Genomic DNA, 72,089 nt, shown 5'->3' on the forward strand with positions numbered 1-72,089 from the left:
GAAACCCCGTATTTACATATCTGCCACTGTGCAGGAGAATCCGTATAGGTGTTCGAGTGTTCGAACCGTAATGTGCAAGAAATGGTATGTAAATCCCGTATTTACATATCTGCCACTGTGCAGGAGAATCCGTACAGGTGTTCGAGTGTTCGAACCGTAATGCGCAAGAAATGGTATGGAAACCCCGTATTTACATATCTGCCACTGTGCAGGAGAATCCGTATAGGTGTTCGAGTGTTCGAACCGTAATACGCAAGAAATGGTATGGAAACCCCGTATTTACATATCTGCGACTGTGCAGGAGAATCCGTATAGGTGTTCGAGTGTTCGAACCGTAATGCGCAAGAAATGGTATGTAAACCCCGTATTTACATATCTGCGACTGTGCAGGAGAATCCGTATAGGTGTTCGAGTGTTCGAACCGTAATGCGCAAGAAATGGTATGGAAACCCCGTATTTACATATCTGCCACTGTGCAGGAAAATCCGTATAGGTGTTCGAGTGTTCGAACCGTAATGCGCAAGAATTGGTATGTAAACCCCGTATTTACATATCAGCCACTGTGCAGGAGAATCCGTATAGGTGTTCGAGTGTTCGAACCGTAATGCGCAAGAAATGGTATGGAAACCCCGTATTTACAAATCTGCCACTGTGCAGGAGAATCCGTATAGGTGTTCGAGTGTTCGAACCGTAATGCGCAAGAAATGGTATGGAAACCCCGTATTTACATATCTGCCACTGTGTAGGAGAATCCGTATAGGTGTTCGAGTGTTCGAACCGTAATGCGCAAGAAATGGTATGTAAACCCCGTATTTACGTATCTGCCACAGTGCAGGAGAATCCGTATAGGTGTTCGAGTGTTCGAACCGTAATGCGCAAGAATTGGTATGGAAATCCCGTATTTACATATCTGCCACTGTGCAGAAGAATCCGTATAGGTGTTCGAGTGTTCGAACCGTAATGCGCAAGAAATGGTATGGAAACCCCGTATTTACATATCTGCCACTGTGCAGGAGAATCCGTATAGGTGTTCGAGTGTTCGAACCGTAATGCGCAAGAAATGGTACGGAAACCCCGTATTTACATATCTGCCACTGTGCAGGAGAATCCGTATAGGTGTTCGAGTGTTCGAACCGTAATGTGCAAGAAATGGTATGTAAATCCCGTATTTACATATCTGCCACTGTGCAGGAGAATCCGTACAGGTGTTCGAGTGTTCGAACCGTAATGCGCAAGAAATGGTATGGAAACCCCGTATTTACATATCTGCCACTGTGCATGAGAATCCGTATATGTGTTCGAGTGTTCGAACCGTAATACGCAAGAAATGCTATGTAAACCCCGTATTTACATATCAGCGACTGTACAGGAGAATCCGTATAGGTGTTCGAGTGTTCGAACCGTAATGCGCAAGAATTGGTATGTAAACCCCGTATTTACATATCTGCGACTGTGCAGGAGAATCCGTATAGGTGTTCGAGTGTTCGAACCGTAATGCGCAAGAAATGGTATGGAAACCCCGTATTTACATATCTGCCACTGTGCAGGAAAATCCGTATAGGTGTTCGATTGTTCGAACTGTAATGCGCAAGAAATGGTATGTAAACCCCGTATTTACATATCTGCCACTGTTCAAGAGAATCCGTATAGGTGTTCGAGTGTTCGAAACGTAATGCGCAAGAAATGGTATGGAAACCCCGTATTTAGAAATCTGCCACTGTGCAGGAGAATCCGTATAGGTGCTCGAGTGTTCGAACCGTAATGCGCAAGAAATGGTTTGTAAACCCCGTATTTGCATATCTGCCACTGTGCAGGAGAATCCGTATAGGTGTTCGAGTGTTCGAACCGTAATGCGCAAGAATTGGTATGGAAACCCCGTATTTACATATCTGCCACTGTGCAGGAGAATCCGTATAGGTGTTCGAGTGTTCGAACCGTAATGCGCAAGAAATGGTATGTAAACCCCGTATTTACATATCTGCCACTGTGCAGGAGAATCCGTATAGGTGTTTGAGTGTTCGAACCGTAATGCGCAAGAATTGGTATGGAAACCCCGTATTTACATATCTGCCACTGTGCAGGAGAATCCGTATAGGTGTTCGAGTGTTCGAACCGTAATGCGCAAGAATTGATATGGAAACCCCGTATTTACATATCTGCCACTACGCAGGAGAATCCGTATAGGTGTTCGAGTGTTCGAACCGTAATGCGCAAGAAATGGTATGGAAACCCCGTATTTACATATCTGCCACTTTGCAGGAGAATCCGTATAGGTGTTCGAGTGTTCGAACCGTAATGCGCAAGAAATGGTATGTAAACCCGTATTTACAAATCTGCCACTGTGCAGGAAAATCCTTATAGGTGTTCGAGTGTTCGAACCGTAATCCGCAAGAATTGGTATGGAAACCCCGTATTTACATATCTGCCACTGTGCAGGAGAATCCGTATAGGTGTTCGAGTGTTCGAACCGTAATGCGCAAGAAATGGTATGGAAACCCCGTATTTACATATCTGCCACTGTGCAGGAGAATCCGTATCGGTGTTCGAGTGTTCGAACCGTAATGTGCAAGAAATGGTATGTAAACCCCGTATTTACATATCTGCCACTGTGCAGGAGAATCCGTACAGGTGTTCGAGTGTTCGAACCGTAATGCGCAAGAAATGGTATGTAAACCCCGTATTTACATATCTGCGACTGTGCAGGAGAATCCGTATAGGTGTTCGAGTGTTCGAACCGTAATGCGCAAGAAATGGTATGGAAACCCCGTATTTACATATCTGCCACTGTGCAGGAGAATCCGTATAGGTGTTCGAGTGTTCGAACCGTAATGTGCAAGAAATGGTATGTAAATCCCGTATTTACATATCTGCCACTGTGCAGGAGAATCCGTATAGGTGTTCGAGTGTTCGAACCGTAATGCGCAAGAAATGGTATGGAAACCCCGTATTTACATATCTGCCACTGTGTAGGAGAATCCGTATAGGTGTTCGAGTGTTCGAACCGTAATGCGCAAGAAATGGTATGTAAACCCCGTATTTACGTATCTGCCACAGTGCATTAGAATCCGTATAGGTGTTCGAGTGTTCGAACCGTAATGCGCAAGAATTGGTATGGAAATCCCGTATTTACATATCTGCCACTGTGCAGGAGAATCCGTATAGGTGTTCGAGTGTTCGAACCGTAATGCGCAAGAAATGGTATGGAAACCCCGTATTTACATATCTGCCACTGTGCAGGAAAATCCGTATAGGTGTTCGAGTGTTCGAACCGTAATGCGCAAGAAATGGTATGGAAACCCCGTATTTACATATCTGCCACTGTGCAGGAGAATCCGTATAGGTGTTCGAGTGTTCGAACCGTAATGTGCAAGAAATGGTATGTAAATCCCGTATTTACATATCTGCCACTGTGCAGGAGAATCCGTACAGGTGTTCGAGTGTTCGAACCGTAATGCGCAAGAAATGGTATGGAAACCCCGTATTTACATATCTGCCACTGTGCAGGAGAATCCGTATAGGTGTTCGAGTGTTCGAACCGTAATACGCAAGAAATGGTATGGAAACCCCGTATTTACATATCTGCGACTGTGCAGGAGAATCCGTATAGGTGTTCGAGTGTTCGAACCGTAATGCGCAAGAAATGGTATGTAAACCCCGTATTTACATATCTGCGACTGTGCAGGAGAATCCGTATAGGTGTTCGAGTGTTCGAACCGTAATGCGCAAGAAATGGTATGTAAACCCCGTATTTACATATCTGCGACTGTGCAGGAGAATCCGTATAGGTGTTCGAGTGTTCGAACCGTAATGCGCAAGAAATGGTATGGAAACCCCGTATTTACATATCTGCCACTGTGCAGGAAAATCCGTATAGGTGTTCGATTGTTCGAACCGTAATGCGCAAGAAATGGTATGGAAACCCCGTATTTACATATCTGCCACTGTTCAAGAAAATCCGTATAGATGTTCGAGTGTTCGAACCGTAATGCGCAAGAATTGGTATGTAAACCCCGTATTTACATATCAGCCACTGTGCAGGAGAATCCGTATAGGTGTTCGAGTGTTCGAACCGTAATGCGCAAGAAATGGTATGGAAACCCCGTATTTACAAATCTGCCACTGTGCAGGAGAATCCGTATAGGTGTTCGAGTGTTCGAACCGTAATGCGCAAGAAATGGTATGGAAACCCCGTATTTACATATCTGCCACTGTGTAGGAGAATCCGTATAGGTGTTCGAGTGTTCGAACCGTAATGCGCAAGAAATGGTATGTAAACCCCGTATTTACGTATCTGCCACAGTGCAGGAGAATCCGTATAGGTGTTCGAGTGTTCGAACCGTAATGCGCAAGAATTGGTATGGAAATCCCGTATTTACATATCTGCCACTGTGCAGAAGAATCCGTATAGGTGTTCGAGTGTTCGAACCGTAATGCGCAAGAAATGGTATGGAAACCCCGTATTTACATATCTGCCACTGTGCAGGAGAATCCGTATAGGTGTTCGAGTGTTCGAACCGTAATGCGCAAGAAATGGTATGGAAACCCCGTATTTACATATCTGCCACTGTGCAGGAGAATCCGTATAGGTGTTCGAGTGTTCGAACCGTAATGTGCAAGAAATGGTATGTAAATCCCGTATTTACATATCTGCCACTGTGCAGGAGAATCCGTACAGGTGTTCGAGTGTTCGAACCGTAATGCGCAAGAAATGGTATGGAAACCCCGTATTTACATATCTGCCACTGTGCATGAGAATCCGTATATGTGTTCGAGTGTTCGAACCGTAATACGCAAGAAATGGTATGTAAACCCCGTATTTACATATCAGCGACTGTGCAGGAGAATCCGTATAGGTGTTCGAGTGTTCGAACCGTAATGCGCAAGAATTGGTATGTAAACCCCGTATTTACATATCTGCGACTGTGCAGGAGAATCCGTATAGGTGTTCGAGTGTTCGAACCGTAATGCGCAAGAAATGGTATGGAAACCCCGTATTTACATATCTGCCACTGTGCAGGAAAATCCGTATAGGTGTTCGATTGTTCGAACTGTAATGCGCAAGAAATGGTATGTAAACCCCGTATTTACATATCTGCCACTGTTCTAGAGAATCCGTATAGGTGTTCGAGTGTTCGAAACGTAATGCGCAAGAAATGGTATGGAAACCCCGTATTTAGAAATCTGCCACTGTGCAGGAGAATCCGTATAGGTGCTCGAGTGTTCGAACCGTAATGCGCAAGAAATGGTTTGTAAACCCCGTATTTGCATATCTGCCACTGTGCAGGAGAATCCGTATAGGTGTTCGAGTGTTCGAACCGTAATGCGCAAGAATTGGTATGGAAACCCCGTATTTACATATCTGCCACTGTGCAGAAGAATCCGTATAGGTGTTCGAGTGTTCGAACCGTAATGCGCAAGAAATGGTATGGAAACCCCGTATTTACATATCTGCCACTGTGCAGGAGAATCCGTATAGGTGTTCGAGTGTTCGAACCGTAATGTGCAAGAAATGGTATGTAAATCCCGTATTTACATATCTGCCACTGTGCAGGAGAATCCGTACAGGTGTTCGAGTGTTCGAACCGTAATGCGCAAGAAATGGTATGGAAACCCCGTATTTACATATCTGCCACTGTGCAGGAGAATCCGTATAGGTGTTCGAGTGTTCGAACCGTAATACGCAAGAAATGGTATGGAAACCCCGTATTTACATATCTGCGACTGTGCAGGAGAATCCGTATAGGTGTTCGAGTGTTCGAACCGTAATGCGCAAGAAATGGTATGTAAACCCCGTATTTACATATCTGCGACTGTGCAGGAGAATCCGTATAGGTGTTCGAGTGTTCGAACCGTAATGCGCAAGAAATGGTATGGAAACCCCGTATTTACATATCTGCCACTGTGCAGGAAAATCCGTATAGGTGTTCGATTGTTCGAACCGTAATGCGCAAGAAATGGTAGGTAAACCCCGTATTTACATATCTGCCACTGTTCAAGAGAATCCGTATAGGTGTTCGAGTGTTCGAACCGTAATGCGCAAGAATTGGTATGTAAACCCCGTATTTACATATCAGCCACTGTGCAGGAGAATCCGTATAGGTGTTCGAGTGTTCGAACCGTAATGCGCAAGAAATGGTATGGAAACCCCGTATTTACAAATCTGCCACTGTGCAGGAGAATCCGTATAGGTGTTCGAGTGTTCGAACCGTAATGCGCAAGAAATGGTATGGAAACCCCGTATTTACATATCTGCCACTGTGTAGGAGAATCCGTATAGGTGTTCGAGTGTTCGAACCGTAATGCGCAAGAAATGGTATGTAAACCCCGTATTTACGTATCTGCCACAGTGCAGGAGAATCCGTATAGGTGTTCGAGTGTTCGAACCGTAATGCGCAAGAATTGGTATGGAAATCCCGTATTTACATATCTGCCACTGTGCAGAAGAATCCGTATAGGTGTTCGAGTGTTCGAACCGTAATGCGCAAGAAATGGTATGGAAACCCCGTATTTACATATCTGCCACTGTGCAGGAGAATCCGTATAGGTGTTCGAGTGTTCGAACCGTAATGCGCAAGAAATGGTATGGAAACCCCGTATTTACATATCTGCCACTGTGCAGGAGAATCCGTATAGGTGTTCGAGTGTTCGAACCGTAATGTGCAAGAAATGGTATGTAAATCCCGTATTTACATATCTGCCACTGTGCAGGAGAATCCGTACAGGTGTTCGAGTGTTCGAACCGTAATGCGCAAGAAATGGTATGGAAACCCCGTATTTACATATCTGCCACTGTGCATGAGAATCCGTATATGTGTTCGAGTGTTCGAACCGTAATACGCAAGAAATGGTATGTAAACCCCGTATTTACATATCAGCGACTGTGCAGGAGAATCCGTATAGGTGTTCGAGTGTTCGAACCGTAATGCGCAAGAATTGGTATGTAAACCCCGTATTTACATATCTGCGACTGTGCAGGAGAATCCGTATAGGTGTTCGAGTGTTCGAACCGTAATGCGCAAGAAATGGTATGGAAACCCCGTATTTACATATCTGCCACTGTGCAGGAAAATCCGTATAGGTGTTCGATTGTTCGAACTGTAATGCGCAAGAAATGGTATGTAAACCCCGTATTTACATATCTGCCACTGTTCAAGAGAATCCGTATAGGTGTTCGAGTGTTCGAAACGTAATGCGCAAGAAATGGTATGGAAACCCCGTATTTAGAAATCTGCCACTGTGCAGGAGAATCCGTATAGGTGCTCGAGTGTTCGAACCGTAATGCGCAAGAAATGGTTTGTAAACCCCGTATTTGCATATCTGCCACTGTGCAGGAGAATCCGTATAGGTGTTCGAGTGTTCGAACCGTAATGCGCAAGAATTGGTATGGAAACCCCGTATTTACATATCTGCCACTGTGCAGAAGAATCCGTATAGGTGTTCGAGTGTTCGAACCGTAATGCGCAAGAAATGGTATGGAAACCCCGTATTTACATATCTGCCACTGTGCAGGAGAATCCGTATAGGTGTTCGAGTGTTCGAACCGTAATGCGCAAGAAATGGTACGGAAACCCCGTATTTACATATCTGCCACTGTGCAGGAGAATCCGTATAGGTGTTCGAGTGTTCGAACCGTAATGTGCAAGAAATGGTATGTAAATCCCGTATTTACATATCTGCCACTGTGCAGGAGAATCCGTACAGGTGTTCGTGTGTTCGAACCGTAATGCGCAAGAAATGGTATGGAAACCCCGTATTTACATATCTGCCACTGTGCATGAGAATCCGTATATGTGTTCGAGTGTTCGAACCGTAATACGCAAGAAATGGTATGTAAACCCCGTATTTACATATCAGCGACTGTACAGGAGAATCCGTATAGGTGTTCGAGTGTTCGAACCGTAATGCGCAAGAATTGGTATGTAAACCCCGTATTTACATATCTGCGACTGTGCAGGAGAATCCGTATAGGTGTTCGAGTGTTCGAACCGTAATGCGCAAGAAATGGTATGGAAACCCCGTATTTACATATCTGCCACTGTGCAGGAAAATCCGTATAGGTGTTCGATTGTTCGAACTGTAATGCGCAAGAAATGGTATGTAAACCCCGTATTTACATATCTGCCACTGTTCAAGAGAATCCGTATAGGTGTTCGAGTGTTCGAAACGTAATGCGCAAGAAATGGTATGGAAACCCCGTATTTAGAAATCTGCCACTGTGCAGGAGAATCCGTATAGGTGCTCGAGTGTTCGAACCGTAATGCGCAAGAAATGGTTTGTAAACCCCGTATTTGCATATCTGCCACTGTGCAGGAGAATCCGTATAGGTGTTCGAGTGTTCGAACCGTAATGCGCAAGAATTGGTATGGAAACCCCGTATTTACATATCTGCCACTGTGCAGGAGAATCCGTATAGGTGTTCGAGTGTTCGAACCGTAATGCGCAAGAAATGGTATGTAAACCCCGTATTTACATATCTGCCACTGTGCAGGAGAATCCGTATAGGTGTTTGAGTGTTCGAACCGTAATGCGCAAGAATTGGTATGGAAACCCCGTATTTACATATCTGCCACTGTGCAGGAGAATCCGTATAGGTGTTCGAGTGTTCGAACCGTAATGCGCAAGAATTGATATGGAAACCCCGTATTTACATATCTGCCACTACGCAGGAGAATCCGTATAGGTGTTCGAGTGTTCGAACCGTAATGCGCAAGAAATGGTATGGAAACCCCGTATTTACATATCTGCCACTTTGCAGGAGAATCCGTATAGGTGTTCGAGTGTTCGAACCGTAATGCGCAAGAAATGGTATGTAAACCCGTATTTACAAATCTGCCACTGTGCAGGAAAATCCTTATAGGTGTTCGAGTGTTCGAACCGTAATCCGCAAGAATTGGTATGGAAACCCCGTATTTACATATCTGCCACTGTGCAGGAGAATCCGTATAGGTGTTCGAGTGTTCGAACCGTAATGCGCAAGAAATGGTATGGAAACCCCGTATTTACATATCTGCCACTGTGCAGGAGAATCCGTATCGGTGTTCGAGTGTTCGAACCGTAATGTGAAAGAAATGGTATGTAAACCCCGTATTTACATATCTGCCACTGTGCAGGAGAATCCGTACAGGTGTTCGAGTGTTCGAACCGTAATGCGCAAGAAATGGTATGTAAACCCCGTATTTACATATCTGCGACTGTGCAGGAGAATCCGTATAGGTGTTCGAGTGTTCGAACCGTAATGCGCAAGAAATGGTATGGAAACCCCGTATTTACATATCTGCCACTGTGCAGGAGAATCCGTATAGGTGTTCGAGTGTTCGAACCGTAATGTGCAAGAAATGGTATGTAAATCCCGTATTTACATATCTGCCACTGTGCAGGAGAATCCGTATAGGTGTTCGAGTGTTCGAACCGTAATGCGCAAGAAATGGTATGGAAACCCCGTATTTACATATCTGCCACTGTGTAGGAGAATCCGTATAGGTGTTCGAGTGTTCGAACCGTAATGCGCAAGAAATGGTATGTAAACCCCGTATTTACGTATCTGCCACAGTGCATTAGAATCCGTATAGGTGTTCGAGTGTTCGAACCGTAATGCGCAAGAATTGGTATGGAAATCCCGTATTTACATATCTGCCACTGTGCAGGAGAATCCGTATAGGTGTTCGAGTGTTCGAACCGTAATGCGCAAGAAATGGTATGGAAACCCCGTATTTACATATCTGCCACTGTGCAGGAAAATCCGTATAGGTGTTCGAGTGTTCGAACCGTAATGCGCAAGAAATGGTATGGAAACCCCGTATTTACATATCTGCCACTGTGCAGGAGAATCCGTATAGGTGTTCGAGTGTTCGAACCGTAATGTGCAAGAAATGGTATGTAAATCCCGTATTTACATATCTGCCACTGTGCAGGAGAATCCGTACAGGTGTTCGAGTGTTCGAACCGTAATGCGCAAGAAATGGTATGGAAACCCCGTATTTACATATCTGCCACTGTGCAGGAGAATCCGTATAGGTGTTCGAGTGTTCGAACCGTAATACGCAAGAAATGGTATGGAAACCCCGTATTTACATATCTGCGACTGTGCAGGAGAATCCGTATAGGTGTTCGAGTGTTCGAACCGTAATGCGCAAGAAATGGTATGTAAACCCCGTATTTACATATCTGCGACTGTGCAGGAGAATCCGTATAGGTGTTCGAGTGTTCGAACCGTAATGCGCAAGAAATGGTATGGAAACCCCGTATTTACATATCTGCCACTGTGCAGGAAAATCCGTATAGGTGTTCGATTGTTCGAACCGTAATGCGCAAGAAATGGTAGGTAAACCCCGTATTTACATATCTGCCACTGTTCAAGAGAATCCGTATAGGTGTTCGAGTGTTCGAACCGTAATGCGCAAGAATTGGTATGTAAACCCCGTATTTACATATCAGCCACTGTGCAGGAGAATCCGTATAGGTGTTCGAGTGTTCGAACCGTAATGCGCAAGAAATGGTATGGAAACCCCGTATTTACAAATCTGCCACTGTGCAGGAGAATCCGTATAGGTGTTCGAGTGTTCGAACCGTAATGCGCAAGAAATGGTATGGAAACCCCGTATTTACATATCTGCCACTGTGTAGGAGAATCCGTATAGGTGTTCGAGTGTTCGAACCGTAATGCGCAAGAAATGGTATGTAAACCCCGTATTTACGTATCTGCCACAGTGCAGGAGAATCCGTATAGGTGTTCGAGTGTTCGAACCGTAATGCGCAAGAATTGGTATGGAAATCCCGTATTTACATATCTGCCACTGTGCAGAAGAATCCGTATAGGTGTTCGAGTGTTCGAACCGTAATGCGCAAGAAATGGTATGGAAACCCCGTATTTACATATCTGCCACTGTGCAGGAGAATCCGTATAGGTGTTCGAGTGTTCGAACCGTAATGCGCAAGAAATGGTATGGAAACCCCGTATTTACATATCTGCCACTGTGCAGGAGAATCCGTATAGGTGTTCGAGTGTTCGAACCGTAATGTGCAAGAAATGGTATGTAAATCCCGTATTTACATATCTGCCACTGTGCAGGAGAATCCGTACAGGTGTTCGAGTGTTCGAACCGTAATGCGCAAGAAATGGTATGGAAACCCCGTATTTACATATCTGCCACTGTGCATGAGAATCCGTATATGTGTTCGAGTGTTCGAACCGTAATACGCAAGAAATGGTATGTAAACCCCGTATTTACATATCAGCGACTGTGCAGGAGAATCCGTATAGGTGTTCGAGTGTTCGAACCGTAATGCGCAAGAATTGGTATGTAAACCCCGTATTTACATATCTGCGACTGTGCAGGAGAATCCGTATAGGTGTTCGAGTGTTCGAACCGTAATGCGCAAGAAATGGTATGGAAACCCCGTATTTACATATCTGCCACTGTGCAGGAAAATCCGTATAGGTGTTCGATTGTTCGAACTGTAATGCGCAAGAAATGGTATGTAAACCCCGTATTTACATATCTGCCACTGTTCAAGAGAATCCGTATAGGTGTTCGAGTGTTCGAAACGTAATGCGCAAGAAATGGTATGGAAACCCCGTATTTAGAAATCTGCCACTGTGCAGGAGAATCCGTATAGGTGCTCGAGTGTTCGAACCGTAATGCGCAAGAAATGGTTTGTAAACCCCGTATTTGCATATCTGCCACTGTGCAGGAGAATCCGTATAGGTGTTCGAGTGTTCGAACCGTAATGCGCAAGAATTGGTATGGAAACCCCGTATTTACATATCTGCCACTGTGCAGGAGAATCCGTATAGGTGTTCGAGTGTTCGAACCGTAATGCGCAAGAAATGGTATGTAAACCCCGTATTTACATATCTGCCACTGTGCAGGAGAATCCGTATAGGTGTTTGAGTGTTCGAACCGTAATGCGCAAGAATTGGTATGGAAACCCCGTATTTACATATCTGCCACTGTGCAGGAGAATCCGTATAGGTGTTCGAGTGTTCGAACCGTAATGCGCAAGAATTGATATGGAAACCCCGTATTTACATATCTGCCACTACGCAGGAGAATCCGTATAGGTGTTCGAGTGTTCGAACCGTAATGCGCAAGAAATGGTATGGAAACCCCGTATTTACATATCTGCCACTTTGCAGGAGAATCCGTATAGGTGTTCGAGTGTTCGAACCGTAATGCGCAAGAAATGGTATGTAAACCCGTATTTACAAATCTGCCACTGTGCAGGAAAATCCGTATAGGTGTTCGAGTGTTCGAACCGTAATCCGCAAGAATTGGTATGGAAACCCCGTATTTACATATCTGCCACTGTGCAGGAGAATCCGTATAGGTGTTCGAGTGTTCGAACCGTAATGCGCAAGAAATGGTATGGAAACCCCGTATTTACATATCTGCCACTGTGCAGGAGAATCCGTATCGGTGTTCGAGTGTTCGAACCGTAATGTGCAAGAAATGGTATGTAAACCCCGTATTTACATATCTGCCACTGTGCAGGAGAATCCGTACAGGTGTTCGAGTGTTCGAACCGTAATGCGCAAGAAATGGTATGTAAACCCCGTATTTACATATCTGCGACTGTGCAGGAGAATCCGTATAGGTGTTCGAGTGTTCGAACCGTAATGCGCAAGAAATGGTATGGAAACCCCGTATTTACATATCTGCCACTGTGCAGGAAAATCCGTATAGGTGTTCGATTGTTCGAACCGTAATGCGCAAGAAATGGTATGTAAACCCCATATTTACATATCTGCCACTGTTCAAGAGAATCCGTATAGGTGTTCGAGTGTTCGAACCGTAATGCGCAAGAATTGGTATGTAAACCCCGTATTTACATATCAGCCACTGTGCAGGAGAATCCGTATAGGTGTTCGAGTGTTCGAACCGTAATGCGCAAGAAATGGTATGGAAACCCCGTATTTACAAATCTGCCACTGTGCAGGAGAATCCGTATAGGTGTTCGAGTGTTCGAACCGTAATGCGCAAGAAATGGTATGGAAACCCCGTATTTACATATCTGCCACTGTGTAGGAGAATCCGTATAGGTGTTCGAGTGTTCGAACCGTAATGCGCAAGAAATGGTATGTAAACCCCGTATTTACGTATCTGCCACAGTGCATTAGAATCCATATAGGTGTTCGAGTGTTCGAACCGTAATGCGCAAGAATTGGTATGGAAATCCCGTATTTACATATCTGCCACTGTGCAGGAGAATCCGTATAGGTGTTCGAGTGTTCGAACCGTAATGCGCAAGAAATGGTATGGAAACCCCGTATTTACATATCTGCCACTGTGCAGGAGAATCCGTATAGGTGTTCGAGTGTTCGAACCGTAATGCGCAAGAAATGGTATGGAAACCCCGTATTTACATATCTGCCACTGTGCAGGAGAATCCGTATAGGTGTTCGAGTGTTCGAACCGTAATGTGCAAGAAATGGTATGTAAATCCCGTATTTACATATCTGCCACTGTGCAGGAGAATCCGTACAGGTGTTCGAGTGTTCGAACCGTAATGCGCAAGAAATGGTATGGAAACCCCGTATTTACATATCTGCCACTGTGCATGAGAATCCGTATAGGTGTTCGAGTGTTCGAACCGTAATACGCAAGAAATGGTATGTAAACCCCGTATTTACATATCTGCGACTGTGCAGGAGAATCCGTATAGGTGTTCGAGTGTTCGAACCGTAATGCGCAAGAAATGGTATGTAAACCCCGTATTTACATATCTGCGACTGTGCAGGAGAATCCGTATAGGTGTTCGAGTGTTCGAACCGTAATGCGCAAGAAATGGTATGGAAACCCCGTATTTACATATCTGCCACTGTGCAGGAAAATCCGTATAGGTGTTCGATTGTTCGAACCGTAATGCGCAAGAAATGGTATGTAAACCCCGTATTTACAAATCTGCCACTGTTCAAGAGAATCCGTATAGGTGTTCGAGTGTTCGAACCGTAATGCGCAAGAATTGGTATGGAAATCCCGTATTTACATATCTGCCACTGTGCAGGAGAATCCGTATAGGTGTTCGAGTGTTCGAACCGTAATGCGCAAGAAATGGTATGGAAACCCCGTATTTACATATCTGCCACTGTGTAGGAGAATCCGTATAGGTGTTCGAGTGTTCGAACCGTAATGCGCAAGAAATGGTATGTAAACCCCGTATTTACGTATCTGCCACAGTGCAGGAGAATCCGTATAGGTGTTCGAGTGTTCGAACCGTAATGCGCAAGAATTGGTATGGAAATCCCGTATTTACATATCTGCCACTGTGCAGAAGAATCCGTATAGGTGTTCGACTGTTCGAACCGTAATGCGCAAGAAATGGTATGGAAACCCCGTATTTACATATCTGCCACTGTGCAGGAGAATCCGTATAGGTGTTCGAGTGTTCGAACCGTAATGCGCAAGAAATGGTATGGAAACCCCGTATTTACATATCTGCCACTGTGCAGGAGAATCCGTATAGGTGTTCGAGTGTTCGAACCGTAATGCGCAAGAAATGGTATGGAAACCCCGTATTTACATATCTGCCACTGTGCAGGAAAATCCGTATAGGTGTTCGATTGTTCGAACCGTAATGCGCAAGAAATGGTAGGTAAACCCCGTATTTACATATCTGCCACTGTTCAAGAGAATCCGTATAGGTGTTCGAGTGTTCGAACCGTAATGCGCAAGAATTGGTATGTAAACCCCGTATTTACATATCAGCCACTGTGCAGGAGAATCCGTATAGGTGTTCGAGTGTTCGAACCGTAATGCGCAAGAAATGGTATGGAAACCCCGTATTTACAAATCTGCCACTGTGCAGGAGAATCCGTATAGGTGTTCGAGTGTTCGAACCGTAATGCGCAAGAAATGGTATGGAAACCCCGTATTTACATATCTGCCACTGTGTAGGAGAATCCGTATAGGTGTTCGAGTGTTCGAACCGTAATGCGCAAGAAATGGTATGTAAACCCCGTATTTACGTATCTGCCACAGTGCAGGAGAATCCGTATAGGTGTTCGAGTGTTCGAACCGTAATGCGCAAGAATTGGTATGGAAATCCCGTATTTACATATCTGCCACTGTGCAGAAGAATCCGTATAGGTGTTCGAGTGTTCGAACCGTAATGCGCAAGAAATGGTATGGAAACCCCGTATTTACATATCTGCCACTGTGCAGGAGAATCCGTATAGGTGTTCGAGTGTTCGAACCGTAATGCGCAAGAAATGGTATGGAAACCCCGTATTTACATATCTGCCACTGTGCAGGAGAATCCGTATAGGTGTTCGAGTGTTCGAACCGTAATGTGCAAGAAATGGTATGTAAATCCCGTATTTACATATCTGCCACTGTGCAGGAGAATCCGTACAGGTGTTCGAGTGTTCGAACCGTAATGCGCAAGAAATGGTATGGAAACCCCGTATTTACATATCTGCCACTGTGCATGAGAATCCGTATATGTGTTCGAGTGTTCGAACCGTAATACGCAAGAAATGGTATGTAAACCCCGTATTTACATATCAGCGACTGTGCAGGAGAATCCGTATAGGTGTTCGAGTGTTCGAACCGTAATGCGCAAGAATTGGTATGTAAACCCCGTATTTACATATCTGCGACTGTGCAGGAGAATCCGTATAGGTGTTCGAGTGTTCGAACCGTAATGCGCAAGAAATGGTATGGAAACCCCGTATTTACATATCTGCCACTGTGCAGGAAAATCCGTATAGGTGTTCGATTGTTCGAACTGTAATGCGCAAGAAATGGTATGTAAACCCCGTATTTACATATCTGCCACTGTTCAAGAGAATCCGTATAGGTGTTCGAGTGTTCGAAACGTAATGCGCAAGAAATGGTATGGAAACCCCGTATTTAGAAATCTGCCACTGTGCAGGAGAATCCGTATAGGTGCTCGAGTGTTCGAACCGTAATGCGCAAGAAATGGTTTGTAAACCCCGTATTTGCATATCTGCCACTGTGCAGGAGAATCCGTATAGGTGTTCGAGTGTTCGAACCGTAATGCGCAAGAATTGGTATGGAAACCCCGTATTTACATATCTGCCACTGTGCAGGAGAATCCGTATAGGTGTTCGAGTGTTCGAACCGTAATGCGCAAGAAATGGTATGTAAACCCCGTATTTACATATCTGCCACTGTGCAGGAGAATCCGTATAGGTGTTTGAGTGTTCGAACCGTAATGCGCAAGAATTGGTATGGAAACCCCGTATTTACATATCTGCCACTGTGCAGGAGAATCCGTATAGGTGTTCGAGTGTTCGAACCGTAATGCGCAAGAATTGATATGGAAACCCCGTATTTACATATCTGCCACTACGCAGGAGAATCCGTATAGGTGTTCGAGTGTTCGAACCGTAATGCGCAAGAAATGGTATGGAAACCCCGTATTTACATATCTGCCACTTTGCAGGAGAATCCGTATAGGTGTTCGAGTGTTCGAACCGTAATGCGCAAGAAATGGTATGTAAACCCGTATTTACAAATCTGCCACTGTGCAGGAAAATCCGTATAGGTGTTCGAGTGTTCGAACCGTAATCCGCAAGAATTGGTATGGAAACCCCGTATTTACATATCTGCCACTGTGCAGGAGAATCCGTATAGGTGTTCGAGTGTTCGAACCGTAATGCGCAAGAAATGGTATGGAAACCCCGTATTTACATATCTGCCACTGTGTAGGAGAATCCGTATAGGTGTTCGAGTGTTCGAACCGTAATGCGCAAGAAATGGTATGTAAACCCCGTATTTACGTATCTGCCACAGTGCATTAGAATCCATATAGGTGTTCGAGTGTTCGAACCGTAATGCGCAAGAATTGGTATGGAAATCCCGTATTTACATATCTGCCACTGTGCAGGAGAATCCGTATAGGTGTTCGAGTGTTCGAACCGTAATGCGCAAGAAATGGTATGGAAACCCCGTATTTACATATCTGCCACTGTGCAGGAGAATCCGTATAGGTGTTCGAGTGTTCGAACCGTAATGCGCAAGAAATGGTATGGAAACCCCGTATTTACATATCTGCCACTGTGCAGGAGAATCCGTATAGGTGTTCGAGTGTTCGAACCGTAATGTGCAAGAAATGGTATGTAAATCCCGTATTTACATATCTGCCACTGTGCAGGAGAATCCGTACAGGTGTTCGAGTGTTCGAACCGTAATGCGCAAGAAATGGTATGTAAACCCCGTATTTACATATCTGCGACTGTGCAGGAGAATCCGTATAGGTGTTCGAGTGTTCGAACCGTAATGCGCAAGAAATGGTATGGAAACCCCGTATTTACATATCTGCCACTGTGCAGGAGAATCCGTATAGGTGTTCGAGTGTTCGAACCGTAATGTGCAAGAAATGGTATGTAAATCCCGTATTTACATATCTGCCACTGTGCAGGAGAATCCGTATAGGTGTTCGAGTGTTCGAACCGTAATGCGCAAGAAATGGTATGGAAACCCCGTATTTACATATCTGCCACTGTGTAGGAGAATCCGTATAGGTGTTCGAGTGTTCGAACCGTAATGCGCAAGAAATGGTATGTAAACCCCGTATTTACGTATCTGCCACAGTGCATTAGAATCCGTATAGGTGTTCGAGTGTTCGAACCGTAATGCGCAAGAATTGGTATGGAAATCCCGTATTTACATATCTGCCACTGTGCAGGAGAATCCGTATAGGTGTTCGAGTGTTCGAACCGTAATGCGCAAGAAATGGTATGGAAACCCCGTATTTACATATCTGCCACTGTGCAGGAAAATCCGTATAGGTGTTCGAGTGTTCGAACCGTAATGCGCAAGAAATGGTATGGAAACCCCGTATTTACATATCTGCCACTGTGCAGGAGAATCCGTATAGGTGTTCGAGTGTTCGAACCGTAATGTGCAAGAAATGGTATGTAAATCCCGTATTTACATATCTGCCACTGTGCAGGAGAATCCGTACAGGTGTTCGAGTGTTCGAACCGTAATGCGCAAGAAATGGTATGGAAACCCCGTATTTACATATCTGCCACTGTGCAGGAGAATCCGTATAGGTGTTCGAGTGTTCGAACCGTAATACGCAAGAAATGGTATGGAAACCCCGTATTTACATATCTGCGACTGTGCAGGAGAATCCGTATAGGTGTTCGAGTGTTCGAACCGTAATGCGCAAGAAATGGTATGTAAACCCCGTATTTACATATCTGCGACTGTGCAGGAGAATCCGTATAGGTGTTCGAGTGTTCGAACCGTAATGCGCAAGAAATGGTATGGAAACCCCGTATTTACATATCTGCCACTGTGCAGGAAAATCCGTATAGGTGTTCGATTGTTCGAACCGTAATGCGCAAGAAATGGTAGGTAAACCCCGTATTTACATATCTGCCACTGTTCAAGAGAATCCGTATAGGTGTTCGAGTGTTCGAACCGTAATGCGCAAGAATTGGTATGTAAACCCCGTATTTACATATCAGCCACTGTGCAGGAGAATCCGTATAGGTGTTCGAGTGTTCGAACCGTAATGCGCAAGAAATGGTATGGAAACCCCGTATTTACAAATCTGCCACTGTGCAGGAGAATCCGTATAGGTGTTCGAGTGTTCGAACCGTAATGCGCAAGAAATGGTATGGAAACCCCGTATTTACATATCTGCCACTGTGTAGGAGAATCCGTATAGGTGTTCGAGTGTTCGAACCGTAATGCGCAAGAAATGGTATGTAAACCCCGTATTTACGTATCTGCCACAGTGCAGGAGAATCCGTATAGGTGTTCGAGTGTTCGAACCGTAATGCGCAAGAATTGGTATGGAAATCCCGTATTTACATATCTGCCACTGTGCAGAAGAATCCGTATAGGTGTTCGAGTGTTCGAACCGTAATGCGCAAGAAATGGTATGGAAACCCCGTATTTACATATCTGCCACTGTGCAGGAGAATCCGTATAGGTGTTCGAGTGTTCGAACCGTAATGCGCAAGAAATGGTATGGAAACCCCGTATTTACATATCTGCCACTGTGCAGGAGAATCCGTATAGGTGTTCGAGTGTTCGAACCGTAATGTGCAAGAAATGGTATGTAAATCCCGTATTTACATATCTGCCACTGTGCAGGAGAATCCGTACAGGTGTTCGAGTGTTCGAACCGTAATGCGCAAGAAATGGTATGGAAACCCCGTATTTACATATCTGCCACTGTGCATGAGAATCCGTATATGTGTTCGAGTGTTCGAACCGTAATACGCAAGAAATGGTATGTAAACCCCGTATTTACATATCAGCGACTGTGCAGGAGAATCCGTATAGGTGTTCGAGTGTTCGAACCGTAATGCGCAAGAATTGGTATGTAAACCCCGTATTTACATATCTGCGACTGTGCAGGAGAATCCGTATAGGTGTTCGAGTGTTCGAACCGTAATGCGCAAGAAATGGTATGGAAACCCCGTATTTACATATCTGCCACTGTGCAGGAAAATCCGTATAGGTGTTCGATTGTTCGAACTGTAATGCGCAAGAAATGGTATGTAAACCCCGTATTTACATATCTGCCACTGTTCAAGAGAATCCGTATAGGTGTTCGAGTGTTCGAAACGTAATGCGCAAGAAATGGTATGGAAACCCCGTATTTAGAAATCTGCCACTGTGCAGGAGAATCCGTATAGGTGCTCGAGTGTTCGAACCGTAATGCGCAAGAAATGGTTTGTAAACCCCGTATTTGCATATCTGCCACTGTGCAGGAGAATCCGTATAGGTGTTCGAGTGTTCGAACCGTAATGCGCAAGAATTGGTATGGAAACCCCGTATTTACATATCTGCCACTGTGCAGGAGAATCCGTATAGGTGTTCGAGTGTTCGAACCGTAATGCGCAAGAAATGGTATGTAAACCCCGTATTTACATATCTGCCACTGTGCAGGAGAATCCGTATAGGTGTTTGAGTGTTCGAACCGTAATGCGCAAGAATTGGTATGGAAACCCCGTATTTACATATCTGCCACTGTGCAGGAGAATCCGTATAGGTGTTCGAGTGTTCGAACCGTAATGCGCAAGAATTGATATGGAAACCCCGTATTTACATATCTGCCACTACGCAGGAGAATCCGTATAGGTGTTCGAGTGTTCGAACCGTAATGCGCAAGAAATGGTATGGAAACCCCGTATTTACATATCTGCCACTTTGCAGGAGAATCCGTATAGGTGTTCGAGTGTTCGAACCGTAATGCGCAAGAAATGGTATGTAAACCCGTATTTACAAATCTGCCACTGTGCAGGAAAATCCGTATAGGTGTTCGAGTGTTCGAACCGTAATCCGCAAGAATTGGTATGGAAACCCCGTATTTACATATCTGCCACTGTGCAGGAGAATCCGTATAGGTGTTCGAGTGTTCGAACCGTAATGCGCAAGAAATGGTATGGAAACCCCGTATTTACATATCTGCCACTGTGCAGGAGAATCCGTATCGGTGTTCGAGTGTTCGAACCGTAATGTGCAAGAAATGGTATGTAAACCCCGTATTTACATATCTGCCACTGTGCAGGAGAATCCGTACAGGTGTTCGAGTGTTCGAACCGTAATGCGCAAGAAATGGTATGTAAACCCCGTATTTACATATCTGCGACTGTGCAGGAGAATCCGTATAGGTGTTCGAGTGTTCGAACCGTAATGCGCAAGAAATGGTATGGAAATCCCGTATTTACATATCTGCCACTGTGCAGGAGAATCCGTATAGGTGTTCGAGTGTTCGAACCGTAATGCGCAAGAAATGGTATGGAAACCCCGTATTTACATATCTGCCACTGTGCAGGAGAATCCGTATAGGTGTTCGAGTGTTCGAACCGTAATGCGCAAGAATTGGTATGTAAACCCCGTATTTACATATCAGCCACTGTGCAGGAGAATCCGTATAGGTGTTCGAGTGTTCGAACCGTAATGCGCAAGAAATGGTATGGAAACCCCGTATTTACAAATCTGCCACTGTGCAGGAGAATCCGTATAGGTGTTCGAGTGTTCGAACCGTAATGCGCAAGAAATGGTATGGAAACCCCGTATTTACATATCTGCCACTGTGTAGGAGAATCCGTATAGGTGTTCGAGTGTTCGAACCGTAATGCGCAAGAAATGGTATGTAAACCCCGTATTTACGTATCTGCCACAGTGCATTAGAATCCATATAGGTGTTCGAGTGTTCGAACCGTAATGCGCAAGAATTGGTATGGAAATCCCGTATTTACATATCTGCCACTGTGCAGGAGAATCCGTATAGGTGTTCGAGTGTTCGAACCGTAATGCGCAAGAAATGGTATGGAAACCCCGTATTTACATATCTGCCACTGTGCAGGAGAATCCGTATAGGTGTTCGAGTGTTCGAACCGTAATGCGCAAGAAATGGTATGGAAACCCCGTATTTACATATCTGCCACTGTGCAGGAGAATCCGTATAGGTGTTCGAGTGTTCGAACCGTAATGTGCAAGAAATGGTATGTAAATCCCGTATTTACATATCTGCCACTGTGCAGGAGAATCCGTACAGGTGTTCGAGTGTTCGAACCGTAATGCGCAAGAAATGGTATGGAAACCCCGTATTTACATATCTGCCACTGTGCATGAGAATCCGTATAGGTGTTCGAGTGTTCGAACCGTAATACGCAAGAAATGGTATGTAAACCCCGTATTTACATATCTGCGACTGTGCAGGAGAATCCGTATAGGTGTTCGAGTGTTCGAACCGTAATGCGCAAGAAATGGTATGTAAACCCCGTATTTACATATCTGCGACTGTGCAGGAGAATCCGTATAGGTGTTCGAGTGTTCGAACCGTAATGCGCAAGAAATGGTATGGAAACCCCGTATTTACATATCTGCCACTGTGCAGGAAAATCCGTATAGGTGTTCGATTGTTCGAACCGTAATGCGCAAGAAATGGTATGTAAACCCCGTATTTACAAATCTGCCACTGTTCAAGAGAATCCGTATAGGTGTTCGAGTGTTCGAACCGTAATGCGCAAGAATTGGTATGTAAACCCCGTATTTACATATCAGCCACTGTGCAGGAGAATCCGTATAGGTGTTCGAGTGTTCGAACCGTAATGCCCAAGAAATGGTATGGAAACCCCGTATTTACAAATCTGCCACTGTGCAGGAGAATCCGTATAGGTGTTCGAGTGTTCGAACCGTAATGCGCAAGAAATGGTATGGAAACCCCGTATTTACATATCTGCCACTGTGTAGGAGAATCCGTATAGGTGTTCGAGTGTTCGAACCGTAATGCGCAAGAAATGGTATGTAAACCCCGTATTTACGTATCTGCCACAGTGCAGGAGAATCCGTATAGGTGTTCGAGTGTTCGAACCGTAATGCGCAAGAATTGGTATGGAAATCCCGTATTTACATATCTGCCACTGTGCAGAAGAATCCGTATAGGTGTTCGAGTGTTCGAACCGTAATGCGCAAGAAATGGTATGGAAACCCCGTATTTACATATCTGCCACTGTGCAGGAGAATCCGTATAGGTGTTCGAGTGTTCGAACCGTAATGCGCAAGAAATGGTATGGAAACCCCGTATTTACATATCTGCCACTGTGCAGGAGAATCCGTATAGGTGTTCGAGTGTTCGAACCGTAATGTGCAAGAAATGGTATGTAAATCCCGTATTTACATATCTGCCACTGTGCAGGAGAATCCGTACAGGTGTTCGAGTGTTCGAACCGTAATGCGCAAGAAATGGTATGGAAACCCCGTATTTACATATCTGCCACTGTGCATGAGAATCCGTATAGGTGTTCGAGTGTTCGAACCGTAATACGCAAGAAATGGTATGTAAACCCCGTATTTACATATCAGCGACTGTGCAGGAGAATCCGTATAGGTGTTCGAGTGTTCGAACCGTAATGCGCAAGAAATGGTATGTAAACCCCGTATTTACATATCTGCGACTGTGCAGGAGAATCCGTATAGGTGTTCGAGTGTTCGAACCGTAATGCGCAAGAAATGGTATGGAAACCCCGTATTTACATATCTGCCACTGTGCAGGAAAATCCGTATAGGTGTTCGATTGTTCGAACCGTAATGCGCAAGAAATGGTATGTAAACCCCGTATTTACATATCTGCCACTGTTCAAGAGAATCCGTATAGGTGTTCGAGTGTTCGAAACGTAATGCGCAAGAAATGGTATGGAAACCCCGTATTTACATATCTGCCACTGTGCAGGAGAATCCGTATAGGTGTTCGAGTGTTCGAACCGTAATGCGCAAGAAATGGTATGGAAACCCCGTATTTACATATCTGCCACTGTGCAGGAGAATCCGTATAGGTGTTCGAGTGTTCGAACCGTAATGTGCAAGAAATGGTATGTAAATCCCGTATTTACATATCTGCCACTGTGCAGGAGAATCCGTACAGGTGTTCGAGTGTTCGAACCGTAATGCGCAAGAAATGGTATGTAAACCCCGTATTTACATATCTGCGACTGTGCAGGAGAATCCGTATAGGTGTTCGAGTGTTCGAACCGTAATGCGCAAGAAATGGTATGGAAACCCCGTATTTACATATCTGCCACTGTGCAGGAGAATCCGTATAGGTGTTCGAGTGTTCGAACCGTAATGTGCAAGAAATGGTATGTAAATCCCGTATTTACATATCTGCCACTGTGCAGGAGAATCCGTATAGGTGTTCGAGTGTTCGAACCGTAATGCGCAAGAAATGGTATGGAAACCCCGTATTTACATATCTGCCACTGTGTAGGAGAATCCGTATAGGTGTTCGAGTGTTCGAACCGTAATGCGCAAGAAATGGTATGTAAACCCCGTATTTACGTATCTGCCACAGTGCATTAGAATCCGTATAGGTGTTCGAGTGTTCGAACCGTAATGCGCAAGAATTGGTATGGAAATCCCGTATTTACATATCTGCCACTGTGCAGGAGAATCCGTATAGGTGTTCGAGTGTTCGAACCGTAATGCGCAAGAAATGGTATGGAAACCCCGTATTTACATATCTGCCACTGTGCAGGAAAATCCGTATAGGTGTTCGAGTGTTCGAACCGTAATGCGCAAGAAATGGTATGGAAACCCCGTATTTACATATCTGCCACTGTGCAGGAGAATCCGTATAGGTGTTCGAGTGTTCGAACCGTAATGTGCAAGAAATGGTATGTAAATCCCGTATTTACATATCTGCCACTGTGCAGGAGAATCCGTACAGGTGTTCGAGTGTTCGAACCGTAATGCGCAAGAAATGGTATGGAAACCCCGTATTTACATATCTGCCACTGTGCAGGAGAATCCGTATAGGTGTTCGAGTGTTCGAACCGTAATACGCAAGAAATGGTATGGAAACCCCGTATTTACATATCTGCGACTGTGCAGGAGAATCCGTATAGGTGTTCGAGTGTTCGAACCGTAATGCGCAAGAAATGGTATGTAAACCCCGTATTTACATATCTGCGACTGTGCAGGAGAATCCGTATAGGTGTTCGAGTGTTCGAACCGTAATGCGCAAGAAATGGTATGGAAACCCCGTATTTACATATCTGCCACTGTGCAGGAAAATCCGTATAGGTGTTCGATTGTTCGAACCGTAATGCGCAAGAAATGGTAGGTAAACCCCGTATTTACATATCTGCCACTGTTCAAGAGAATCCGTATAGGTGTTCGAGTGTTCGAACCGTAATGCGCAAGAATTGGTATGTAAACCCCGTATTTACATATCAGCCACTGTGCAGGAGAATCCGTATAGGTGTTCGAGTGTTCGAACCGTAATGCGCAAGAAATGGTATGGAAACCCCGTATTTACAAATCTGCCACTGTGCAGGAGAATCCGTATAGGTGTTCGAGTGTTCGAACCGTAATGCGCAAGAAATGGTATGGAAACCCCGTATTTACATATCTGCCACTGTGTAGGAGAATCCGTATAGGTGTTCGAGTGTTCGAACCGTAATGCGCAAGAAATGGTATGTAAACCCCGTATTTACGTATCTGCCACAGTGCAGGAGAATCCGTATAGGTGTTCGAGTGTTCGAACCGTAATGCGCAAGAATTGGTATGGAAATCCCGTATTTACATATCTGCCACTGTGCAGAAGAATCCGTATAGGTGTTCGAGTGTTCGAACCGTAATGCGCAAGAAATGGTATGGAAACCCCGTATTTACATATCTGCCACTGTGCAGGAGAATCCGTATAGGTGTTCGAGTGTTCGAACCGTAATGCGCAAGAAATGGTATGGAAACCCCGTATTTACATATCTGCCACTGTGCAGGAGAATCCGTATAGGTGTTCGAGTGTTCGAACCGTAATGTGCAAGAAATGGTATGTAAATCCCGTATTTACATATCTGCCACTGTGCAGGAGAATCCGTACAGGTGTTCGAGTGTTCGAACCGTAATGCGCAAGAAATGGTATGGAAACCCCGTATTTACATATCTGCCACTGTGCATGAGAATCCGTATATGTGTTCGAGTGTTCGAACCGTAATACGCAAGAAATGGTATGTAAACCCCGTATTTACATATCAGCGACTGTGCAGGAGAATCCGTATAGGTGTTCGAGTGTTCGAACCGTAATGCGCAAGAATTGGTATGTAAACCCCGTATTTACATATCTGCGACTGTGCAGGAGAATCCGTATAGGTGTTCGAGTGTTCGAACCGTAATGCGCAAGAAATGGTATGGAAACCCCGTATTTACATATCTGCCACTGTGCAGGAAAATCCGTATAGGTGTTCGATTGTTCGAACTGTAATGCGCAAGAAATGGTATGTAAACCCCGTATTTACATATCTGCCACTGTTCAAGAGAATCCGTATAGGTGTTCGAGTGTTCGAAACGTAATGCGCAAGAAATGGTATGGAAACCCCGTATTTAGAAATCTGCCACTGTGCAGGAGAATCCGTATAGGTGCTCGAGTGTTCGAACCGTAATGCGCAAGAAATGGTTTGTAAACCCCGTATTTGCATATCTGCCACTGTGCAGGAGAATCCGTATAGGTGTTCGAGTGTTCGAACCGTAATGCGCAAGAATTGGTATGGAAACCCCGTATTTACATATCTGCCACTGTGCAGGAGAATCCGTATAGGTGTTCGAGTGTTCGAACCGTAATGCGCAAGAAATGGTATGTAAACCCCGTATTTACATATCTGCCACTGTGCAGGAGAATCCGTATAGGTGTTTGAGTGTTCGAACCGTAATGCGCAAGAATTGGTATGGAAACCCCGTATTTACATATCTGCCACTGTGCAGGAGAATCCGTATAGGTGTTCGAGTGTTCGAACCGTAATGCGCAAGAATTGATATGGAAACCCCGTATTTACATATCTGCCACTACGCAGGAGAATCCGTATAGGTGTTCGAGTGTTCGAACCGTAATGCGCAAGAAATGGTATGGAAACCCCGTATTTACATATCTGCCACTTTGCAGGAGAATCCGTATAGGTGTTCGAGTGTTCGAACCGTAATGCGCAAGAAATGGTATGTAAACCCGTATTTACAAATCTGCCACTGTGCAGGAAAATCCGTATAGGTGTTCGAGTGTTCGAACCGTAATCCGCAAGAATTGGTATGGAAACCCCGTATTTACATATCTGCCACTGTGCAGGAGAATCCGTATAGGTGTTCGAGTGTTCGAACCGTAATGCGCAAGAAATGGTATGGAAACCCCGTATTTACATATCTGCCTCTGTGCAGGAGAATCCGTATCGGTGTTCGAGTGTTCGAACCGTAATGTGCAAGAAATGGTATGTAAACCCCGTATTTACATATCTGCCACTGTGCAGGAGAATCCGTACAGGTGTTCGAGTGTTCGAACCGTAATGCGCAAGAAATGGTATGTAAACCCCGTATTTACATATCTGCGACTGTGCAGGAGAATCCGTATAGGTGTTCGAGTGTTCGAACCGTAATGCGCAAGAAATGGTATGGAAATCCCGTATTTACATATCTGCCACTGTGCAGGAGAATCCGTATAGGTGTTCGAGTGTTCGAACCGTAATGCGCAAGAAATGGTATGGAAACCCCGTATTTACATATCTGCCACTGTGCAGGAGAATCCGTATAGGTGTTCGAGTGTTCGAACCGTAATGCGCAAGAATTGGTATGTAAACCCCGTATTTACATATCAGCCACTGTGCAGGAGAATCCGTATAGGTGTTCGAGTGTTCGAACCGTAATGCGCAAGAAATGGTATGGAAACCCCGTATTTACAAATCTGCCACTGTGCAGGAGAATCCGTATAGGTGTTCGAGTGTTCGAACCGTAATGCGCAAGAAATGGTATGGAAACCCCGTATTTACATATCTGCCACTGTGTAGGAGAATCCGTATAGGTGTTCGAGTGTTCGAACCGTAATGCGCAAGAAATGGTATGTAAACCCCGTATTTACGTATCTGCCACAGTGCATTAGAATCCATATAGGTGTTCGAGTGTTCGAACCGTAATGCGCAAGAATTGGTATGGAAATCCCGTATTTACATATCTGCCACTGTGCAGGAGAATCCGTATAGGTGTTCGAGTGTTCGAACCGTAATGCGCAAGAAATGGTATGGAAACCCCGTATTTACATATCTGCCACTGTGCAGGAGAATCCGTATAGGTGTTCGAGTGTTCGAACCGTAATGCGCAAGAAATGGTATGGAAACCCCGTATTTACATATCTGCCACTGTGCAGGAGAATCCGTATAGGTGTTCGAGTGTTCGAACCGTAATGTGCAAGAAATGGTATGTAAATCCCGTATTTACATATCTGCCACTGTGCAGGAGAATCCGTACAGGTGTTCGAGTGTTCGAACCGTAATGCGCAAGAAATGGTATGGAAACCCCGTATTTACATATCTGCCACTGTGCATGAGAATCCGTATAGGTGTTCGAGTGTTCGAACCGTAATACGCAAGAAATGGTATGTAAACCCCGTATTTACATATCTGCGACTGTGCAGGAGAATCCGTATAGGTGTTCGAGTGTTCGAACCGTAATGCGCAAGAAATGGTATGTAAACCCCGTATTTACATATCTGCGACTGTGCAGGAGAATCCGTATAGGTGTTCGAGTGTTCGAACCGTAATGCGCAAGAAATGGTATGGAAACCCCGTATTTACATATCTGCCACTGTGCAGGAAAATCCGTATAGGTGTTCGATTGTTCGAACAGTAATGCGCAAGAAATGGTATGTAAACCCCGTATTTACAAATCTGCCACTGTTCAAGAGAATCCGTATAGGTGTTCGAGTGTTCGAACCGTAATGCGCAAGAATTGGTATGTAAACCCCGTATTTACATATCAGCCACTGTGCAGGAGAATCCGTATAGGTGTTCGAGTGTTCGAACCGTAATGCCCAAGAAATGGTATGGAAACCCCGTATTTACAAATCTGCCACTGTGCAGGAGAATCCGTATAGGTGTTCGAGTGTTCGAACCGTAATGCGCAAGAAATGGTATGGAAACCCCGTATTTACATATCTGCCACTGTGTAGGAGAATCCGTATAGGTGTTCGAGTGTTCGAACCGTAATGCGCAAGAAATGGTATGTAAACCCCGTATTTACGTATCTGCCACAGTGCAGGAGAATCCGTATAGGTGTTCGAGTGTTCGAACCGTAATGCGCAAGAATTGGTATGGAAATCCCGTATTTACATATCTGCCACTGTGCAGAAGAATCCGTATAGGTGTTCGAGTGTTCGAACCGTAATGCGCAAGAAATGGTATGGAAACCCCGTATTTACATATCTGCCACTGTGCAGGAGAATCCGTATAGGTGTTCGAGTGTTCGAACCGTAATGCGCAAGAAATGGTATGGAAACCCCGTATTTACATATCTGCCACTGTGCAGGAGAATCCGTATAGGTGTTCGAGTGTTCGAACCGTAATGTGCAAGAAATGGTATGTAAATCCCGTATTTACATATCTGCCACTGTGCAGGAGAATCCGTACAGGTGTTCGAGTGTTCGAACCGTAATGCGCAAGAAATGGTATGGAAACCCCGTATTTACATATCTGCCACTGTGCATGAGAATCCGTATAGGTGTTCGAGTGTTCGAACCGTAATACGCAAGAAATGGTATGTAAACCCCGTATTTACATATCAGCGACTGTGCAGGAGAATCCGTATAGGTGTTCGAGTGTTCGAACCGTAATGCGCAAGAAATGGTATGTAAACCCCGTATTTACATATCTGCGACTGTGCAGGAGAATCCGTATAGGTGTTCGAGTGTTCGAACCGTAATGCGCAAGAAATGGTATGGAAACCCCGTATTTACATATCTGCCACTGTGCAGGAAAATCCGTATAGGTGTTCGATTGTTCGAACCGTAATGCGCAAGAAATGGTATGTAAACCCCGTATTTACATATCTGCCACTGTTCAAGAGAATCCGTATAGGTGTTCGAGTGTTCGAAACGTAATGCGCAAGAAATGGTATGGAAACCCCGTATTTAGAAATCTGCCACTGTGCAGGAGAATCCGTATAGGTGCTCGAATGTTCGAACCGTAATGCGCAAGAAATGGTATGTAAACCCGTATTTACAAATCTGCCACTGTGCAGGAAAATCCGTATAGGTGTTCGAGTGTTCGAACCGTAATCCGCAAGAATTGGTATGGAAACCCCGTATTTACATATCTGCCACTGTGCAGGAGAATCCGTATAGGTGTTCGAGTGTTCGAACCGTAATGCGCAAGAAATGGTATGGAAACCCCGTATTTACATATCTGCCACTGTGCAGGAGAATCCGTATCGGTGTTCGAGTGTTCGAACCGTAATGTGCAAGAAATGGTATGTAAACCCCGTATTTACATATCTGCCACTGTGCAGGAGAATCCGTACAGGTGTTCGAGTGTTCGAACCGTAATGCGCAAGAAATGGTATGTAAACCCCGTATTTACATATCTGCGACTGTGCAGGAGAATCCGTATAGGTGTTCGAGTGTTCGAACCGTAATGCGCAAGAAATGGTATGGAAATCCCGTATTTACATATCTGCCACTGTGCAGGAGAATCCGTATAGGTGTTCGAGTGTTCGAACCGTAATGCGCAAGAAATGGTATGGAAACCCCGTATTTACATATCTGCCACTGTGCAGGAGAATCCGTATAGGTGTTCGAGTGTTCGAACCGTAATGCGCAAGAATTGGTATGTAAACCCCGTATTTACATATCAGCCACTGTGCAGGAGAATCCGTATAGGTGTTCGAGTGTTCGAACCGTAATGCGCAAGAAATGGTATGGAAACCCCGTATTTACAAATCTGCCACTGTGCAGGAGAATCCGTATAGGTGTTCGAGTGTTCGAACCGTAATGCGCAAGAAATGGTATGGAAACCCCGTATTTACATATCTGCCACTGTGTAGGAGAATCCGTATAGGTGTTCGAGTGTTCGAACCGTAATGCGCAAGAAATGGTATGTAAACCCCGTATTTACGTATCTGCCACAGTGCATTAGAATCCATATAGGTGTTCGAGTGTTCGAACCGTAATGCGCAAGAATTGGTATGGAAATCCCGTATTTACATATCTGCCACTGTGCAGGAGAATCCGTATAGGTGTTCGAGTGTTCGAACCGTAATGCGCAAGAAATGGTATGGAAACCCCGTATTTACATATCTGCCACTGTGCAGGAGAATCCGTATAGGTGTTCGAGTGTTCGAACCGTAATGCGCAAGAAATGGTATGGAAACCCCGTATTTACATATCTGCCACTGTGCAGGAGAATCCGTATAGGTGTTCGAGTGTTCGAACCGTAATGTGCAAGAAATGGTATGTAAATCCCGTATTTACATATCTGCCACTGTGCAGGAGAATCCGTACAGGTGTTCGAGTGTTCGAACCGTAATGCGCAAGAAATGGTATGGAAACCCCGTATTTACATATCTGCCACTGTGCATGAGAATCCGTATAGGTGTTCGAGTGTTCGAACCGTAATACGCAAGAAATGGTATGTAAACCCCGTATTTACATATCTGCGACTGTGCAGGAGAATCCGTATAGGTGTTCGAGTGTTCGAACCGTAATGCGCAAGAAATGGTATGTAAACCCCGTATTTACATATCTGCGACTGTGCAGGAGAATCCGTATAGGTGTTCGAGTGTTCGAACCGTAATGCGCAAGAAATGGTATGGAAACCCCGTATTTACATATCTGCCACTGTGCAGGAAAATCCGTATAGGTGTTCGATTGTTCGAACCGTAATGCGCAAGAAATGGTATGTAAACCCCGTATTTACAAATCTGCCACTGTTCAAGAGAATCCGTATAGGTGTTCGAGTGTTCGAACCGTAATGCGCAAGAATTGGTATGTAAACCCCGTATTTACATATCAGCCACTGTGCAGGAGAATCCGTATAGGTGTTCGAGTGTTCGAACCGTAATGCCCAAGAAATGGTATGGAAACCCCGTATTTACAAATCTGCCACTGTGCAGGAGAATCCGTATAGGTGTTCGAGTGTTCGAACCGTAATGCGCAAGAAATGGTATGGAAACCCCGTATTTACATATCTGCCACTGTGTAGGAGAATCCGTATAGGTGTTCGAGTGTTCGAACCGTAATGCGCAAGAAATGGTATGTAAACCCCGTATTTACGTATCTGCCACAGTGCAGGAGAATCCGTATAGGTGTTCGAGTGTTCGAACCGTAATGCGCAAGAATTGGTATGGAAATCCCGTATTTACATATCTGCCACTGTGCAGAAGAATCCGTATAGGTGTTCGAGTGTTCGAACCGTAATGCGCAAGAAATGGTATGGAAACCCCGTATTTACATATCTGCCACTGTGCAGGAGAATCCGTATAGGTGTTCGAGTGTTCGAACCGTAATGCGCAAGAAATGGTATGGAAACCCCGTATTTACATATCTGCCACTGTGCAGGAGAATCCGTATAGGTGTTCGAGTGTTCGAACCGTAATGTGCAAGAAATGGTATGTAAATCCCGTATTTACATATCTGCCACTGTGCAGGAGAATCCGTACAGGTGTTCGAGTGTTCGAACCGTAATGCGCAAGAAATGGTATGGAAACCCCGTATTTACATATCTGCCACTGTGCATGAGAATCCGTATAGGTGTTCGAGTGTTCGAACCGTAATACGCAAGAAATGGTATGTAAACCCCGTATTTACATATCAGCGACTGTGCAGGAGAATCCGTATAGGTGTTCGAGTGTTCGAACCGTAATGCGCAAGAAATGGTATGTAAACCCCGTATTTACATATCTGCGACTGTGCAGGAGAATCCGTATAGGTGTTCGAGTGTTCGAACCGTAATGCGCAAGAAATGGTATGGAAACCCCGTATTTACATATCTGCCACTGTGCAGGAAAATCCGTATAGGTGTTCGATTGTTCGAACCGTAATGCGCAAGAAATGGTATGTAAACCCCGTATTTACATATCTGCCACTGTTCAAGAGAATCCGTATAGGTGTTCGAGTGTTCGAAACGTAATGCGCAAGAAATGGTATGGAAACCCCGTATTTAGAAATCTGCCACTGTGCAGGAGAATCCGTATAGGTGCTCGAATGTTCGAACCGTAATGCGCAAGAAATGGTATGTAAACCCCGTATTTGCATATCTGCCACTGTGCAGGAGAATCCGTATAGGTGTTCGAGTGTTCGAACCGTAATGCGCAAGAATTGGTATGGAAACCCCGTATTTACATATCTGCCACTGTGCAGGAGAATCCGTATAGGTGTTCGAGTGTACGAACCGTAATGCGCAAGAAATGGTATGTAAACCCCGTATTTACATATCTGCCACTGTGCAGGAGAATCCGTATAGGTGTTTGAGTGTTCGAACCGTAATGCGCAAGAATTGGTATGGAAACCCCGTATTTACATATCTGCCACTGTGCAGGAGAATCTGTATAGGTGTTCGAGTGTTCGAACCGTAATGCGCAAGAATTGATATGGAAACCCCGTATTTACATATCTGCCACTACGCAGGAGAATCCGTATAGGTGTTCGAGTGTTCGAACCGTAATGCGCAAGAAATGGTATGGAAACCCCGTATTTACATATCTGCCACTTTGCAGGAGAATCCGTATAGGTGTTCGAGTGTTCGAACCGTAATGCGCAAGAAATGGTATGTAAACCCGTATTTACAAATCTGCCACTGTGCAGGAAAATCCGTATAGGTGTTCGAGTGTTCGAACCGTAATCCGCAAGAATTGGTATGGAAACCCCGTATTTACATATCTGCCACTGTGCAGGAGAATCCGTATAGGTGTTCGAGTGTTCGAACCGTAATGCGCAAGAAATGGTATGGAAACCCCGTATTTACATATCTGCCACTGTGCAGGAGAATCCGTATCGGTGTTCGAGTGTTCGAACCGTAATGTGCAAGAAATGGTATGTAAACCCCGTATTTACATATCTGCCACTGTGCAGGAGAATCCGTACAGGTGTTCGAGTGTTCGAACCGTAATGCGCAAGAAATGGTATGTAAACCCCGTATTTACATATCTGCGACTGTGCAGGAGAATCCGTATAGGTGTTCGAGTGTTCGAACCGTAATGCGCAAGAAATGGTATGGAAACCCCGTATTTACATATCTGCCACTGTGCAGGAAAATCCGTATAGGTGTTCGATTGTTCGAACCGTAATGCGCAAGAAATGGTATGTAAACCCCGTATTTACATATCTGCCACTGTTCAAGAGAATCCGTATAGGTGTTCGAGTGTTCGAACCGTAATGCGCAAGAATTGGTATGTAAACCCCGTATTTACATATCAGCCACTGTGCAGGAGAATCCGTATAGGTGTTCGAGTGTTCGAACCGTAATGCGCAAGAAATGGTATGGAAACCCCGTATTTACAAATCTGCCACTGTGCAGGAGAATCCGTATAGGTGTTCGAGTGTTCGAACCGTAATGCGCAAGAAATGGTATGGAAACCCCGTATTTACATATCTGCCACTGTGTAGGAGAATCCGTATAGGTGTTCGAGTGTTCGAACCGTAATGCGCAAGAAATGGTATGTAAACCCCGTATTTACGTATCTGCCACAGTGCAGGAGAATCCGTATAGGTGTTCGAGTGTTCGAACCGTAATGCGCAAGAATTGGTATGGAAATCCCGTATTTACATATCTGCCACTGTGCAGAAGAATCCGTATAGGTGTTCGAGTGTTCGAACCGTAATGCGCAAGAAATGGTATGGAAACCCCGTATTTACATATCTGCCACTGTGCAGGAGAATCCGTATAGGTGTTCGAGTGTTCGAACCGTAATGCGCAAGAAATGGTATGGAAACCCCGTATTTACATATCTGCCACTGTGCCGGAGAATCCGTATAGGTGTTCCAGTGTTCGAACCGTAATGTGCAAGAAATGGTATGTAAATCCCGTATTTACATATCTGCCACTGTGCAGGAGAATCCGTACAGGTGTTCGAGTGTTCGAACCGTAATGCGCAAGAAATGGTATGGAAACCCCGTATTTACATATCTGCCACTGTGCATGAGAATCCGTATAGGTGTTCGAGTGTTCGAACCGTAATACGCAAGAAATGGTATGTAAACCCCGTATTTACATATCAGCGACTGTGCAGGAGAATCCGTATAGGTGTTCGAGTGTTCGAACCGTAATGCGCAAGAAATGGTATGTAAACCCCGTATTTACATATCTGCTACTGTGCAGGAGAATCCGTATAGGTGTTCGAGTGTTCGAACCGTAATGCGCAAGAAATGGTATGGAAACCCCGTATTTACATATCTGCCACTGTGCAGGAAAATCCGTATAGGTGTTCGATTGTTCGAACCGTAATGCGCAAGAAATGGTATGTAAACCCCGTATTTACATATCTGCCACTGTTCAAGAGAATCCGTATAGGTGTTCGAGTGTTCGAAACGTAATGCGCAAGAAATGGTATGGAAACCCCGTATTTACAAATCTGCCACTGTGCAGGAGAATCCGTATAGGTGCTCGAGTGTTCGAACCGTAATGCGCAAGAAATGGTATGTAAACCCCGTATTTGCATATCTGCCACTGTGCAGGAGAATCCGTATAGGTGTTCGAGTGTTCGAACCGTAATGCGCAAGAATTGGTATGGAAACCCCGTATTTACATATCTGCCACTGTGCAGGAGAATCCGTATAGGTGTTCGAGTGTTCGAACCGTAATGCGCAAGAAATGGTATGTAAACCCCGTATTTACATATCTGCCACTGTGCAGGAGAATCCGTATAGGTGTTCGAGTGTTCGAACCGTAATGCGCAAGAATTGGTATGGAAACCCCGTATTTACATATCTGCCACTGTGCAGGAGAATCCGTATAGGTGTTCGAGTGTTCGAACCGTAATGCGCAAGAATTGATATGGAAACCCCGTATTTACATATCTGCCACTACGCAGGAGAATCCGTATAGGTGTTCGAGTGTTCGAACCGTAATGCGCAAGAAATGGTATGGAAACCCCGTATTTACATATCTGCCACTTTGCAGGAGAATCCGTATCGGTGTTCGAGTGTTCGAACCGTAATGCGCAAGAAATGGTATGTAAACCCGTATTTACAAATCTGCCACTGTGCAGGAAAATCCGTATAGGTGTTCGAGTGTTCGAACCGTAATCCGCAAGAATTGGTATGGAAACCCCGTATTTACATATCTGCCACTGTGCAGGAGAATCCGTATAGGTGTTCGAGTGTTCGAACCGTAATGCGCAAGAAATGGTATGGAAACCCCGTATTTACATATCTGCCACTGTGCAGGAGAATCCGTATCGGTGTTCGAGTGTTCGAACCGTAATGTGCAAGAAATGGTATGTAAACCCCGTATTTACATATCTGCCACTGTGCAGGAGAATCCGTACAGGTGTTCGAGTGTTCGAACCGTAATGCGCAAGAAATGGTATGTAAACCCCGTATTTACATATCTGCGACTGTGCAGGAGAATCCGTATAGGTGTTCGAGTGTTCGAACCGTAATGCGCAAGAAATGGTATGGAAAACCCGTATTTACATATCTGCCACTGTGCAGGAAAATCCGTATAGGTGTTCGATTGTTCGAACCGTAATGCGCAAGAAATGGTATGTAAACCGTGTATTTACATATCTGCCACTGTTCAAGAGAATCCGTTTAGGTGTTCGAGTGTTCGAAACGTAATGCGCAAGAAATGGTATGGAATCCCCGTATTTACAAATCTGCCACTGTGCAGGAGAATCCGTATAGGTGCTCGAGTGTTCGAACCGTAATGCGCAAGAAATGGTATGTAAACCCCGTATTTGCATATCTGCCACTGTGCAGGAGAATCCGTATAGGTGTTCGAGTGTTCGAACCGTAATGCGCAAGAATTGGTATGGAAACCCCGTATTTACATATCTGCCACTTTGCATGAGAATCCGTATAGGTGTTCGAGTGTTCGAACCGTAATACGCAAGAAATGGTATGTAAACCACGTATTTACATATCTGCGACTGTGCAGGAGAATCCGTATAGGTGTTCGAGTGTTCGAACCGTAATGCGCAAGAAATGGTATGGAAACCCCGTATTTACAAATCTGCCACTGTGCAGGAGAATCCGTATAGGTGTTCGAGTGTTCGAACCGTAATGCGCAAGAAATGGTATGGAAACCCCGTATTTACATATCTGCCACTCTGTAGGAGAATCCGTATAGGTGTTCGAGTGTTCGAACCGTAATGCGCAAGAAATGGTATGTAAACCCCGTATTTACGTATCTGCCACAGTGCAGGAGAATCCGTATAGGTGTTCGAGTGTTCGAACCGTAATGCGCAAGAATTTGTATGGAAATCCTGTATTTACATATCTGCCACTGTGCAGGAGAATCCGTATAGGTGTTCGAGTGTTCGAACCGTAATGCGCAAGAAATGGTATGGAAACCCCGTATTTACATATCTGCCACTGTGCAGGAGAATCCGTATAGGTGTTCGAGTGTTCGAACCGTAATGCGCAAGAATTGGTATGGAAACCCCGTATTTACATATCTGCCACTGTGCAGGAGAATCCGTATAGGTGTTCGAGTGTTCGAACCGTAATGTGCAAGAAATGGTATGTAAATCCCGTATTTACATATCTGCCACTGTGCAGGAGAATCCGTACAGGTGTTCGAGTGTTCGAACCGTAATGCGCAAGAAATGGTATGGAAACCCCGTATTTACATATCTGCCACTGTGCATGAGAATCCGTATAGGTGTTCGAGTGTTCGAACCGTAATACGCAAGAAATGGTATGTAAACCCCGTATTTTCATATCTGCGACTCTGCAGGAGAATCCGTACAGGTGTTCGAGTGTTCGAACCGTAATGCGCAAGAAATGGTATGTAAACCCCGTATTTACATATCTGCGACTGTGCAGGATAATCCGTATAGGTGTTCGAGTGTTCGAACCGTAATGCGCAAGAAATGGTATGGAAACCCCGTATTTACATATCTGCCACTGTGCAGGAAAATCCGTATAGGAGTTCGATTGTTCGAACCGTAATGCGCAAGAAATGGTATGTAAATCCCGTATTTACATATCTCCCACTGTTCAAGAGAATCCGTATAGGTGTTCGAGTGTTCGAAACGTAATGCGCAAGAAATGGTATGGAAACCCCGTATTTACAAATCTGCCACTGTGCAGGAGAATCCGTATAGGTGCTCGAGTGTTCGAACCGTAATGCGCAAGAAATGGTATGTAAACCCCGTATTTGCATATCTGCCACTGTGCAGGAGAATCCGTATAGGTGTTCGAGTGTTCGAACCGTAATGCGCAAGAATTGGTATGGAAACCCCGTATTTACATATCTGCCACTGTGCAGGAGAATCCGTATAGGTGTTCGAGTGTTCGAACCGTAATACGCAAGAAATGGTATGTAAACCCCGTATTTACATATCTGCCACTGTGCAGGAGAATCCGTATAGGTGTTCGAGTGTTCGAACCGTAATGCGCAAGAATTGGTATGTAAACCCCGTATTTACATATCTGCCACTGTGCAGGAGAATCCGTATAGGTGTTCGAGTGTTCGAACCGTAATGCGCAAGAAATGGTATGGAAACCCCGTATTTACATATTCCACTGTGCAGGAAAATCCGTATAGGTGTTCGATTGTTCGAACCGTAATGCGCAAGAAATGGTATGGAAACCCCGTATTTACATATCTGCCACTGTGCAGGAGAATCCGTATCGGTGTTCGAGTGTTCGAACCGTAATGTGCAAGAAATGGTATGTAAACCCCGTATTTACATATCTGCCACTGTGCAGGAGAATCCGTACAGGTGTTCGAGTGTTCGAACCGTAATGCGCAAGAAATGGTATGTAAACCCCGTATTTACATATCTGCGACTGTGCAGGAGAATCCGTATAGGTGTTCGAGTGTTCGAAATGGTATGGAAACCCCGTATTTACATATCTGCCACTGTGCAGGAAAATCCGTATAGGTGTTCGATTGTTCGAACCGTAATGCGCAAGAAATGGTATGTAAACCGTGTATTTACATATCTGCCACTGTTCAAGAGAATCCGTATAGGTGTTCGAGTGTTCGAAACGTAATGCGCAAGAAATGGTATGGAAACCCCGTATTTACAAATCTGCCACTGTGCAGGAGAATCCGTATAGGTGCTCGAGTGTTCGAACCGTAATGCGCAAGAAATGGTATGTAAACCCCGTATTTGCATATCTGCCACTGTGCAGGAGAATCCGTATAGGTGTTCGAGTGTTCGAACCGTAATGCGCAAGAATTGGTATGGAAACCCCGTATTTACATATCTGCCACTGTGCAGGAGAATCCGTATAGGTGTTCGAGTGTTCGAACCGTAATGCGCAAGAAATGGTATGTAAATCCCGTATTTACATATCTGCCACTGTGCAGGAGAATCCGTATAGGTGTTCGAGTGTTCGAACCGTAATGCGCAAGAATTGGTATGGAAACCCCGTATTTACATATCTGCCACTGTGCAGGAGAATCCGTATAGGTGTTCGAGTGTTCGAACCGTAATGCGCAAGAATTGATATGGAAACCCCGTATTTACATATCTGCCACTACGCAGGAGAATCCGTATAGGTGTTCGAGTGTTCGAACCGTAATGCGCAAGAAATGGTATGGAAACCCCGTATTTACATATCTGCCACTTTGCAGGAGAATCCGTATAGGTGTTCGAGTGTTCGAACCGTAATGCGCAAGAAATGGTATGTAAACCCGTATTTACAAATCTGCCACTTTGCAGGAAAATCCGTATAGGTGTTCGAGTGTTCGAACCGTAATTCGCAAGAATTGATATGGAAACCCCGTATTTATATATCTGCCACTGTGCAGGAGAATCCGTATAGGTGTTCGAGTGTTCGAACCGTAATGCGCAAGAAATGGTATGGAAACCCCGTATTTACATATCTGCCACTGTGCAGGAGAATCCGTATCGGTGTTCGAGTGTTCGAACCGTAATGTGCAAGAAATGGTATGTAAACCCCGTATTTACATATCTGCCACTGTGCAGGAGAATCCGTATAGGTGTTCGAGTGTTCGAACCGTAATGCGCAAGAAATGGTATGGAAACCCCGTATTTACATATCTGCCACTGTGCAGGAGAATCCGTATAGGTGTTCGAGTGTTCGAACCGTAATGCGCAAGAATTGGTATGGAAACCCCGTATTTACATATCTGCCACTGTGCAGGAGAATCCGTATAGGTGTTCGAGTGTTCGAACCGTAATGTGCAAGAAATGGTATGTAAATCCCGTATTTACATATCTGCCACTGTGCAGGAGAATCCGTACAGGTGTTCGAGTGTTCGAACCGTAATGCGCAAGAAATGGTATGGAAACACCGTATTTACATATCTGCCACTGTGCATGAGAATCCGTATAGGTGTTCGAGTGTTCGAACCGTAATACGCAAGAAATGGTATGTAAACCCCGTATTTTCATATCTGCGACTCTGCAGGAGAATCCGTACAGGTGTTCGAGTGTTCGAACCGTAATGCGCAAGAAATGGTATGTAAACCCCGTATTTACATATCAGCCACTGTGCAGGAGAATCCGTATAGGTGTTCGAGTGTTCGAACCGTAATGCGCAAGAAATGGTATGGAAACCCCGTATTTACATATCTGCCACTGTGCAGGAAAATCCGTATAGGAGTTCGATTGTTCGAACCGTAATGCGCAAGAAATGGTATGTAAATCTCGTATTTACATATCTGCCACTGTTCAAGAGAATCCGTATAGGTGTTCGAGTGTTCGAAACGTAATGCGCAAGAAATGGTATGGAAACCCCGTATTTACAAATCTGCCACTGTGCAGGAGAATCCGTATAGGTGCTCGAGTGTTCGAACCGTAATGCGCAAGAAATGGTATGTAAACCCCGTATTTGCATATCTGCCACTGTGCAGGAGAATCCGTATAGGTGTTCGAGTGTTCGAACCGTAATGCGCAAGAATTGGTATGGAAACCCCGTATTTACATATCTGCCACTGTGCAGGAGAATCCGTATAGGTGTTCGAGTGTTCGAACCGTAATACGCAAGAAATGGTATGTAAACCCCGTATTTACATATCTGCCACTGTGCAGGAGAATCCGTATAGGTGTTCGAGTGTTCGAACCGTAATGCGCAAGAATTGGTATGTAAACCCCGTATTTACATATCTGCCACTGTGCAGGAGAATCCGTATAGGTGTTCGAGTGTTCGAACCGTAATGCGCAAGAAATGGTATGGAAACCCCGTATTTACATATTCCACTGTGCAGGAAAATCCGTATAGGTGTTCGATTGTTCGAACCGTAATGCGCAAGAAATGGTATGGAAACCCCGTATTTACATATCTGCCACTGTGCAGGAGAATCCGTATCGGTGTTCGAGTGTTCGAACCGTAATGTGCAAGAAATGGTATGTAAACCCCGTATTTACATATCTGCCACTGTGCAGGAGAATCCGTACAGGTGTTCGAGTGTTCGAACCGTAATGCGCAAGAAATGGTATGTAAACCCCGTATTTACATATCTGCGACTGTGCAGGAGAATCCGTATAGGTGTTCGAGTGTTCGAACCGTAATGCGCAAGAAATGGTATGGAAACCCCGTATTTACATATCTGCCACTGTGCAGGAAAATCCGTATAGGTGTTCGATTGTTCGAACCGTAATGCGCAAGAAATGGTATGTAAACCGTGTATTTACATATCTGCCACTGTTCAAGAGAATCCGTATAGGTGTTCGAGTGTTCGAAACGTAATGCGCAAGAAATGGTATGGAAACCCCGTATTTACAAATCTGCCACTGTGCAGGAGAATCCGTATAGGTGCTCGAGTGTTCGAACCGTAATGCGCAAGAAATGGTATGTAAACCCCGTATTTGCATATCTGCCACTGTGCAGGAGAATCCGTATAGGTGTTCGAGTGTTCGAACCGTAATGCGCAAGAATTGGTATGGAAACCCCGTATTTACATATCTGCCACTGTGCAGGAGAATCCGTATAGGTGTTCGAGTGTTCGAACCGTAATGCGCAAGAAATGGTATGTAAATCCCGTATTTACATATCTGCCACTGTGTAGGAGAATCCGTATAGGTGTTCGAGTGTTCGAACCGTAATGCGCAAGAATTGGTATGGAAACCCCGTATTTACATATCTGCCACTGTGCAGGAGAATCCGTATAGGTGTTCGAGTGTTCGAACCGTAATGCGCAAGAATTGATATGGAAACCCCGTATTTACATATCTGCCACTACGCAGGAGAATCCGTATAGGTGTTCGAGTGTTCGAACCGTAATGCGCAAGAAATGGTATGGAAACCCCGTATTTACATATCTGCCACTTTGCAGGAGAATCCGTATAGGTGTTCGAGTGTTCGAACCGTAATGCGCAAGAAATGGTATGTAAACCCGTATTTACAAATCTGCCACTTTGCAGGAAAATCCGTATAGGTGTTCGAGTGTTCGAACCGTAATTCGCAAGAATTGGTATGGAAACCCCGTATTTATATATCTGCCACTGTGCAGGAGAATCCGTATAGGTGTTCGAGTGTTCGAACCGTAATGCGCAAGAAATGGTATGGAAACCCCGTATTTACATATCTGCCACTGTGCAGGAGAATCCGTATCGGTGTTCGAGTGTTCGAACCGTAATGTGCAAGAAATGGTATGTAAACCCCGTATTTACATATCTGCCACTGTGCAGGAGAATCCGTACAGGTGTTCGAGTGTTCGAACCGTAATGCGCAAGAAATGGTATGGAAACCCCGTATTTACGTATCTGCCACTGTGCAGGAGAATCCGTATAGGTGTTCGAGTGTTCGAACCGTAATACGCAAGAAATGGTATGTAAACCCCGTATTTACATATCTGCGACTGTGCAGGAGAATCCGTATAGGTGTTCGAGTGTTCGAACCGTAATGCGCAAGAAATGGTATGTAAACCCCGTATTTACATATCTGCGACTGTGCAGGAGAATCCGTATAGGTGTTCGAGTGTTCGAACCGTAATGCGCAAGAAATGGTATGGAAACCCCGTATTTACATATCTGCCACTGTGCAGGAAAATCCGTATAGGTGTTCGATTGTTCGAACCGTAATGCGCAAGAAATGGTATGTAAACCCCGTATTTACATATCTGCCACTGTTCAAGAGAATCCGTATAGGTGTTCGAGTGTTCGAACCGTAATGCGCAAGAATTGGTATGTAAACCCCGTATTTACATATCAGCCACTGTGCAGGAGAATCCGTATAGGTGTTCGAGTGTTCGAACCGTAATGCGCAAGAAATGGTATGGAAACCCCGTATTTACAAATCTGCCACTGTGCAGGAGAATCCGTATAGGTGTTCGAGTGTTCGAACCGTAATGCGCAAGAAATGGTATGGAAACCCCGTATTTACATATCTGCCACTGTGTAGGAGAATCCGTATAGGTGTTCGAGTGTTCGAACCGTAATGCGCAAGAAATGGTATGTAAACCCCGTATTTACGTATCTGCCACTGTGCAGGAGAATCCGTATAGGTGTTCGAGTGTTCGAACCGTAATGCGCAAGAATTGGTATGGAAATCTCGTATTTACATATCTGCCACTGTGCAGGAGAATCCGTATAGGTGTTCGAGTGTTCGAACCGTAATGCGCAAGAAATGGTATGGAAACCCCGTATTTACATATCTGCCACTGTGCAGGAGAATCCGTATAAGTGTTCGAGTGTTCGAACCGTAATGCGCAAGAATTGGTATGGAAACCCCGTATTTACATATCTGCCACTGTGCAGGAGAATCCGTATAGGTGTTCGAGTGTTCGAACCGTAATGCGCAAGAATTGATATGGAAACCCCGTATTTACATATCTGCCACTACGCAGGAGAATCCGTATAGGTGTTCGAGTGTTCGAACCGTAATGCGCAAGAAATGGTATGGAAACCCCGTATTTACATATCTGCCACTTTGCAGGAGAATCCGTATAGGTGTTCGATTGTTCGAACCGTAATGCGCAAGAAATGGTATGTAAACCCCGTATTTACATATCTGCCACTGTTCAAGAGAATCCGTATAGGTGTTCGAGTGTTCGAAACGTAATGCGCAAGAAATGGTATGGAAACCCCGTATTTACAAATCTGCCACTGTGCAGGAGAATCCGTATAGGTGCTCGAGTGTTCGAACCGTAATGCGCAAGAAATGGTATGTAAACCCCGTATTTGCATATCTGCCACTGTGCAGGAGAATCCGTATAGGTGTTCGAGTGTTCGAACCGTAATGCGCAAGAATTGGTATGGAAACCCCGTATTTACATATCTGCCACTGTGCAGGAGAATCCGTATAGGTGTTCGAGTGTTCGAACCGTAATGCGCAAGAAATGGTATGTAAACCCCGTATTTACATATCTGCCACTGTGCAGGAGAATCCGTATAGGTGTTCGAGTGTTCGAACCGTAATGCGCAAGAAATGGTATGGAAACCCCGTATTTACATATCTGCCACTGTGCAGGAGAATCCGTATAGGTGTTCGAGTGTTCGAACCGTAATGCGCAAGAATTGATATGGAAACCCCGTATTTACATATCTGCCACTACGCAGGAGAATCCGTATAGGTGTTCGAGTGTTCGAACCGTAATGCGCAAGAAATGGTATGGAAACCCCGTATTTACATATCTGCCACTTTGCAGGAGAATCCGTATAGGTGTTCGAGGGTTCGAACTGTAATGCGCAAGAAATGGTATGTAAACCACGTATTTACATATCTGCCACTGTGCAGGAGAATCCGTATAGGTGTTCGAGTGTTTGAACTGTAATCCGCAAGAAATGGTATGTAAACCCCGTATTTACATATCTGCCACTGTGCAGGAGAATCCGTATAGGTGTTCGAGTGTTCGAACCGTAATGCGCAAGAATTGGTATGGAAACCCCGTATTTAAATATCTGCTACTGTGCAGGAGAATCCGTATAGGTGTTCGAGTGTTCGAACCGTAATGCGCAAGAAATGTTATGTAAACCCCGTATTTACATATCTGCCACTGTGCAGGAGAATCCGTATAGGTGTTCGAGTGTTCGAACCGTAATGCGCAAGAATTGGTATGGAAATCCCGTATTTACATATCTGCCACTGTGCATGAGAATCCGTATAGGTGTTCGAGTGTTCGAACCGTAATACGCAAGAAATGGTATGTAAACCCCGTATTTACATATCTGCGACTGTGCAGGAGAATCCGTATAGGTGTTCGAGTGTTCGAACCGTAATGCGCAAGAAATGGTATGGAAACCCCGTATTTACAAATCTGCCACTGTGCAGGAGAATCCGTATAGGTGTTCGAGTGTTCGAACCGTAATGCGCAAGAAATGGTATGGAAACCCCGTATTTACATATCTGCCACTCTGTAGGAGAATCCGTATAGGTGTTCGAGTGTTCGAACCGTAATGCGCAAGAAATGGTATGTAAACCCCGTATTTACGTATCTGCCACAGTGCAGGAGAATCCGTATAGGTGTTCGAGTGTTCGAACCGTAATGCGCAAGAATTTGTATGGAAATCCTGTATTTACATATCTGCCACTGTGCAGGAGAATCCGTATAGGTGTTCGAGTGTTCGAACCGTAATGCGCAAGAAATGGTATGGAAACCCCGTATTTACATATCTGCCACTGTGCAGGAGAATCCGTATAGGTGTTCGAGTGTTCGAACCGTAATGCGCAAGAATTGGTATGGAAACCCCGTATTTACATATCTGCCACTGTGCAGGAGAATCCGTATAGGTGTTCGAGTGTTCGAACCGTAATGTGCAAGAAATGGTATGTAAATCCCGTATTTACATATCTGCCACTGTGCAGGAGAATCCGTACAGGTGTTCGAGTGTTCGAACCGTAATGCGCAAGAAATGGTATGGAAACCCCGTATTTACATATCTGCCACTGTGCATGAGAATCCGTATAGGTGTTCGAGTGTTCGAACCGTAATACGCAAGAAATGGTATGTAAACCCCGTATTTACATATCTGCGACTCTGCAGGAGAATCCGTACAGGTGTTCGAGTGTTCGAACCGTAATGCGCAAGAAATGGTATGTAAACCCCGTATTTACATATCTGCGACTGTGCAGGATAATCCGTATAGGTGTTCGAGTGTTCGAACCGTAATGCGCAAGAAATGGTATGGAAACCCCGTATTTACATATCTGCCACTGTGCAGGAAAATCCGTATAGGAGTTCGATTGTTCGAACCGTAATGCGCAAGAAATGGTATGTAAATCCCGTATTTACATATCTGCCACTGTTCAAGAGAATCCGTATAGGTGTTCGAGTGTTCGAAACGTAATGCGCAAGAAATGGTATGGAAGCCCCGTATTTACAAATCTGCCACTGTGCAGGAGAATCCGTATAGGTGCTCGAGTGTTCGAACCGTAATGCGCAAGAAATGGTATGTAAACCCCGTATTTGCATATCTGCCACTGTGCAGGAGAATCCGTATAGGTGTTCGAGTGTTCGAACCGTAATGCGCAAGAATTGGTATGGAAACCCCGTATTTACATATCTGCCACTGTGCAGGAGAATCCGTATAGGTGTTCGAGTGTTCGAACCGTAATACGCAAGAAATGGTATGTAAACCCCGTATTTACATATCTGCCACTGTGCAGGAGAATCCGTATAGGTGTTCGAGTGTTCGAACCGTAATGCGCAAGAATTGGTATGTAAACCCCGTATTCACATATCTGCCACTGTGCAGGAGAATCCGTATAGGTGTTCGAGTGTTCGAACCGTAATGCGCAAGAAATGGTATGGAAACCCCGTATTTACATATCTGCCACTGTGCAGGAAAATCCGTATAGGTGTTCGATTGTTCGAACCGTAATGCGCAAGAAATGGTATGTAAACCCCGTATTTACATATCTGCCACTGTTCAAGAGAATCCGTATAGGTGTTCCAGTGTTCGAACCTTAATGCGCAAGAATTGGTATGTAAACCCCGTATTTACATATCAGCCACTGTGCAGGAGAATCCGTATAGGTGTTCGAGTGTTCGAACCGTAATGCGCAAGAAATGGTATGGAAACCCCGTATTTACAAATCTGCCACTGTGCAGGAGAATCCGTATAGGTGTTCGAGTGTTCGAACCGTAATGCGCAAGAAATGGTATGGAAACCCCGTATTTACATATCTGCCACTGTGTAGGAGAATCCGTATAGGTGTTCGAGTGTTCGAACCGTAATGCGCAAGAAATGGTATGTAAACCCCGTATTTACGTATCTGCCACTGTGTAGGAGAATCCGTATAGGTGTTCGAGTGTTCGAACCGTAATGCGCAAGAATTGGTATGGAAATCCCGTATTTACATATCTGCCACTGTGCAGGAGAATCCGTATAGGTGTTCGAGTGTTCGAACCGTAATGCGCAAGAAATGGTATGGAAACCCCGTATTTACATATCTGCCACTGTGCAGGAGAATCCGTATAGGTGTTCGAGTGTTCGAACCGTAATGCGCAAGAATTGCTATGGAAACCCCGTATTTACATATCTGCCACTGTGCAGGAGAATCCGTATAGGTGTTCGAGTGTTCGAACCGTAATGCGCAAGAATTGATATGGAAACCCCGTATTTACATATCTGCCACTACGCAGGAGAATCCGTATAGGTGTTCGAGTGTTCGAACCGTAATGCGCAAGAAATGGTATGGAAACCCCGTATTTACATATCTGCCACTTTGCAGGAGAATCCGTATAGGTGTTCGAGTGTTCGAACCGTAATGCGCAAGAAATGGTATGTAAACCCCGTATTTACATAGCTGCCACTTTGCAGGAAAATCCGTATAGGTGTTCGAGTGTTCGAACCGTAATGCGCAAGAAATGGTATGTAAACCCCGTATTTACATATCTGCCACTGTGCAGGAGAATCCGTGTAGGTGTTCGAGTGTTCGAACCGTAATGCGCAAGAAATGGTATGTAAACCCCGTATTTACATATCTGCCACTTTGCAGGAGAATCCGTATAAGTGTTCGAGTGTTCGAACCGTAATGCGCAAGAAATGGTATGGAAACCCCGTATTTACATAGCTGCCACTGTTCAAGAGAATCCGTATAGGTTTTCGAGTGTTCGAAACGTAATGCGCAAGAAATGGTATGGAAACCCCGTATTTACAAATCTGCCACTGTGCAGGAGAATCCGTATAGGTGCTCGAGTGTTCGATCCGTAATGCGCAAGAAATGGTATGTAAACCCCGTATTTGCATATCTGCCACTGTGCAGGAGAATCCATATAGGTGTTCGAGTGTTCGAACCGTAATGCGCAAGAATTGGTATGGAAACCCCGTATTTAAATATCTGCTACTGTGCAGGAGAATCCGTATAGGTGTTCGAGTGTTCGAACCGTAATGCGCAAGAAATGTTATGTAAACCCCGTATTTACATATCTGCCACTGTGCAGGAGAATCCGTATAGGTGTTCGAGTGTTCGAACCGTAATGCGCAAGAATTGGTATGGAAACCCCGTATTTACATATCTGCCACTGTGCAGGAGAATCCGTATAGGTGTTCGAGTGTTCGAACCGTAATGCGCAAGAATTGATATGGAAACCCCGTATTTACATATCTGCCACTACGCAGGAGAATCCGTATAGGTGTTCGAGTGTTCGAACCGTAATGCGCAAGAAATGGTATGGAAACCCCGTATTTACATATCTGCCACTTTGCAGGAGAATCCGTATAGGTGTTCGAGTGTTCGAACCGTAATGCGCAAGAAATGGTATGTAAACCACGTATTTACATATCTGCCACTGTGCAGGAGAATCCGTATAGGTGTTCGAGTGTTTGAACCGTAATGCGCAAGAAATGGTATGTAAATCCCGTATTTACATATCTGCCACTGTGCAGGAGAATCCGTATAGGTGTTCGAGTGTTCGAACCGTAATGCGCAAGAATTGGTATGGAAACCCCGTATTTAAATATCTGCTACTGTGCAGGAGAATCCGTATAGGTGTTCGAGTGTTCGAACCGTAATGCGCAAGAAATGTTATGTAAACCCCGTATTTACATATCTGCCACTGTGCAGGAGAATCCGTATAGGTGTTCGAGTGTTCGAACCGTAATGTGCAAGAATTGGTATGGAAACCCCGTATTTACATATCTGCCACTGTGCAGGAGAATCCGTATAGGTGTTCGAGTGTTCGAACCGTAATGCGCAAGAATTGATATGGAAACCCCGTATTTACATATCTGCCACTACGCAGGAGAATCCGTATAGGTGTTCGAGTGTTCGAACCGTAATGCGTAAGAAATGGTATGGAAACCCCGTATTTACATATCTGCCACTTTGCAGGAGAATCCGTATAGGTGTTCGAGTGTTCGAACCGTAATGCGCAAGAAATGGTATGTAAACCACGTATTTACATATCTGCCACTGTGCAGGAGAATCCGTATAGGTGTTCGAGTGTTTGAACCGTAATGCGCAAGAAATGGTATGTAAACCCCGTATTTACATATCTGCCACTGTGCAGGAGAATCCGTATAGGTGTTCGAGTGTTCGAACCGTAATGCGCAAGAATTGGTATGTAAACCCCGTATTTACATATCAGCCACTGTGCAGGAGAATCCGTATAGGTGTTCGAGTGTTCGAACCGTAATGCGCAAGAAATGGTATGTAAACCCCGTATTTACATATCTGCCACTTTGTAGGAGAATCCGTATAGGTGTTCGAGTGTTCGAACCGTAATGCGCAAGAATTGGTATGGAAACCCCGTATTTACATAGCTGCCACTGTTCAAGAGAATCCGTATAGGTTTTCGAGTGTTCGAAACGTAATGCGGTAGAAATGGTATGGAAACCCCGTATTTACAAATCTGCCACTGTGCAGGAGAATCCGTATAGGTGCTCGAGTGTTCGAACCGTAATGCGCAAGAAATGGTATGTAAACCCCGTATTTGCATATCTGCCACTGTGCAGGAGAATCCGTATAGGTGTTCGAGTGTTCGAACCGTAATGCGCAAGAATTGGTATGGAAACCCCGTATTTACATATCTGCTACTGTGCAGGAGAATCCGTATAGGTGTTCGAGTGTTCGAACCGTAATGCGCAAGAAATGGTATGTAAACCCCGTATTTACATATCTGCCACTGTGCAGGAGAATCCGTATAGGTGCTCGAGTGTTCGAACCGTAATGCGCAAGAATTGGTATGGAAACCCCGTATTTACATATCTGCCACTGTGCAGGAGAATCCGTATAGGTGTTCGAGTGTTCGAACCGTAATGCGCAACAATTGATATGGAAACCCCGTATTTACATATCTGCCACTACGCAGGAGAATCCGTATAGGTGTTCGAGTGTTCGAACCGTAATGCGCAAGAAATGGTATGGAAACCCCGTATTTACATATCTGCCACTTTGCAGGAGAATCCGTATAGGTGTTCGAGTGTTCGAACCGTAATGCGCAAGAAATGGTATGTAAACCCCGTATTTACATATCTGCCACTGTGCAGGAAAATCCGTATAGGTGTTCGAGTGTTCGAACCGTAATGCGCAAGAATTGGTATGGAAACCCCGTATTTACATATCTGCCACTGTGCAGGAGAATCCGTATAGGTGTTCGAGTGTTCGAACCGTAATGCGCAAGAAATGGTATGGAAACCCCGTATTTACATATCTGCCACTGTGCAGGAGAATCCGTATCGGTGTTCGAGTGTTCGAACCGTAATGTGCAAGAAATGATATGTAAACCCCGTATTTACATATCTGCCACTGTGCAGGAGAATCCGTACAGGTGTTCGAGTGTTCGAACCGTAATGCGCAAGAAATGGTATGGAAACCCCGTATTTACATATCTGCCACTGTGCAGGAGAATCCGTATAGGTGTTCGAACCGTAATACGCAAGAAATGGTATGTAAACCCCGTATTTACATATCTGCGACTGTGCAGGAGAATCCGTATAGGTGTTCGAGTGTTCGAACCGTAATGCGCAAGAAATGGTATGTAAACCCCGTATTTACATATCTGCGACTGTGCAGGAGAATCCGTATAGGTGTTCGAGTGTTCGAACCGTAATGCGCAAGAAATGGTATGGAAACCCCGTATTTACATATCTGCCACTGTGCAGGAAAATCCGTATAGGTGTTCGATTGTTCGAACCGTAATGCGCAAGAAATGGTATGTAAACCCCGTATTTACATATCTGCCACTGTTCAAGAGAATCCGTATAGGTGTTCGAGTGTTCGAACCGTAATGCGCAAGAATTGGTATGTAAACCCCGTATTTACATATCAGCCACTGTGCAGGAGAATCCGTATAGGTGTTCGAGTGTTCGAACCGTAATGCGCAAGAAATGGTATGGAAACCCCGTATTTACAAATCTGCCACTGTGCAGGAGAATCCGTATAGGTGTTTGAGTGTTCGAACCGTAATGCGCAAGAAATGGTATGGAAACCACGTATTTACATATCTGCCACTGTGGAGGAGAATCCGTATAGGTGTTCGAGTGTTCGAACCGTAATGCGCAAGAAATGGTATGTAAACCCCGTATTTACGTATCTGCCACTGTGCAGGAGAATCCGTATAGGTGTTCGAGTGTTCGAACCGTAATGCGCAAGAATTGGTATGGAAATCCCGTATTTACATATCTGCCACTGTGCAGGAGAATCCGTATAGGTGTTCGAGTGTTCGAACCGTAATGCGCAAGAATTGGTATGGAAACCCCATATTTACATATCTGCCACTGTTCAAGAGAATCCGTATAGGTGTTCGAGTGTTCGAAACGTAATGCGCAAGAAATGGTATGGAAACCCCGTATTTACAAATCTGCCACTCTGCAGGAGAATCCGTATAGGTGCTCGAGTGTTCGAACTGTAATGCGCAAGAAATGGTATGTAAACCCCGTATTTGCATATCTGCAACTGTGCAGGAGAATCCGTATAGGTGTTCGAGTGTTCGAACCGTAATGCGCAAGAAATGGTATGTAAACCCCGTATTTACATATCTGCCACTGTGCAGGAGAATCCGTATAGGTGTTCGAGTGTTCGAACCGTAATGCGCAAGAATTGGTATGGAAACCCCGTATTTACATATCTGCCACTGTGCAGGAGAATCCGTATAGGTGTTCGAGTGTTCGAACTGTAATGCGTAAGAATTGATATGGAAACCCCGTATTTACATATCTGCCACTACGCAGGAGAATCCGTGTAGGTGTTCGAGTGCTCGAACCGTAATGCGCAAGAAATGGTATGGAAACCCCGTATTTACATATCTGCCACTTTGCAGGAGAATCCGTATAGGTGTTCGAGTGTTCGAACCGTAATGCGCAAGAAATGGTATGTAAAGCCCGTATTTACATATCTGCCACTGTGCAGGAAAATCCGTATAGGTGTTCGAGTGTTCGAACCGTAATGCGCAAGAAATGGTATGTAAACCCCGTATTTACATATCTGCCACTATGCAGGAGAATCCGTATAGGTGTTCGAGTGTTCGAACCGTAATGCGCAAGAATTGGTATGTAAACCCCGTATTTACATATCAGCCATTGTGCAGGAGAATCCGTATAGGTGTTCGAGTGTTCGAACCGTAATGCGCAAGAAATGGAATGGAAACCCCGTATTTACAAATCTGCCACTGTGCAGGAGAATCCGTATAGGTGTTCGAGTGTTCGAACCGTAATGCGCAAGAAATGGTATGGAAACCCCGTATTTACATATCTGCCACTGTGCAGGAGAATCCGTATAGGTGTTCGAGTGTTCGAACCGTAATGCGCAAGAAATGGTATGTAAACCCCGTATTTACGTATCTGCCACGGTGCAGGAGAATCCGTATAGGTGTTCGAGTGTTCGAACCGTAATGCGCAAGAATTGGTTTGGAAATCCCGTATTTACATATCTGCCACTGTGCATGAGAATCCGTATAGGTGTTCGAGTGTTCGAACCGTAATGCGCAAGAATTGGTATGTAAACCCCGTATTTACATATCAGCCACTGTGCAGGAGAATCCGTATAGGTGTTCGAGTGTTCGAACCGTAATGCGCAAGAATTGGTATGTAAACCCCGTATTTACATATCAGCCACTGTGCAGGAGAATCCGTATAGGTGTTCGAGTGTTCGAACCGTAATGCGCAAGAAATGGTATGTAAACCCCGTATTTACATATCTGCCACTTTGCAGGAGAATCCGTATAGGTGTTCGAGTGTTCGAACCGTAATGCGCAAGAATTGGTATGGAAACCCCGTATTTACATAGCTGCCACTGTTCAAGAGAATCCGTATAGGTTTTCGATTGTTCGAAACGTAAGGCGCAAGAAATGGTATGGAAACCCCGTATTTACGAATCTGCCACTGTGCAGGAGAATCCGTATAGGTGCTCGAGTGTTCGAACCGTAATGCGCAAGAAATGGTATGTAAACCCCGTATTTGCATATCTGCCACTGTGCAGGAGAATCCGTATAGGTGTTCGAGTGTTCGAACCGTAATGCGCAAGAATTGGTATGGAAACCCCGTATTTACATATCTGCTACTGTGCAGGAGAATCCGTATAGGTGTTCGAGTGTTCGAACCGTAATGCGCAAGAAATGGTATGTAAACCCCGTATTTACATATCTGCCACTGTGCAGGAGAATCCGTATAGGTGCTCGAGTGTTCGAACCGTAATGCGCAAGAATTGGTATGGAAACCCCGTATTTACATATCTGCCACTGTGCAGGAGAATCCGTATAGGTGTTCGAGTGTTCGAACCGTAATGCGCAAGAATTGATATGGAAACCCCGTATTTACATATCTGCCACTACGCAGGAGAATCCGTATAGGTGTTCGAGTGTTCGAACCGTAATGCGCAAGAAATGGTATGGAAACCCCGTATTTACATATCTGCCACTTTGCAGGAGAATCCGTATAGGTGTTCGAGTGTTCGAACCGTAATGCGCAAGAAATGGTATGTAAACCCCGTATTTACATATCTGCCACTGTGCAGGAAAATCCGTATAGGTGTTCGAGTGTTCGAACCGTAATGCGCAAGAATTGGTATGGAAACCCCGTATTTACATGTCTGCCACTGTGCAGGAGAATCCGTATAGGTGTTCGAGTGTTCGAACCGTAATGCGCAAGAAATGGTATGGAAACCCCGTATTTACATATCTGCCACTGTGCAGGAGAATCCGTATCGGTGTTCGAGTGTTCGAACCGTAATGTGCAAGAAATGATATGTAAACCCCGTATTTACATATCTGCCACTGTGCAGGAGAATCCGTACAGGTGTTCGAGTGTTCGAACCGTAATGCGCAAGAAATGGTATGGAAACCCCGTATTTACGTATCTGCCACTGTGCAGGAGAATCCGTATAGGTGTTCGAGCGTTCGAACCGTAATACGCAAGAAATGGTATGTAAACCCCGTATTTACATATCTGCGACTGTGCAGGAGAATCCGTATAGGTGTTCGAGTGTTCGAACCGTAATGCGCAAAAATGGTATGTAAACCCCGTATTTACATATCTGCCACTGTGCAGGAGAATCCGTATAGGTGTTCGAGTGTTCGAACCGTAATGCGCAAGAAATGGTATGGAAACCCCGTATTTACATATCTGCCACTGTGCAGGAAAATCCGTATAGGTGTTCGATTGTTCGAACCGTAATGCGCAAGAAATGGTATGTAAACCCCGTATTTACAAATCTGCCACTGTTCAAGAGAATCCGTATAGGTGTTCGAGTGTTCGAACCGTAATGCGCAAGAATTGGTATGTAAACCCCGTATTTACATATCAGCCACTGTGCAGGAGAATCCGTATAGGTGTTCGAGTGTTCGAACTGTAATGCGTAAGAATTGATATGGAAACCCCGTATTTACATATCTGCCACTACGCAGGAGAATCCGTATAGGTGTTCGAGTGCTCGAACCGTAATGCGCAAGAAATGGTATGGAAACCCCGTATTTACATATCTGCCACTTTGCAGGAGAATCCGTATAGGTGTTCGAGTGTTCGAACCGTAATGCGCAAGAAATGGTATGTAAAGCCCGTATTTACATATCTGCCACTGTGCAGGAAAATCCGTATAGGTGTTCGAGTGTTCGAACCGTAATGCGCAAGAAATGGTATGTAAACCCCGTATTTACATATCTGCCACTATGCAGGAGAATCCGTATAGGTGTTCGAGTGTTCGAACCGTAATGCGCAAGAAATGGTATGTAAACCCCGTATTTACATATCTGCCACTATGCAGGAGAATCCGTATAGGTGTTCGAGTGTTCGAACCGTAATGCGCAAGAATTGGTATGTAAACCCCGTATTTACATATCAGCCATTGTGCAGGAGAATCCGTATAGGTGTTCGAGTGTTCGAACCGTAATGCGCAAGAAATGGTATGGAAACCCCGTATTTACAAATCTGCCACTGTGCAGGAGAATCCGTATAGGTGTTCGAGTGTTCGAACCGTAATGCGCAAGAAATGGTATGGAAACCCCGTATTTACATATCTGCCACTGTGCAGGAGAATCCGTATAGGTGTTCGAGTGTTCGAACCGTAATGCGCAAGAAATGGTATGTAAACCCCGTATTTACGTATCTGCCACTGTGCAGGAGAATCCGTATAGGTGTTCGAGTGTTCGAACCGTAATGCGCAAGAATTGGTTTGGAAATCCCGTATTTACATATCTGCCACTGTGCATGAGAATCCGTATAGGTGTTCGAGTGTTCGAACCGTAATGCGCAAGAATTGGTATGTAAACCCCGTATTTACATATCAGCCACTGTGCAGGAGAATCCGTATAGGTGTTCGAGTGTTCGAACCGTAATGCGCAAGAATTGGTATGTAAACCCCGTATTTACAAATCAGCCACTGTGCAGGAGAATCCGTATAGGTGTTCGAGTGTTCGAACCGTAATGCGCAAGAAATGGTATGTAAACCCCGTATTTACATATCTGCCACTTTGCAGGAGAATCCGTATAGGTGTTCGAGTGTTCGAACCGTAATGCGCAAGAATTGGTATGGAAACCCCGTATTTACATAGCTGCCACTGTTCAAGAGAATCCGTATAGGTTTTCGATTGTTCGAAACGTAATGCGCAAGAAATGGTATGGAAACCCCGTATTTACAAATCTGCCACTGTGCAGGAGAATCCGTATAGGTGCTCGAGTGTTCGAACCGTAATGCGCAAAAAATGGTATGTAAACCCCGTATTTGCATATCTGCCACTGTGCAGGAGAATCCGTATAGGTGTTCGAGTGTTCGAACCGTAATGCGCAAGAATTGGTATGGAAACCCCGTATTTACATATCTGCTACTGTGCAGGAGAATCCGTATAGGTGTTCGAGTGTTCGAACCGTAATGCGCAAGAAATGGTATGTAAACCCCGTATTTACATATCTGCCACTGTGCAGGAGAATCCGTATAGGTGCTCGAGTGTTCGAACCGTAATGCGCAAGAATTGGTATGGAAACCCCGTATTTACATATCTGCCACTGTGCAGGAGAATCCGTATAGGTGTTCGAGTGTTCGAACCGTAATGCGCAAGAATTGATATGGAAACCCCGTATTTACATATCTGCCACTACGCAGGAGAATCCGTATAGGTGTTCGAGTGTTCGAACCGTAATGCGCAAGAAATGGTATGGAAACCCCGTATTTACATATCTGCCACTTTGCAGGAGAATCCGTATAGGTGTTCGAGTGTTCGAACCGTAATGCGCAAGAAATGGTATGTAAACCCCGTATTTACATATCTGCCACTGTGCAGGAAAATCCGTATAGGTGTTCGAGTGTTCGAACCGTAATGCGCAAGAATTGGTATGGAAACCCCGTATTTACATGTCTGCCACTGTGCAGGAGAATCCGTATAGGTGTTCGAGTGTTCGAACCGTAATGCGCAAGAAATGGTATGGAAACCCCGTATTTACATATCTGCCACTGTGCAGGAGAATCCGTATAGGTGTTCGAGTGTTCGAACCGTAATGCGCAAGAAATGGTATGTAAACCCCGTATTTACATATCTGCGACTGTGCAGGAGAATCCGTATAGGTGTTCGAGTGTTCGAACCGTAATGCGCAAGAAATGGTATGGAAACCCCGTATTTACAAATCTGCCACTGTGCAGGAGAATCCGTATAGGTGTTCGAGTGTTCGAACCGTAATGCGCAAGAAATGGTATGGAAACCCCGTATTTACAAATCTGTCACTGTGCAGGAGAATCCGTATAGGTGTTCGAGTGTTCGAACCGTAATGCGCAAGAAATTGTATGGAAACCACGTATTTACATATCTGCCACTGTGGAGGAGAATCCGTATAGGTGTTCGAGTGTTCGAACCGTAATGCGCAAGAAATGGTATGTAAACCCCGTATTTACATATCTGCCACTGTGCAGGAGAATCCGTATAGGTGCTCGAGTGTTCGAACCGTAATGCGCAAGAATTGGTATGGAAACCCCGTATTTACATATCTGCCACTGTGCAGGAGAATCCGTATAGGTGTTCGAGTGTTCGAACCGTAATGCGCAAGAATTGATATGGAAACCCCGTATTTACATATCTGCCACTACGCAGGAGAATCCGTATAGGTGTTCGAGTGTTCGAACCGTAATGCGCAAGAAATGGTATGTAAACCCCGTATTTACATATCTGCCACTGTGCAGGAGAATCCGTATAGGTGCTCGAGTGTTCGAACCGTAATGCGCAAGAATTGGTATGGAAACCCCGTATTTACATATCTGCCACTGTGCAGGAGAATCCGTATAGGTGTTCGAGTGTTCGAACCGTAATGCGCAAGAATTGATATGGAAACCCCGTATTTACATATCTGCCACTACGTAGGAGAATCCGTATAGGTGTTCGAGTGTTCGAACCGTAATGCGCAAGAAATGGTATGGAAACCCCGTATTTACATATCTGCCACTTTGCAGGAGAATCCGTATAGGTGTTCGAGTGTTCGAACCGTAATGCGCAAGAAATGGTATGTAAACCCCGTATTTACATATCTGCCACTGTGCAGGAAAATCCGTATAGGTGTTCGAGTGTTCGAACCGTAATGCGCAAGAATTGGTATGGAAACCCCGTATTTACATGTCTGCCACTGTGCAGGAGAATCCGTATAGGTGTTCGAGTGTTCGAACCGTAATGCGCAAGAAATGGTATGGAAACCCCGTATTTACAAATCTGCCACTGTGCAGGAGAATCCGTATAGGTGTTCGAGTGTTCGAACCGTAATGCGCAAGCAATTGTATGGAAACCACGTATTTACATATCTGCCACTGTGGAGGAGAATCCGTATAGGTGTTCGAGTGTTCGAACCGTAATGCGCAAGAAATGGTATGTAAACCCCGTATTTACGTATCTGCCACTGTGCAGGAGAATCCGTATAGGTGTTCGAGTGTTCGAACCGTAATGCGCAAGAATTGGTATGGAAATCCCGTATTTACATATCTGCCACTGTGCAGGAGAATCCGTATAGGTGTTCGAGTGTTCGAACCGTAATGCGCAAGAATTGGTATGTACACCCCGTATTTACATATCAGCCATTGTGCAGGAGAATCCGTATAGGTGTTCGAGTGTTCGAACCGTAATGCGCAAGAAATGGTATGGAAACCCCGTATTTACAAATCTGCCACTGTGCAGGAGAATCTGTATAGGTGTTCGAGTGTTCGAACCGTAATGCGCAAGAAATGGTATGGAAACCCCGTATTTACATATCTGCCACTGTGCAGGAGAATCCGTATAGGTGTTCGAGTGTTCGAACCGTAATGCGCAAGAAATGGTATGTAAACCCCGTATTTACGTATCTGCCACTGTGCAGGAGAATCCGTATAGGTGTTCGAGTGTTCGAACCGTAATGCGCAAGAATTGGTTTGGAAATCCCGTATTTACATATCTGCCACTGTGCATGAGAATCCGTATAGGTGTTCGAGTGTTCGAACCGTAATGCGCAAGAATTGGTATTTAAACCCCGTATTTACATATCAGCCACTGTGCAGGAGAATCCGTATAGGTGTTCGAGTGTTCGAACCGTAATGCGCAAGAATTGGTATGTAAACCCCGTATTTACATATCAGCCACTGTGCAGGAGAATCCGTATAGGTGTTCGAGTGTTCGAACCGTAATGCGCAAGAAATGGTATGTAAACCCCGTATTTACATATCTGCCACTTTGCAGGAGAATCCGTATAGGTGTTCGAGTGTTCGAACCGTAATGCGCAAGAATTGGTATGGAAACCCCGTATTTACATAGCTGCCACTGTTCAAGAGAATCCGTATAGGTTTTCGATTGTTCGAAACGTAATGCGCAAGAAATGGTATGGAAACCCCGTATTTACAAATCTGCCACTGTGCAGGAGAATCCGTATAGGTGCTCGAGTGTTCGAACCGTAATGCGCAAGAAATGGTATGTAAACCCCGTATTTGCATATCTGCCACTGTGCAGGAGAATCCGTATAGGTGTTCGAGTGTTCGAACCGTAATGCGCAAGAATTGGTATGGAAACCCCGTATTTACATATCTGCTACTGTGCAGGAGAATCCGTATAGGTGTTCGAGTGTTCGAACCGTAATGCGCAAGAAATGGTATGTAAACCCCGTATTTACATATCTGCCACTGTGCAGGAGAATCCGTATAGGTGTTCGAGTGTTCGAACCGTAATGCGCAAGAAATGGTATGTAAACCCCGTATTTACATATCTGCCACTGTGCAGGAGAATCCGTATAGGTGCTCGAGTGTTCGAACCGTAATGCGCAAGAATTGGTATGGAAACCCCGTATTTACATATCTGCCACTGTGCAGGAGAATCCGTATAGGTGTTCGAGTGTTCGAACCGTAATGCGCAAGAATTGATATGGAAACCCCGTATTTACATATCTGCCACTACGCAGGAGAATCCGTATAGGTGTTCGAGTGTTCGAACCGTAATGCGCAAGAAATGGTATGGAAACCCCGTATTTACATATCTGCCACTTTGCAGGAGAATCCGTATAGGTGTTCGAGTGTTCGAACCGTAATGCGCAAGAAATGGTATGTAAACCCCGTATTTACATATCTGCCACTGTGCAGGAAAATCCGTATAGGTGTTCGAGTGTTCGAACCGTAATGCGCAAGAATTGGTATGGAAACCCCGTATTTACATGTCTGCCACTGTGCAGGAGAATCCGTATAGGTGTTCGAGTGTTCGAACCGTAATGCGCAAGAAATGGTATGGAAACCCCGTATTTACAAATCTGCCACTGTGCAGGAGAATCCGTATAGGTGTTCGAGTGTTCGAACCGTAATGCGCAAGCAATTGTATGGAAACCACGTATTTACATATCTGCCACTGTGGAGGAGAATCCGTATAGGTGTTCGAGTGTTCGAACCGTAATGCGCAAGAAATGGTATGTAAACCCCGTATTTACGTATCTGCCACTGTGCAGGAGAATCCGTATAGGTGTTCGAGTGTTCGAACCGTAATGCGCAAGAATTGGTATGGAAATCCCGTATTTACATATCTGCCACTGTGCAGGAGAATCCGTATAGGTGTTCGAGTGTTCGAACCGTAATGCGCAAGAATTGGTATGTAAACCCCGTATTTACATATCAGCCATTGTGCAGGAGAATCCGTATAGGTGTTCGAGTGTTCTAACCGTAATGCGCAAGAAATGGTATGGAAACCCCGTATTTACAAATCTGCCACTGTGCAGGAGAATCTGTATAGGTGTTCGAGTGTTCGAACCGTAATGCGCAAGAAATGGTATGGAAACCCCGTATTTACATATCTGCCACTGTGCAGGAGAATCCGTATAGGTGTTCGAGTGTTCGAACCGTAATGCGCAAGAAATGGTATGTAAACCCCGTATTTACGTATCTGCCACTGTGCAGGAGAATCCGTATAGGTGTTCGAGTGTTCGAACCGTAATGCGCAAGAATTGGTTTGGAAATCCCGTATTTACATATCTGCCACTGTGCATGAGAATCCGTATAGGTGTTCGAGTGTTCGAACCGTAATGCGCAAGAATTGGTATGTAAACCCCGTATTTACATATCAGCCACTGTGCAGGAGAATCCGTATAGGTGTTCGAGTGTTCGAACCGTAATGCGCAAGAATTGGTATGTAAACCCCGTATTTACATATCAGCCACTGTGCAGGAGAATCCGTATAGGTGTTCGAGTGTTCGAACCGTAATGCGCAAGAAATGGTATGGAAACCCCGTATTTACAAATCTGCCACTGTGCAGGAGAATCCGTATAGGTGTTCGAGTGTTCGAACCGTAATGCGCAAGAAATGGTATGGAAACCCCGTATTTACAAATCTGCCACTGTGCAGGAGAATCCGTATAGGTGTTCGAGTGTTCGAACCGTAATGCGCAAGAAATTGTATGGAAACCACGTATTTACATATCTGCCACTGTGGAGGAGAATCCGTATAGGTGTTCGAGTGTTCGAACCGTAATGCGCAAGAAATGGTATGTAAACCCCGTATTTACATATCTGCCACTGTGCAGGAGAATCCGTATAGGTGCTCGAGTGTTCGAACCGTAATGCGCAAGAATTGGTATGGAAACCCCGTATTTACATATCTGCCACTGTGCAGGAGAATCCGTATAGGTGTTCGAGTGTTCGAACCGTAATGCGCAAGAATTGATATGGAAACCCCGTATTTACATATCTGCCACTACGCAGGAGAATCCGTATAGGTGTTCGAGTGTTCGAACCGTAATGCGCAAGAAATGGTATGTAAACCCCGTATTTACATATCTGCCACTGTGCAGGAGAATCCGTATAGGTGCTCGAGTGTTCGAACCGTAATGCGCAAGAATTGGTATGGAAACCCCGTATTTACATATCTGCCACTGTGCAGGAGAATCCGTATAGGTGTTCGAGTGTTCGAACCGTAATGCGCAAGAATTGATATGGAAACCCCGTATTTACATATCTGCCACTACGCAGGAGAATCCGTATAGGTGTTCGAGTGTTCGAACCGTAATGCGCAAGAAATGGTATGGAAACCCCGTATTTACATATCTGCCACTTTGCAGGAGAATCCGTATAGGTGTTCGAGTGTTCAAACCGTAATGCGCAAGAAATGGTATGTAAACCCCGTATTTACATATCTGCCACTGTGCAGGAAAATCCGTATAGGTGTTCGAGTGTTCGAACCGTAATGCGCAAGAATTGGTATGGAAACCCCGTATTTACATGTCTGCCACTGTGCAGGAGAATCCGTATAGGTGTTCGAGTGTTCGAACCGTAATGCGCAAGAAATGGTATGGAAACCCCGTATTTACAAATCTGCCACTGTGCAGGAGAATCCGTATAGGTGTTCGAGTGTTCGAACCGTAATGCGCAAGCAATTGTATGGAAACCACGTATTTACATATCTGCCACTGTGGAGGAGAATCCGTATAGGTGTTCGAGTGTTCGAACCGTAATGCGCAAGAAATGGTATGTAAACCCCGTATTTACGTATCTGCCACTGTGCAGGAGAATCCGTATAGGTGTTCGAGTGTTCGAACCGTAATGCGCAAGAATTGGTATGGAAATCCCGTATTTACATATCTGCCACTGTGCAGGAGAATCCGTATAGGTGTTCGAGTGTTCGAACCGTAATGCGCAAGAATTGGTATGTAAACCCCGTATTTACATATCAGCCATTGTGCAGGAGAATCCGTATAGGTGTTCGAGTGTTCGAACCGTAATGCGCAAGAAATGGTATGGAAACCCCGTATTTACAAATCTGCCACTGTGCAGGAGAATCTGTATAGGTGTTCGAGTGTTCGAACCGTAATGCGCAAGAAATGGTATGGAAACCCCGTATTTACATATCTGCCACTGTGCAGGAGAATCCGTATAGGTGTTCGAGTGTTCGAACCGTAATGCGCAAGAAATGGTATGTAAACCCCGTATTTACGTATCTGCCACTGTGCAGGAGAATCCGTATAGGTGTTCGAGTGTTCGAACCGTAATGCGCAAGAATTGGTTTGGAAATCCCGTATTTACATATCTGCCACTGTGCATGAGAATCCGTATAGGTGTTCGAGTGTTCGAACCGTAATGCGCAAGAATTGGTATTTAAACCCCGTATTTACATATCAGCCACTGTGCAGGAGAATCCGTATAGGTGTTCGAGTGTTCGAACCGTAATGCGCAAGAATTGGTATGTAAACCCCGTATTTACATATCAGCCACTGTGCAGGAGAATCCGTATAGGTGTTCGAGTGTTCGAACCGTAATGCGCAAGAAATGGTATGTAAACCCCGTATTTACATATCTGCCACTTTGCAGGAGAATCCGTATAGGTGTTCGAGTGTTCGAACCGTAATGCGCAAGAATTGGTATGGAAACCCCGTATTTACATAGCTGCCACTGTTCAAGAGAATCCGTATAGGTTTTCGATTGTTCGAAACGTAATGCGCAAGAAATGGTATGGAAACCCCGTATTTACAAATCTGCCACTGTGCAGGAGAATCCGTATAGGTGCTCGAGTGTTCGAACCGTAATGCGCAAGAAATGGTATGTAAACCCCGTATTTGCATATCTGCCACTGTGCAGGAGAATCCGTATAGGTGTTCGAGTGTTCGAACCGTAATGCGCAAGAATTGGTATGGAAACCCCGTATTTACATATCTGCTACTGTGCAGGAGAATCCGTATAGGTGTTCGAGTGTTCGAACCGTAATGCGCAAGAAATGGTATGTAAACCCCGTATTTACATATCTGCCACTGTGCAGGAGAATCCGTATAGGTGTTCGAGTGTTCGAACCGTAATGCGCAAGAAATGGTATGTAAACCCCGTATTTACATATCTGCCACTGTGCAGGAGAATCCGTATAGGTGCTCGAGTGTTCGAACCGTAATGCGCAAGAATTGGTATGGAAACCCCGTATTTACATATCTGCCACTGTGCAGGAGAATCCGTATAGGTGTTCGAGTGTTCGAACCGTAATGCGCAAGAATTGATATGGAAACCCCGTATTTACATATCTGCCACTACGCAGGAGAATCCGTATAGGTGTTCGAGTGTTCGAACCGTAATGCGCAAGAAATGGTATGGAAACCCCGTATTTACATATCTGCCACTTTGCAGGAGAATCCGTATAGGTGTTCGAGTGTTCGAACCGTAATGCGCAAGAAATGGTATGTAAACCCCGTATTTACATATCTGCCACTGTGCAGGAAAATCCGTATAGGTGTTCGAGTGTTCGAACCGTAATGCGCAAGAATTGGTATGGAAACCCCGTATTTACATGTCTGCCACTGTGCAGGAGAATCCGTATAGGTGTTCGAGTGTTCGAACCGTAATGCGCAAGAAATGGTATGGAAACCCCGTATTTACAAATCTGCCACTGTGCAGGAGAATCCGTATAGGTGTTCGAGTGTTCGAACCGTAATGCGCAAGCAATTGTATGGAAACCACGTATTTACATATCTGCCACTGTGGAGGAGAATCCGTATAGGTGTTCGAGTGTTCGAACCGTAATGCGCAAGAAATGGTATGGAAACCCCGTATTTACAAATCTGCCACTGTGCAGGAGAATCCGTATAGGTGTTCGAGTGTTCGAACCGTAATGCGCAAGAAATGGTATGGAAACCCCGTATTTACAAATCTGCCACTGTGCAGGAGAATCCGTATAGGTGTTCGAGTGTTCGAACCGTAATGCGCAAGAAATTGTATGGAAACCACGTATTTACATATCTGCCACTGTGGAGGAGAATCCGTATAGGTGTTCGAGTGTTCGAACCGTAATGCGCAAGAAATGGTATGTAAACCCCGTATTTACATATCTGCCACTGTGCAGGAGAATCCGTATAGGTGCTCGAGTGTTCGAACCGTAATGCGCAAGAATTGGTATGGAAACCCCGTATTTACATATCTGCCACTGTGCAGGAGAATCCGTATAGGTGTTCGAGTGTTCGAACCGTAATGCGCAAGAATTGATATGGAAACCCCGTATTTACATATCTGCCACTACGCAGGAGAATCCGTATAGGTGTTCGAGTGTTCGAACCGTAATGCGCAAGAAATGGTATGTAAACCCCGTATTTACATATCTGCCACTGTGCAGGAGAATCCGTATAGGTGCTCGAGTGTTCGAACCGTAATGCGCAAGAATTGGTATGGAAACCCCGTATTTACATATCTGCCACTGTGCAGGAGAATCCGTATAGGTGTCCGAGTGTTCGAACCGTAATGCGCAAGAATTGATATGGAAACCCCGTATTTACATATCTGCCACTACGCAGGAGAATCCGTATAGGTGTTCGAGTGTTCGAACCGTAATGCGCAAGAAATGGTATGGAAACCCCGTATTTACATATCTGCCACTTTGCAGGAGAATCCGTATAGGTGTTCGAGTGTTCGAACCGTAATGCGCAAGAAATGGTATGTAAACCCCGTATTTACATATCTGCCACTGTGCAGGAAAATCCGTATAGGTGTTCGAGTGTTCGAACCGTAATGCGCAAGAATTGGTATGGAAACCCCGTATTTACATGTCTGCCACTGTGCAGGAGAATCCGTATAGGTGTTCGAGTGTTCGAACCGTAATGCGCAAGAAATGGTATGGAAACCCCGTATTTACAAATCTGCCACTGTGCAGGAGAATCCGTATAGGTGTTCGAGTGTTCGAACCGTAATGCGCAAGCAATTGTATGGAAACCACGTATTTACATATCTGCCACTGTGGAGGAGAATCCGTATAGGTGTTCGAGTGTTCGAACCGTAATGCGCAAGAAATGGTATGTAAACCCCGTATTTACGTATCTGCCACTGTGCAGGAGAATCCGTATAGGTGTTCGAGTGTTCGAACCGTAATGCGCAAGAATTGGTATGGAAACCCCGTATTTACATATCTGCCACTGTGCAGGAGAATCCGTATAGGTGTTCGAGTGTTCGAACCGTAATGCGCAAGAATTGGTATGTAAACCCCGTATTTACATATCAGCCACTGTGCAGGAGAATCCGTATAGGTGTTCGAGTGTTCGAACCGTAATGCGCAAGAAATTGTATGGAAACCACGTATTTACATATCTGCCACTGTGGAGGAGAATCCGTATAGGTGTTCGAGTGTTCGAACCGTAATGCGCAAGAAATGGTATGTAAACCCCGTATTTACATATCTGCCACTGTGCAGGAGAATCCGTATAGGTGCTCGAGTGTTCGAACCGTAATGCGCAAGAATTGGTATGGAAACCCCGTATTTACATATCTGCCACTGTGCAGGAGAATCCGTATAGGTGTTCGAGTGTTCGAACCGTAATGCGCAAGAATTGATATGGAAACCCCGTATTTACATATCTGCCACTACGCAGGAGAATCCGTATAGGTGTTCGAGTGTTCGAACCGTAATGCGCAAGAAATGGTATGTAAACCCCGTATTTACATATCTGCCACTGTGCAGGAGAATCCGTATAGGTGCTCGAGTGTTCGAACCGTAATGCGCAAGAATTGGTATGGAAACCCCGTATTTACATATCTGCCACTGTGCAGGAGAATCCGTATAGGTGTCCGAGTGTTCGAACCGTAATGCGCAAGAATTGATATGGAAACCCCGTATTTACATATCTGCCACTACGCAGGAGAATCCGTATAGGTGTTCGAGTGTTCGAACCGTAATGCGCAAGAAATGGTATGGAAACCCCGTATTTACATATCTGCCACTTTGCAGGAGAATCCGTATAGGTGTTCGAGTGTTCGAACCGTAATGCGCAAGAAATGGTATGTAAACCCCGTATTTACATATCTGCCACTGTGCAGGAAAATCCGTATAGGTGTTCGAGTGTTCGAACCGTAATGCGCAAGAATTGGTATGGAAACCCCGTATTTACATGTCTGCCACTGTGCAGGAGAATCCGTATAGGTGTTCGAGTGTTCGAACCGTAATGCGCAAGAAATGGTATGGAAACCCCGTATTTACAAATCTGCCACTGTGCAGGAGAATCCGTATAGGTGTTCGAGTGTTCGAACCGTAATGCGCAAGCAATTGTATGGAAACCACGTATTTACATATCTGCCACTGTGGAGGAGAATCCGTATAGGTGTTCGAGTGTTCGAACCGTAATGCGCAAGAAATGGTATGTAAACCCCGTATTTACGTATCTGCCACTGTGCAGGAGAATCCGTATAGGTGTTCGAGTGTTCGAACCGTAATGCGCAAGAATTGGTATGGAAATCCCGTATTTACATATCTGCCACTGTGCAGGAGAATCCGTATAGGTGTTCGAGTGTTCGAACCGTAATGCGCAAGAATTGGTATGTAAACCCCGTATTTACATATCAGCCATTGTGCAGGAGAATCCGTATAGGTGTTCGAGTGTTCGAACCGTAATGCGCAAGAAATGGTATGGAAACCCCGTATTTACAAATCTGCCACTGTGCAGGAGAATCTGTATAGGTGTTCGAGTGTTCGAACCGTAATGCGCAAGAAATGGTATGGAAACCCCGTATTTACATATCTGCCACTGTGCAGGAGAATCCGTATAGGTGTTCGAGTGTTCGAACCGTAATGTGCAAGAAATGGTATGTAAACCCCGTATTTACGTATCTGCCACTGTGCAGGAGAATCCGTATAGGTGTTCGAGTGTTCGAACCGTAATGCGCAAGAATTGGTTTGGAAATCCCGTATTTACATATCTGCCACTGTGCATGAGAATCCGTATAGGTGTTCGAGTGTTCGAACCGTAATGCGCAAGAATTGGTATTTAAACCCCGTATTTACATATCAGCCACTGTGCAGGAGAATCCGTATAGGTGTTCGAGTGTTCGAACCGTAATGCGCAAGAATTGGTATGTAAACCCCGTATTTACATATCAGCCACTGTGCAGGAGAATCCGTATAGGTGTTCGAGTGTTCGAACCGTAATGCGCAAGAAATGGTATGTAAACCCCGTATTTACATATCTGCCACTTTGCAGGAGAATCCGTATAGGTGTTCGAGTGTTCGAACCGTAATGCGCAAGAATTGGTATGGAAACCCCGTATTTACATAGCTGCCACTGTTCAAGAGAATCCGTATAGGTTTTCGATTGTTCGAAACGTAATGCGCAAGAAATGGTATGGAAACCCCGTATTTACAAATCTGCCACTGTGCAGGAGAATCCGTATAGGTGCTCGAGTGTTCGAACCGTAATGCGCAAGAAATGGTATGTAAACCCCGTATTTGCATATCTGCCACTGTGCAGGAGAATCCGTATAGGTGTTCGAGTGTTCGAACCGTAATGCGCAAGAATTGGTATGGAAACCCCGTATTTACATATCTGCTACTGTGCAGGAGAATCCGTATAGGTGTTCGAGTGTTCGAACCGTAATGCGCAAGAAATGGTATGTAAACCCCGTATTTACATATCTGCCACTGTGCAGGAGAATCCGTATAGGTGTTCGAGTGTTCGAACCGTAATGCGCAAGAAATGGTATGTAAACCCCGTATTTACATATCTGCCACTGTGCAGGAGAATCCGTATAGGTGCTCGAGTGTTCGAACCGTAATGCGCAAGAATTGGTATGGAAACCCCGTATTTACATATCTGCCACTGTGCAGGAGAATCCGTATAGGTGTTCGAGTGTTCGAACCGTAATGCGCAAGAATTGATATGGAAACCCCGTATTTACATATCTGCCACTACGCAGGAGAATCCGTATAGGTGTTCGAGTGTTCGAACCGTAATGCGCAAGAAATGGTATGGAAACCCCGTATTTACATATCTGCCACTTTGCAGGAGAATCCGTATAGGTGTTCGAGTGTTCGAACCGTAATGCGCAAGAAATGGTATGTAAACCCCGTATTTACATATCTGCCACTGTGCAGGAAAATCCGTATAGGTGTTCGAGTGTTCGAACCGTAATGCGCAAGAATTGGTATGGAAACCCCGTATTTACATGTCTGCCACTGTGCAGGAGAATCCGTATAGGTGTTCGAGTGTTCGAACCGTAATGCGCAAGAAATGGTATGGAAACCCCGTATTTACAAATCTGCCACTGTGCAGGAGAATCCGTATAGGTGTTCGAGTGTTCGAACCGTAATGCGCAAGCAATTGTATGGAAACCACGTATTTACATATCTGCCACTGTGGAGGAGAATCCGTATAGGTGTTCGAGTGTTCGAACCGTAATGCGCAAGAAATGGTATGTAAACCCCGTATTTACGTATCTGCCACTGTGCAGGAGAATCCGTATAGGTGTTCGAGTGTTCGAACCGTAATGCGCAAGAATTGGTATGGAAATCCCGTATTTACATATCTGCCACTGTGCAGGAGAATCCGTATAGGTGTTCGAGTGTTCGAACCGTAATGCGCAAGAATTGGTATGTAAACCCCGTATTTATATATCAGCCATTGTGCAGGAGAATCCGTATAGGTGTTCGAGTGTTCGAACCGTAATGCGCAAGAAATGGTATGGAAACCCCGTATTTACAAATCTGCCACTGTGCAGGAGAATCTGTATAGGTGTTCGAGTGTTCGAACCGTAATGCGCAAGAAATGGTATGGAAACCCCGTATTTACATATCTGCCACTGTGCAGGAGAATCCGTATAGGTGTTCGAGTGTTCGAACCGTAATGCGCAAGAAATGGTATGTAAACCCCGTATTTACGTATCTGCCACTGTGCAGGAGAATCCGTATAGGTGTTCGAGTGTTCGAACCGTAATGCGCAAGAATTGGTTTGGAAATCCCGTATTTACATATCTGCCACTGTGCATGAGAATCCGTATAGGTGTTCGAGTGTTCGAACCGTAATGCGCAAGAATTGGTATGTAAACCCCGTATTTACATATCAGCCACTGTGCAGGAGAATCCGTATAGGTGTTCGAGTGTTCGAACCGTAATGCGCAAGAATTGGTATGTAAACCCCGTATTTACATATCAGCCACTGTGCAGGAGAATCCGTATAGGTGTTCGAGTGTTCGAACCGTAATGCGCAAGAAATGGTATGTAAACCCCGTATTTACATATCTGCCACTTTGCAGGAGAATCCGTATAGGTGTTCGAGTGTTCGAACCGTAATGCGCAAGAATTGGTATGGAAACCCCGTATTTACATAGCTGCCACTGTTCAAGAGAATCCGTATAGGTTTTCGATTGTTCGAAACGTAATGCGCAAGAAATGGTATGGAAACCCCGTATTTACAAATCTGCCACTGTGCAGGAGAATCCGTATAGGTGCTCGAGTGTTCGAACCGTAATGCGCAAGAAATGGTATGTAAACCCCGTATTTGCATATCTGCCACTGTGCAGGAGAATCCGTATAGGTGTTCGAGTGTTCGAACCGTAATGCGCAAGAATTGGTATGGAAACCCCGTATTTACATATCTGCTACTGTGCAGGAGAATCCGTATAGGTGTTCGAGTGTTCGAACCGTAATGCGCAAGAAATGGTATGTAAACCCCGTATTTACATATCTGCCACTGTGCAGGAGAATCCGTATAGGTGCTCGAGTGTTCGAACCGTAATGCGCAAGAATTGGTATGGAAACCCCGTATTTACATATCTGCCACTGTGCAGGAGAATCCGTATAGGTGTTCGAGTGTTCGAACCGTAATGCGCAAGAATTGGTATGGAAACCCCGTATTTACATGTCTGCCACTGTGCAGGAGAATCCGTATAGGTGTTCGAGTGTTCGAACCGTAATGCGCAAGAAATGTATGGAAACCCCGTATTTACATATCTGCCACTGTGCAGGAGAATCCGTATCGGTGTTCGAGTGTTCGAACCGTAATGTGCAAGAAATGATATGTAAACCCCGTATTTACATATCTGCCACTGTGCAGGAGAATCCGTACAGGTGTTCGAGTGTTCGAACCGTAATGCGCAAGAAATGGTATGGAAACCCCGTATTTACGTATCTGCCACTGTGCAGGAGAATCCGTATAGGTGTTCGAGCGTTCGAACCGTAATACGCAAGAAATGGTATGTAAACCCCGTATTTACATATCTGCGACTGTGCAGGAGAATCCGTATAGGTGTTCGAGTGTTCGAACCGTAATGCGCAAGAAATGGTATGTAAACCCCGTATTTACATATCTGCGACTGTGCAGGAGAATCCGTATAGGTGTTCGAGTGTTCGAACCGTAATGCGCAAGAAATGGTATGGAAACCCCGTATTTACATATCTGCCACTGTGCAGGAAAATCCGTATAGGTGTTCGATTGTTCGAACCGTAATGCGCAAGAAATGGTATGTAAACCCCGTATTTACATATCTGCCACTGTTCAAGAGAATCCGTATAGGTGTTCGAGTGTTCGAACCGTAATGCGCAAGAATTGGTATGTAAACCCCGTATTTACATATCAGCCATTGTGCAGGAGAATCCGTATAGGTGTTCGAGTGTTCGAACCGTAATGCGCAAGAAATGGTATGGAAACCCCGTATTTACAAATCTGCCACTGTGCAGGAGAATCTGTATAGGTGTTCGAGTGTTCGAACCGTAATGCGCAAGAAATGGTATGGAAACCCCGTATTTACATATCTGCCACTGTGCAGGAGAATCCGTATAGGTGTTCGAGTGTTCGAACCGTAATGCGCAAGAAATGGTATGTAAACCCCGTATTTACGTATCTGCCACTGTGCAGGAGAATCCGTATAGGTGTTCGAGTGTTCGAACCGTAATGCGCAAGAATTGGTTTGGAAATCCCGTATTTACATATCTGCCACTGTGCATGAGAATCCGTATAGGTGTTCGAGTGTTCGAACCGTAATGCGCAAGAATTGGTATGTAAACCCCGTATTTACATATCAGCCACTGTGCAGGAGAATCCGTATAGGTGTTCGAGTGTTCGAACCGTAATGCGCAAGAATTGGTATGTAAACCCCGTATTTACATATCAGCCACTGTGCAGGAGAATCCGTATAGGTGTTCGAGTGTTCGAACCGTAATGCGCAAGAAATGGTATGTAAACCCCGTATTTACATATCTGCCACTTTGCAGGAGAATCCGTATAGGTGTTCGAGTGTTCGAACCGTAATGCGCAAGAATTGGTATGGAAACCCCGTATTTACATAGCTGCCACTGTTCAAGAGAATCCGTATAGGTTTTCGATTGTTCGAAACGTAATGCGCAAGAAATGGTATGGAAACCCCGTATTTACAAATCTGCCACTGTGCAGGAGAATCCGTATAGGTGCTCGAGTGTTCGAACCGTAATGCGCAAGAAATGGTATGTAAACCCCGTATTTGCATATCTGCCACTGTGCAGGAGAATCCGTATAGGTGTTCGAGTGTTCGAACCGTAATGCGCAAGAATTGGTATGGAAACCCCGTATTTACATATCTGCTACTGTGCAGGAGAATCCGTATAGGTGTTCGAGTGTTCGAACCGTAATGCGCAAGAAATGGTATGTAAACCCCGTATTTACATATCTGCCACTGTGCAGGAGAATCCGTATAGGTGCTCGAGTGTTCGAACCGTAATGCGCAAGAATTGGTATGGAAACCCCGTATTTACATATCTGCCACTGTGCAGGAGAATCCGTATAGGTGTTCGAGTGTTCGAACCGTAATGCGCAAGAATTGATATGGAAACCCCGTATTTACATATCTGCCACTACGCAGGAGAATCCGTATAGGTGTTCGAGTGTTCGAACCGTAATGCGCAAGAAATGGTATGGAAACCCCGTATTTACATATCTGCCACTTTGCAGGAGAATCCGTATAGGTGTTCGAGTGTTCGAACCGTAATGCGCAAGAAATGGTATGTAAACCCCGTATTTACATATCTGCCACTGTGCAGGAAAATCCGTATAGGTGTTCGAGTGTTCGAACCGTAATGCGCAAGAATTGGTATGGAAACCCCGTATTTACATATCTGCCACTGTGCAGGAGAATCCGTATAGGTGTTCGAGTGTTCGAACCGTAATGCGCAAGAAATGGTATGGAAACCCCGTATTTACATATCTGCCACTGTGCAGGAGAAT

Source organism: Camellia sinensis, chromosome 13, assembly GCF_055761805.1.
Source record: "Camellia sinensis isolate YWXY chromosome 13, ASM5576180v1, whole genome shotgun sequence".
NCBI classification, from domain to species: Eukaryota; Viridiplantae; Streptophyta; class Magnoliopsida; order Ericales; family Theaceae; genus Camellia; species Camellia sinensis.